This window comes from Toxorhynchites rutilus, chromosome 2 (genome assembly GCF_029784135.1).
Source record: "Toxorhynchites rutilus septentrionalis strain SRP chromosome 2, ASM2978413v1, whole genome shotgun sequence".
Lineage (NCBI taxonomy): Eukaryota > Metazoa > Arthropoda > Insecta > Diptera > Culicidae > Toxorhynchites > Toxorhynchites rutilus.
Window position 1 is genome coordinate 209,125,669 of NC_073745.1, and position 52,679 is coordinate 209,178,347.

Genomic DNA, 52,679 nt, shown 5'->3' on the forward strand with positions numbered 1-52,679 from the left:
TTCAAGTTTTGGTTGATTCCCAACTTAAACGACACAAACGTCAACGTGGTTGACGGTCGGCCCCTGGGAATAAGCGATTTAGCCACTACATCATCCGTCTGCAGACATTCCTTGGCGAGGTTTTGGATCTCCACTTCAGAAACTTCGGGTGAGATTTTCGAAAGATACAACCAAAATCTGTTATCTGATCTTTCTGTGGCTGCGATAGTTGCTCCGTTCGCCATCAAACGTGTACCACGAAACATTTTCGTTGGCCGTTCAGGTCGTTCGGGATCTTCGTCGCGGGCTCTTTTCGGTGTTGATCGATTGCCAAATTGAAAACGGTGAGGCAGGGGCGATAATACCGCTGGAGAAATTTTATTGAAGCCTCCTTGTATCTCCACTCTCAGCTCGGCAATCAAGCTGTCTTTTATCTCCGTCTTCAGATTATCGACAACCTTTTGGTACACATCGTTCAGTTCCTTGGTTCCATCGATGTTATCGTGTTCTTAAAGCGTGCGTTTGCCATGATGTCACGATTTTTATGTTGTCAATAGTAATGTGAACAAAATTTTTGATGAAATAAAAAAAATCTAACTTTCTTATGTTTATGGATAGAGGCAAAAATAGTTCGACAATGTTTAGTCCCATATATTTTAAGCAACATTGTAGAACAATGTTTTTTCTATCTTTTGAAATAACCGATATTGCATTTTTTTCTAAATTGCGTTAGGGTCACCATGAAAAAAAGGTTTTTTTTTGCTCTCATTTTTATATTTTAAATTCGTCATCAAAACTGTCTTGGAACAATTTTTAGCGAAATTAAGAATATAGTTGAAAATTCTTCCATGCAATTGAATAAAAATAACTTTGTGAGTAATTCTTGTTAATCGTGTGTATCCAAGCTGTGATTTACTGTTTTCTTTTCCGTTTTTGACGTAGTATTACGTCGTTCGGGAACATATTGTATAAATTTAAAATCGAAAATCGAGTACATCGTGAAAATTGTCCAATTTCAAACGCTTATTGCTCAGTCATTCCATTATGGATTGATGAAATTTTTGCGTCAATCGATTTCGGCACTCCATAACAATTTTCTATATTGAAGAAAATAATATATGTCATGAAACTATCGAACAATCGAAAAATCTCAACCCCTATCCTAACGGGAATATCCATTTTTGATTGGTTGAAATTGACGACACATGCGGTGGGTCCCTAACAGAGACATTAAAACAAAGCTGCCTGGGGGAAATCTGCAAATCTGCAATGCAATGTACTTGAAAGTAGGGGGAGCTTTTGTTCCTACCAAATGTTTTCCCTGACAGAGGCATCAAAACCAAGGTGCATGGGGGAAATATATGCAAGTCGGGGGCATTTTCATATTGCAAGTAAGGTGAGTGATACAATTAATTCTAGTAAAAAAAAAATTAAATTTGGAACTTTAATGTTGGTTACTTCGTGAAATATCGGTTACTTCGTTGGTTACTTAGTATTAATGACCGATCGTGTGTTGAGAAAAATTTAGCACAAGTTTAAGTGTAAAATTGTATATTGTATATGGCAGTTGTGTTAAAAATGACTTGATATATGAAACGAATTATTTCAATTTTCATAAATGAAAACCAAGGTGTGTTCGCGCTCGAGAGCGGGTCGTTTGGTTCGAGCTGTCTGTTTTGTTGTGTTCATTTTCACACAAGGAAAGTTTAAACGGCGAGAAAAATTGGAAAAGTGAAGAAATATTAGAAAAAGTGATTTCCCATAAGCTCTACATATAGTATTAGGTGTTGTTAGTCTAATTAAAATTCGCATTGGGTTAAATAAACGCTCCTTTCACATATGTTTTCTCTATATTAAAGTAACATGTTTTAACTCATGAGAAAAATTGATAATTGTGTTAGAAAATTGGTACTTATCTTATATTACATTAGTGAGTTTTTTTCTTTATTTCATCCTTACATAACACAGGAGGTATCTCGTCTAGGATCACAGAAGGCGGTTTTCATCATATCTCGTTCCACTTCAGTATCTTTTGTCTGATACGCACCATCTAACGACTATTTACACTCCTTCTGTTATCATCACTCGGTAAACACTGGTGGAGTGAACAAACAATACCCAACAATCAAACAAAACGGCCCTTTTCAGGGCCACAAATCATTATCAAAGAGTATAACGCTGTAATTCATAAAACATATCCAAAATCAACAGATAGCCTAACGGAATCCTACGTCAACTATGCGGTCATGTCTCGGACACAACCCTCCTGTGACTTTTTCCATGCTAATTTACCTTTCTGATAATTGCTTTTGTTAGTACTCAAAGGACTTTTTCACGTTTTTGGTTCTGTTCTGCTCCCACTCGCATAAATTCGTGCAAGTAACGGCAGTAAGACCGGGGTTTTACGTTGTCAGTAACTCGGTTGCGAGAAAACGTTAAACGATCCGAAAAATTACGAACGTACCCATACCATGAAATTTTATATTTGATTTGTATGTATGAGGCAAACGGGTGAGTAGCCAAAAAAAACTTTGAACTAGCTCAGTTGGGAGTAGCCCCATACATGCAAATCAAATGTCAAATTTCGTGGTATGGGTACGTTCGTAATTCTTCGGATCACCACTTGTGAAAGACAATTAAAATTATGATCTTCATTATTCAAGTCACTGTCTCGTTCCAGCTAGCAGACAGCTGTCTTGACACAGCTGCTCGATAGAAAGTTATTGCACACAGTGAAGCAATTTTATTCGGTGAATGAAAAATTATGAGAAAAGTTTTGGGTACGAATGTGGTATGCGAAAAGAGTGGTTCTGATTATTTTGGATATAGGTAGGAATGCGGAATTGAAATTGGGGTCGAGATGTTTTCAGTTATGAACGGAATCGCGTAGATTTTCACGCAGTCTGGTGGAGAGTGCTTCTGCATTTTTGCACCACATCTTTAATGGATCTGTACTATGGTGTAAACATTCTGGAAACAAGAGCGCTACGATTGGGGTGCAAGGATTTGAGCGTTATTATCTCTGTGTCGTCGAACGAAGTGATATGACAATGTATGAATGATATTTGTTACTTACTGATCCATAAACAAAGTCAAAATTGCGATTGATGCATGTTGTAGAATGGCAGTGAGAGCACTATAAAAATTGTGCTCGCCTGGTCATCCTTAGCTTATATTTGGACACCGTGTGCAAAACGTTTCGCCTCAGAATGCATTCTCAGAATATGAGCGAAGTAAACATAGTAAACATAGCAAAGCAAAAGAGAAATATTAAACAGAACATTTGTAGTTTTTCATCCCGTTATGCAGCCATTTCATGCCAAACCGATATAGTGACTCTCAGACTTTCGTTAAAATTGGTAGCAAAATATTAGATCCGCATTTTTATTTTTTTTATTGGAGTGCCCATTTCCATTTTAGGATGGCCCGAACAATCAACAAAAGAAGACTCATTGGCTTCATTGTGATATATCCATTATCTAAATCGGTTCAGTAGTTTAAAAGTTATGGATTTAAAGAATCATTTTTGAAAAAAATGGAAAATTGATTTTCCGGACCATCGGTTAACTTAAAAAAATCATAACTCAAAAAAGACAAAGCACGCATTTTCAGATACGTAATGTGAAAAATTTTCAGCTTTCATGAAAAAATAGCGCCCTTGATCCCGAGACCACGTGAACTATAAAAAACAAATACAATCAATAATTACGAAAGGGGGGTCTCCGTAGCCACATTGGTTGCGCGTTCGCTTAGTAAGCGATCGATCGTGAGTTCAAAACTCAGGGCCCTCATTGACCATCTTTGTGTTGTTACAGAATAGCTACGTCCACGCAACAATCATCAGCGATGGAGATCGATCCACGGTCGAAATAAGATCGATTCATCCATACAACTGCTCTGCTCTGCAAGAAACATCGGGCTGCTGTTCTATAAATAACTCAACAATGATCAATCAACTGTCTCCGCTGTCCGGTGGTCCAACTGGATAATGGAAGAACAGAAAGAATAATCTTACGCCTAAATGGCTACTACTATGTGAATGTACCATATGTAATGGTATAGAAGGAATACTGGCGAATGACAACTGTGTAATGTGCTAATTATAGATATGATAACCATGTGACATGTACACGATTAAAATTCCGCTCTGTTACATCTAAAATGCTAATGAGCCTTAAATAAATAAATGGGATAAAAAAAATAATTAAGAAAAGTAAATTCATTTTTTTTTGCAAGCGTATTGTAATGCCATGCCATAAATGGCTTCAATTTGATATGTCGATCATCTGAATCGGGACAGTAGTTCAAAAGTTATGATTTTCGGAAAAAGCCTTTTTTGGATTTAACGATAAGAAACAAAACTACAAATTTCAATGAAAATCTGAGTATGTGGATACTGGTGGTGTATGATTGAATCACTTCATTGTTGATTTTATGCATTATTAGCTAGATAACTGTGGTGGAGGAACAAATATTTAATCGGTTTCGGATAAAACTGAAAGACTTATTAAAGTTTGTACTGTTTATTCAACACGTTTTGAACGTTCCAAACTTTGGATCATAGTACGTAAAACTTGGAAACATTTTCGATTAACATAACTAGTAGTAATTGCTGGTAATATTAGAAAACATTGCTATATTGAGTCGTTCCGAATGTCGGCTCAACCATTAAAGGATGGTTTTCATATATGTTAAAATAAATAACATCGATGTGTGATTGAAAAAGTCTGATAGTATTGAACAAAAGTTTGACAGGAATGGGAAATCCAGCAAAAATCCAAATTATTTGTATTCTAGTGTTACATCTCATACAACCTACTTTATCACGCAGCGCTAGGAAATAGAGGAAAGTAGTAACAAGTTGCAACAACTGCTAGATTATAGTATAGAGGTACTGGCAAAAGTACATTTCGTTCACATTCTGCTATCTACAATATTTTACACGCAACTCCTGCAAAGCTCATCTAATAATAGTCACGGTGCTTGGCCGGCCGATCCATCCCCCTTCGTAAACTATCCGATGTTTTTATTGTTTTGTTTTCGTTCCAAGTGTTTTAATTTTGAATCACATATTCATTAACCATAATTTTGACTTGTTCTCTGTGTTGAGCAAATGGTTTATTCCGCCCGAAGTCCACCGGGTTACGCACGGAAGAATCGTACAACCCGCACGATGTACTGCCGGCAGATGGGACACTCGCTAAGCACTTTGCCGCATGCCGTACAGGTTGTCATGTGGCCGCACTCCAGTATCACACACTCGATGGGTGCGTCCATACAAATTTTGCACAAATCATCCGACGGCAACTTTTCGATAGCTGGAAGATAGAATCAAGGATAAGGATCTGATCAAAGCCACATGTATTCGGCCTTACATGGGATAGATTTGTAGTCACGCCACAGCCTCAATACACGTTCTCGCAGCTCCGGCTTTTCACAGCAACCTTTGAAGTCGACACGGTTCAGCATCAGAATTTCCTTGAGCTGCTTTACCGAAAGTACATCGAGGTCAGCGCTAGAATTATTAAAAAGAAATTGTTTAAGTGCGCGTCAAAGATGGATACCAGTGAAGATGAAATGCGTGATATTTTCCTTTTTTTATTTTTTATTTGAGTAGGCTTTCAGCTTCATGGGCTGGTTCACATCTGTAGCAACGACAGTAGACTGTATTGCAATGTTTCTCTACAAATTATTCTACATAAAATGGTTACATAAAAATTTGAACTTGAAATAATACAACAATCAAACATATATTAAAACATCCTCAGCATAATTTGACAATACAACATTTGCTGAATCGCCGCTCAAGATGTCTCTTACACTTTCGTTGATTCCATAGAGATTTTACAAATCGTCGTATTTCGGGCAATCACACAGGAAGTGTTCGACGGAGTTGTGAATTTGGCAATGTCGCAGAGTAGACGGAAAGGTTCCCTGTTCAATCCGCGCGAGACCGAGCAATGACCGGTCCTCAGTCTGGACATGATTTGTTGTTCTCGTATCATTTTTACGTCCTCGAACCAAGGAATCGAGCCCTTAACTTTTTCTAAGGAAATGCCCTTTCTCTACAAATCACTTTTCGGTCCAAAAAGTGCGAACAGCATTGGTGATCCACAGCTTCACGTCGTCAAGCGGCCCCTCTCGAGTGAAAAACTGTCCGGAGTGACCGATTCCGGCAAATCCACGGGCCGATTCATTCTCTGCAATCCCACTGCGTACGGGAATCACAGGAGCACTATGCCAGGCAATAGGGACTTCCTGATGGCCTGTACTAGTGGCGTCGACTGGGTGTGCGGAGTACACGATTTAAGGGGTACAGAATGAACCGAATTTGTATAAAAAAATGAATAAACATGATTGATTCCTTTTATGGCGGGGGTTGGGGGCGCAAATCTACTTGTTCGGGGTCGGTTCTTCGGTTTCGGTTCTCAAACGTGGACTGTATTAAATTTTACTTGATTTGGTCGGATAAAAAACACTGTTTAAACACTTAACAATATTCTTTATTAGTTCTAAGTTTATCGGTTCGATAGCTAAATAACTTTGTCGGTTTGGTACGCAAAACTAAACTTCGAGTCAAAAACACGTCGTTTCGGTAGGCAAGAACTAATTCAATTAATTTTCATCGTTGCACATGCATTTCTTTCGGCGCTCGGATTTATCGTTTTATATGTGTGTTCGCGATTCTTCTCTTCCTGTAGGTGTGGCTTATATTTCGGTTTCTTTTGCTCGGCGTTAGACCGAACACTACTCTTCCGCTCCGGATGCGAAAGCTTCACTGGACTCCACTGCCTGTACCCATGGGTGTTTGGACCTAGCCGCACCTATGGTATCAATGACATTCGCTGAATCGAAGACGACTAACAGCGGCTTGAATGATGGAAATGTGTTCGAAAATGCCGGTCAGCCTTATTATCGTCGCTTACCCCAAATCCAACTTCTGATCATCCTCTTTGGCTGTCCGTGTGTCTGATCTCGTGGAGACGGTATTTTTCTGCAATTGAAGTATCCTAACAGACCGGTCGAGCTCACCCCAGCTCGAAAGTTGTTCCTGAACCTCTAGTCGTTCGCCTCAAACCAAGAATATTTTGCCAGAGGGGAGAGCCTGGAATGCGCCACCGTTGCAGCATCGTGTTGCTAAGTAGACTCCTCCCATCCGTTGATCATCGACAAAAAACTGACAGTTCTGAATATAATCGCTGGGTCGATGATTAGGTCGAAAGGGATTTCTCCAATTTCAGCGCAGAGAGAGGCAATCCTTAGTACCTTGTTTAAAATCGGTGCCAGAAGTTTTGGAAGCTTGTGTCCGAACAAACACGTCAGCTCGAGGCCATAGATGAGGCGGCTGCTGATGATAACTTTGGCCACCCGTAACCGAATCGCCCTGTGGTTGCCATGGCGCGGTCTGGAAATTGTTTTCAACAGGTTCAACCGGTCTCCATTACTTCTTCGAAATGGCGAAGGGTACTAAGTTTGTGGTCAACCAAAAGTCCAAGGATCCTTGACATTTTCCGGCGAGGAATGTAGTTTTTGTATGGTTGAACCTTCGAGTTGTGACACTGATTTCTGTCGCTGCATATCACACTACGGCCGCTCTTTTGCGCTGAAAGTCTAAATCCTCTCTCAGTCGCCCATCGGCCGATTGCGTTGGCATTGGCAGCTGCCTATATCCGGATGCGTTGAATTCTGTGGGTGTCACTCACTGCCATCATAAGAATGTTGTTCGCGTAGACGAACACGAACGGCGTGTGGCGAAGTTCTTTGCCGTCAACTGTAGCCCAAATTTCCTGTTTCCAGTTAGAAAGGCGTCTGTTCGCCATTCTTTCCAGGATCTTGGATGAACAGGAGGTTAAGGAAATCGGACGTTAGACTCTCATGTTGTTGCTGCTTTGGCCGACATCAGGTATGGGTATTACTAGGCTGTGTCTCCATCCCTCGGGGAATTCGTGTGTACTATACAGGTCGTTAAAGATGCTGAGAAGAACGGATTGTTGTTTCAGTTGTTTCAGCATTTTATAGCCGATACCGTCAAGGCCAGTTGGCCTTTGGCGGAACGTAGGGCGACGTTCCACGATGATGAAGCTCCGGTTGAGAGGATTATTGGGACGACTTACAGGGACCACAAAGAAGTGTACAACATAAGATGGAGGCTTCGGCCGTCTTCAAGATGGTTTTGTTGAAAGCGTCAATAGTGGATGGATTGTCTCTAGATAGCAAGAAATCAAAGGATGTTCGAAAAGCTGTCCAGTCAGCTCTTTCTCAGATTCTTCTGGGTCTGCGAGTCGTGAGCAGCAGCAGGCCGTTGAAACTGATGATTATCGGATTTTAATCGCTGCCATGAAGGTCGTCGATATTGTCCACCTCGGCCTACCCACCAGGTTGAGACTACCTGATTAAATATCAATGACTGCACTGCAAGTACCTCTACGGAAAGTACCCGTGCCGTCGTTTGAGAGCGAGGGCTCCAGCACCTGCAAGAAGAAGGCTGATGTCCCCCCTGGACATCGTGATAATGGTGCAGTATCGATTTCCACTTTTTTCTGTTTTATGGCTTTTCATATCTTTCGGTTCCTCTGAGCACATTACGTGTAAGGTCGTCATACCCCTGATTTTCGCAATGGCTGAAGGGAAAGAATTTTTTCATTCCACCAGTATGCTAAGCGACGTCCATTTCTTGGTTCATGTTTCTTCGATACCGCATGGCCTCTGTTAGTTCATTCGCATTCAAACTTGTGGAACCAAATTCAATAAAGAAACGCTCTGGTAATTGATGGTTTGGTGGCCGAAGTCCAATGTTCTCAAAACACCTTGAAACTTGATGGATGGGTCTCAGGGTAAATACCGTCCATATTCCGTCTTCAACGAAAGAATGGGATTTTTACTTTTTTACTACGCCCGTCAAAGCTATACACAAACATACTTTCCATCAGTCGAGCGCGAGACTCACGCATATTCATGCAGTTTCCATACGACCACCGATATACGACGACAACCGAAGCGAGCGGCAACCCCGACGATGAGTCACCCTTTTACTGGGTGCCGAACTTTCATTGCATCGCATTAGAACGAAACCAGACACGAAGTGAAAACGTCTCAACTAAAAGTGCATCCGATAGAAGAGGAAAATATAGCGAACATTCATTTATTACAAATTGAGGTTAAAGCGTTTTTTGTAAGCAATACATTTTTGTCGGCGTGTTCTCTAAACCGCCCGAACAGTCCAACCTATTTTCACAGCCTGAGGGCATCCGTATACTAGCACATAGGATTTGACAGCGTCAAACATGTCCGGGTCGCAAATGCAATTTGCGACCACTGTCACTCGCGAGAACTGCCAAACTCTCAAGCTGGTGTAAAACAAGGCACTTAACATACTACCAGGTGGGTCAAAACGTGAAGTGGTTTTCTGCAGCCATTTAAAAAATACACAAAAGTAAATTAAGACGATTGAGCACAATTTGTGGAATATACTGATACTTTATTAAATACTCATTGCTATATTCATTATATTCATTACGTTTTACGCTGCAAGCGTTTCATTTATTGTCTTTGCGTTGAAGGCACCATAATGATTTGCGCCATTTGGAAAACGAAATTAAGGACGAAATTAATGGCCATGTCAATTATGCGTTTGTCATTAGCTGCAATAGCTCGCACCCATTGCAGTCGTCTGTTCGTATCTTTCGGAAACCGATGCCGCGAATAGGAACGATGATCCGTCATACACCGAAAACTATGTGGGCACGACGGCACTAGACACTTCATGATTAAATCGCAAAATTCAACTCAAAATTCAAAAATTTAACACGTCCGTTGTTTTTTTTAGCTTGTTTTCACTTTTCATCCAAGGCTTATACTTCTAAGCATCTCAATATGGTGGTGGGTCAACATTTCACAACCATACTGTAGCCATTTTTAAAATATACGAATTACCTGTAAACAAAACATAATACACTTGTGCACGGTTTGTGAACTCTATTCAATAGAACGTTTTATTCGGCAAACGCTTCATTTTTTCCGCACGCAAAACGCAAATTTTCGAATAAAGCATGAGCAGCAGCTAAATACAACTGAAATTATTGAAATAATGCAGAATTCATTCAAACCCTTTTATTTCACTTAAATTCTTTCAATTTCTTAAGTTGGTTTACATTATAATATAATACTACATTTCAAGTGATCAACCTAGGGTTCTACGTTTTATATTATCATTCAGACCCTTGTGATCATCATGATCATTACATTTCACATAAATTTTTTTTTCAAAAAACAATTCTTTTTTTAGTTAGCGAATGGGCGCACCTTGTTCCATAGATTTGCCTTGAGTTCGCCGAGTAATTTGATAGGTTTGGCAATGACAGCTAAATTTGTAGCACATCTTGACTCGCGGATCATATCCCCTTGCCCGGGGCTTGTATTTTCACCATTCCTGCCTTCCGGCAGCTTGGTGGCAATGTTTCTTGGTAGCCGTATATTGATCTCTGCATATTCCTCATTCCTTCCTCATCCGATATATGTCGAGACTTCACTCAACTCAAACTTTGTTTTCAATAATTCTTTCAGTTCATTCTATGTTGTAATCTCGTTCATATTTCTGCACTCGACCACAACTCCCTGTTACGAAAGTTTCAACATTTGTCGTCTCTCCTAGCGTTTTCTAGACGCTAGACGCTTTTTTCTTTCAACACTGAATCTTTAACAGTAGGTTCATTCTTCAGCTCGAATCACATTTCACCGGTCTGGGTGCGCCTCACCTTCGCCACATTCTTCCCGAGATTTTTTAGAGACTGGTCGCCTTTCAACTTCCGCTAGATGTCACCAGATAACATATAGCCGGCTTTGCTTACGATCAGGGCGTCTGCTTTCTGCTTCTCCTTCCAGAGGATCAGAGCTCTTGTCCTCCAGATCTGCTACTCTCGTTCGACTCTCCAAACGCGGACTTAATTCTTAGTATCTTTACAACAGCTTGTCACTTGATTAGTCGTATTTTACGACAGGACAGATACTAACGCTTGTATTAAAAAAATGGCAAATGAACTCCAACCCCCAGCATGATAATGTGTGAGGGTAACAACTCGGCCACGGGAGCACAAAAATACATATTTGTAGCAAATTACAAATCACAGCAAATCATTCACAATAATATTGAGTTAAAAAAATATTGAACAAGTAAATAAAACCCCGAAGCAGATTCTCTGGATCTGGCAGGACTGGAAGGGAATCAGCATAATGAGCTTCTACCAAGCAACTAGTCTCGTTGAATTCCAACAAGTACTGCTCGCAACTGAACGTATTAAAATCAACGATCTAGAACATTTCAAGGGCGCTCCTAAAACTCCACCCGCCCTACTCACCAGATATTGTATCTTCAGATTATCAACTGTTAAGATTTCAGTAAGACGAGAAAATATTTCGCAATCCACGATCATGAATGTACATGAATGGATTCTGAGACATATTACGTTCATTTTAGAATTTTAGAAAATTGAATGGAAATTTTATTTTGGTGTTATTTGATTACTTGGTTGATTACACGTACTCCTGACCCCGACTTAACTGCTATGATATTACCGCTAAAATTGATCATTATAATATAAAATCATTATTAGACACCTTAAAATTTAAAATTAGACACCTTAAAAAAATTTCACTCGAATATTAATATAATTTTAAATTACATAAAATAAATATTTGATACGGAGAAATAAATTTTAATTAATAATTTTTATGTTCAAAGTGTTTTCAATCCACCAATCCATTGTCATTATCCCTTCCCAATAACGAAGCACAATGTTTAATGCAGTCAATACAAATAACGTTTATTCGGTTGAGTGACACTTCAGGTGTGTTGAACGATCCAAAACTAGCAATATGTACATTACAACATTTAGACGATTTGAACAGCGCGTTGATATCAAAATCGGTTAATTTAAAACAAATGTTACTATTAACAAGGCTATCATTTCTATTAACAAAAAATGTAATAGAAAATTTAAACAAACTTGAAATTAGATTTAAGCAAAAAATATAGGATTCTCTTGATCTTCTTCCAAAAACTAGAGAAATGTCCACGTGGACAACAGGGGGAGGGGTATAAGGAATGTCCACGCTTGTCCACGGAGAGGGAGGGGGTGTCTAAAATCATGATTTTTCTGTCCACGTGGTATGTGGACAGCCCCTTAGTGGCGTGGAATATTTATTAAATATAATGCATAAGATCATTACCAAACTACTCTTATTTGATATCAGTACCTTTTGTAACTGGATTGAACGGATCCGTATATTAACTATTCATCGTTAGATTCATACGTTCAAAAAAAAAATATAAATGTTTGACTTTCGTACAGTTATTCGCTAAATATAATGGTCATACATATACACACTTGTGAAAGAATTTCACTTGTGGGAGAATTGTAAACAGTAAACTATAAACTAATCGGTAGCTTATGGTAATTTTTAACAGTTACAGTTTCAGGGATATTTTTTTATAATGAACAATATCGACAAGAAAACAAGAAAAAGAAAAGGAAGTTCCTAGAAATCATTTTATATCATCTTTTTTTATGCCCCATCTAAAAAAGGCATTAATTCTTAGTTTACCAAGAAAACAGAGACAAAGAATATTAGAAATATGCAAATTTTATATTCCAGAACCTTTATCATTTAGTAATTATCTAGAAGGTCGTTATACATCCTTCTCTTCGATAAAAGACCCGAAAAACACGCAACAACTGCATGAAATGTAAAAAATATGTTGTTGTTGCAGTTATGCTATGTTCTGATTCTTACTCCAATGAAACCACAATCGATTAATACGATGTTATTTTATTTTATAGCTCTTTATACTTCCATGAATTATATTCAGTTGCTTACTTTTAATTAATAACAGTGAAAAATTCGAATTTCGTTATTTGTGTTGGAGTATCAAAAATTACTCTTTTTTGAGAAGGCTGAATTAGATGACTATTAAAACATAATAAAGACGAAGAAAACATATGTTTTTGAGTTTTTTCATTCAATCATACCCTCTTCTTCAAATAAATGCCAATAAAGCCTGAAAAATACACAATGGAAACATTACAGAGAAGTTCAATTTTCGATCTGTGACACCTTGCGCGAGTATACGTGTTATGATTTTGCACGCGAGTACAGGAGGGTTAAGCGCACGTTCATAGGTCCAATTGCAGAACAGTTCATTGATTGATTTTCTAATCTACCCTTCAAAATTACCTTTTACTATAAAATTCCTAGAACCTCTACCAAAACTCGTCATTATAATAACAGATTATTTTCAGACACAATTCTCGTTCAATATTTTTAAACCACTTGCAAATAACATGTTTCTCCGTAACATGGAATAAATGTTTTATACAGAAAATATGATAGAATAAAGACAGCCCTAAATCGGATAATTCCTTTCTCGTGTTTTGCTCTTATCAACATATTCGGTGATCCATTTTTATTTATATAGATAGAAGAAGGTATAGGAGTGCGATTTATCACATTAAAAAAAATCAATTGTCATGTTTAGTTGAAATACGCGTATTATTTCTACGGGACCCCCTCTCCATTTCATCATTGAAACATTTCTCATATTCAAAAAACTTCACATGCCAAATTTGGCTCCATTTGATTGATTAGTTTTCGAGTTATGCAGAAATTTGTGTTTCATTTGTATGGCAGCCCCGCTTAGAGAGGGAGGAGAAGTGTTGATTCACCATAGAAACGTTCCGTGCCCCGTAAAACCTCCATATGCCTAATTTAGTTTTACCTGCTTGATTAGTTCTCGAGTAATGCAGAAATGTGTTTCGTTTGAATGGCAGCTCCCCTTAAAAAGGGGGGTGGAGGGTCTAACCACCGTAAAACATTTTTGTACCCTAAAACCTCCACATGTCAAATTTGGTTTCATTTGCTTGATTAATTCTCGAGTAATGCAGAAATTTGTGTTTCATTTGTATGGCAGCTTCCCCTTAGAGAGGAGGGTGGAGTATCTAACCACAATAGAAACATTTATTGCACCCTAAAACGTGCATATGCCTAATTTGGATTAATTTGCTTCATTAATTCTCGTGTAATGCAGAAATTTGTGTTTCATTCGTTTGGCAGCCCCCCCTTGGAGAGGGGGGTGGAGTGTCTAGCCACCATAAAAACATTTATTGCACTCTAGAACCTCCACATGCCAAATTTAGTTTCATTTGCTAGATTAATTCTCGAGTAATGCAGAAATTTGTGTTTCATTTGTCTATCAATTGATGCAAACACCTTGGCGATCTATTAAGAAATGCTCGAGATATAAGTGTTCAAAACCTTTCATTTTTTCCAACTTGTCCAGTGCCTAGATTCTCATTTTACCCTCATATATTCCGGTTAGGCGTACTCCTACGTCAAAAAACCAAAGATTTGTGTTATGTAGATCGATAAAAGCTGGTTGAATCGATGCTTTTTCTTGAATTTGTGTTGCGAACTGCATATTTTTCCCCTAAGCAAAACATTATAGATGCAAACCACATTAGGGATACCATCCGATCGGAGTTGAAAATCAGGACACTTGTCACAGGTACGATTATGACCAAACCATTGAGATTATTTGAGACAATAAAAATAAGGCAAAGTTGTGGAAATGCCTAAAAAAGTACAAGTGGAAGTTTGCTCAAGTAAGGTTCAGGGGTGGCATTGCGCATTTCGAAACGAGTAACTCGTTTCGAGAAAATTCGAACTCAAATCGAAATGGTTTTAGTATTATGTATATTTTTCAATTTTTCGTAGAGAAAAGTAAAATTTTTGGGTTCGTAAACAAAGCTGATCAAAGGCTTGTCAAAATGGTCGAAACGAACAAAAATCACTCGTTTCGAAATGCGCAATGTCACCCCAGGTCTCTACAAAATTAATTCAAGGGCAAGAACTTCGATTTTATGGACAGCATAAAATTAAGGCATAATTTTAAGGCTGTATGAAACATGGCGAAAGGTTGTGGGACAAAACTGTGCACATATAATTGAATAAATGTATGTCTGCCTATGAAAATGATGCCTTTGTTCTCCCAAAAGCTCGGCACGAACTTTACGAACTTTCCAAAATGAGCTATCCTGATTTATACTGATTTTTATTTTCATTTTCTCCGATTTTTGAATATTATAGTTGGCAACCCTGGTTGTATCGATATAAAAATAAATAAATAGAGCTAACGAGGGATTTTTTTTCGATTCGAATTACATAATAGGGCGCTATGTAAGAATACCTTATCCCGCTTCCGATTATTGTGAGTTTTAGCGAAACTCTATCGTTTTCCTATATAAAAAGGTGTAAGAGGTTAAAGTTCCTCTTTGAATTTTTTAATGTTTGGACTTTTGATCGTCACTTGACAAAATGTCTTCCAAGGAATGTTTAACTTCAAAGACTGCTTCACTTACATTCATGGTTTAGCGGTATTCAAAGCAGGTATTTCCCGCGAGTCTATATTGGAAAGCTTCGTTTCACGTGGAGTCTTTTTATTTGTGTCGTATCCTTTGCAATTTGCCAAGTAATTGCTTATCAAATCGACCCTAAGAGCCCCCGCAGAATAAGAATTTTTTTATTGGCCGATAGTTTAGTCGTATTAGGCTGTTAGTGCGCACATCAAGCCAACTGAACAGTCGGGTTGGCGAAGAGTGCACAAACAAAATAACAGTTTTTTTCTTTCAGAATTTTTCAAACTTCTTTGTCAAAAAAATTCAAATGGTTCCGCATTCACTCACCTTTCTTTGATATCACTCAGTTTGATGTGACTCATGCTGGCCAGTTCTTGATTGCCGGTAGAGTACACATTAATCTGCTCTGGCGCTACCCGTTCCGCCTGCGGATAGTTGGAATGTTGCTGCTGGATTCCGCCCATCATTGAATCTTCAGGGCCACCAGTCCACGAGGAACTGGAAGCGATCCCCTCGGCAGCTGGATCGGCTACACTGATGCTCGCATCTTCAGTTATCGACTCCGTATCGGACAGTTCCAGCGAACCTTTGCTTCTTCGCTCCAGATAGCTAAGAAATGCCTCCAGCTGTCTACGTTTGTCTACCTCTGGAATCGATGTTGTCTGGAGCTGTTTCCGGATTTTCTTCAACTGTCTGCGGATTCCGTTGCGTCGTTTACCACACTTGCAGCACTTATTGGGCACCGTGACTTGACTAGAGTGAGCAGTCGTTTCCAGTTCCAGCTCGGTTGCCGAGCTTTCCGTGTGCATAAGTGCTATCAGAAAACTATCCGAGCGCCGTCTTTGCACTCGACTTGGTGAAGCAACAATGCTGGGAGGAATCCCTTCAGGAATCACTTTTGAGTTAAGACTGCATGATATGCCATCGGTCTCAGTCATCACCGATGCATTAACGACTGTGTGAAGATGTTTGTTGTGACCAGTTGAGTTCAAATTGACAGAAATTTTCCGATTGTTCGCAGCATTCGAAGCGCCCGACATCGAGAAAACACATTCGGCATTCAGTTCCTCAAACGGAGGAAAAGGTTCTTTCTCATTTCCAGTCCCCATTCGGTACCCAGATTCGCTTTGGCTTGTCCCCGGTTCGGTGAATAAATTATCTTCCGAGGCCGCTTTCCTGGATTCTTTCCGGCGAGGAGTTTCTGCGAATGCGGCATCAGTCTCTTCATCGGAACATTCACAGCCTCCATGATTCGCATCCGAAGCAAGCATATCGTCTATTCTCGTCTCGAACGATGGCTTGCCAACGCCTGCACCTGAGCTCGAACGGGGTTTTTGATGTTCCGGTGAAGAAACAGATGAGGTATTGCCACTGGAATCGGCTCCACTTGTCAGTCCGCTACTGCCATTATTGCTGCCGTTGGTCGGCGAAAAGACACGCTCGTTTGGCACAGTTACACCGTTATCACGGAGGGATTGTGAACCATTGGTTGTCCTTCCGTTTTCTTGTTGGCGATACACATCATTAGCACCGAATCGGGGCTGCTGCGAAACGTTCGTTTCCGATTGACCGCGCGTTGGAATATTTTCGTCAGTGGAAGAATGGGAAAAGCGCGGACCAAAATGAGTAGGCTTGGGAATATCTGGAAATTAACATATCATAGAATAATCATTATAATAGTAAAATATGGAAACACAATATTGCCTTACCGGTGCTCAATTTCTCCGTAATAGTCGAAAACAGATTTTGACAAGTATTCTTAATTTGATCGAATGTATTTGCGCAATTTTCAGCGCTGGCAGAATACAGATTTCCGTATCTCGAAGAACTGCCCGAATGGTTTCCTCTGCCCCCATTGTGGCTGCTATCCCCAGTGGAAGAAGCGGAGCTAAAATTGAACAATCCACCGTTCCCACTACCAGTGCTTCCGGCAGGACTCCGTGGACTGCTCGCACCAGAGTTTACATGGGCAACTATAAGATTAATTAGATCTCCCTTTTCCACGCAGCCAGACGTAGAAATGTGTTTCGATTGAAGATAAAATATCAAATCCTTCACCTTTAGCTGGCCAAGATCCACCCTCGAAATTGGTCGTTTCGTTAAGATCAAGCAATTGCTACAAAGAATACGTTCTCCGCGCTTTTCCAGGCAATTCCTGCAAAACAATCGCCGACATTCGTTGCAGGATTTTTTTCTCACTATTAAACCAAATTGGACGTTGCAGCTTTCACAAGGCATTTTGTTGCTGGTCAAGCGGTTGTTTTCCAGCGGAACGGAAGGAAGTGATACTACTCAGCAGTTCTTTTCAGGGTCGCTGAGTAATGCCATTGAAAACTATGTTTTTCGGGATGCTGTCATAATAAACGCGTGGAATTTAGTAAAACCATATTTCACATATTAATACTCATACGGAGTAGTGAGAGTTTTTGTTTTTTCTAGAACAGTTTTGCAACGACAAACTTTGCAAAAAATTGAAAATCTTTGGGAGCAATGAAAATTACAGAACTGCACAAGAACAACAGTCTAATTTTCGTCGATGATTTTTCTGGATGACATTTTTGCGCAATTCATCGTTTGCCCTTGCAGCAAACATATTGATGCCAAGGTGATCAATAAAGTAAAACAAATTCGTCAGTCAGGCCATCTATACACTAGGCAACCTAAGTTGGAAAGCAACTTAACCCATTAGTGACCAGCGTATGAAATTGATTACGCAAAAATGCCCGTTTTTGAAAAACTGTTTTTGATGAAACTAAAGTGTTAAGCGCATTTTAAATGATACCACATGACAATTTAAGAGTGTTTTCTTGTGTCAGTGTTATTTTATCTGTCATTTTTGTTGTTTTGTTGTGTATTGAAGCTTGCAAAGTTCAAGTTTCCCGCAAAAGTCGCAAAGTAAACGTAACCTACATATATAAGTTAAGATCCCTACATTCAGCCCGCCGCCAGGTAAACAACAATAGAAGCAACATAGAGCATACTTTCCACGTGGGTACGCATTCAACAAGGAAACTGCTAGGAAACAGGGTAAATAAAGGAGATACAAGTAATCCGCCTATGCCGGAAGGGGTAGATAAAGTAAAGTTTCTAGCCGTGTATAAAAGTCGCGCGCGATGTATGTCGACAACCTTTTTCGTTCACCTACTTTTGACCAAGACGGGTCTATGGTACTAGGTGAGGCCGTTTCGTCACTAAGTTGGTTAGGGGAGCGGTATATGAAAACAGTACGGAAGAAAGCAGAAGGGGAATTATTTGCTTGAAGCGTGAAAGAGACAGACTGACCACGAGCGAGCTTGGACACAAGCGTATTGTGCATTTCATTGACATTTCAATACGATGTAATATGTTCTTTATTAGGATCTAATATGATTGACTGTTTCATGATTTTCTTCAGCATGCAACACGATTTACTACAGTACTGAATCGATTTAAATTATACGATTATACGACACACAAACTGCATCAGCGTAATATACGCATATGATGCGGATTAATTATATTTTACGACAATGTACATTTTTGTGTGCTCCCGTGGCCGAGTGGTTAGCGTCATAACTAACATGCCGGGTGTTCGGGTTCGATTCCCGTTCTGGTCGGGGGAATTTTTCGTCAAAGAAATTTCCTCCGACTTGCACTGTGATCACGCGTATTCTAGAGCTTGCCATTCAGAATGCATTCAAGGCGTGCTATTTGGCATAGAAATCTCATCTACTACTAATAAGTACTAATAAAAAATGACGCAAGTAATACTACGCTGAGACGGCGAAGTTCCTTTAGGAACGTTAGTGTCATTGAAGAAGAAGAAGAAGACAATGTACATCATAAAATTGATGTTTATTATACCGAATTGTGACTTAATTTGATAACGGTGAATAAAATCGAGTTTTTACATTTTATGCGATTTCAAATATACACGATACATACTTTGATTGATATTATATGCGATTATGATTTATTCGGATTTTCTTGTGCAAAATTATACGATTCAATGTTTGCTGAGTATATCCCGGTTTGTTTAAATTTGTACATTGGAAGTTTTCAAAAGTTAAGCGAGATATATTCAAAAAAAATTTCTACATTACACCAATACTATAACCATTCCTATTTTGTCACACCTGAATGTTATGAGACATTGCACATTAATTTTTGATGCCTTCACGCATTTCTTTTCATAACTTTTTAGTCATCGTTCGGTCGTGTTGGTTCCTCGGAAAGTCGGAAAGTACATAAAAATAGTTGTACAGAAACCAGGAAAAATCGTTACTCGCCAATTCTACAATTCGCGATCGCGCGCGGGATTCGTTAGTACGACGCGAGAGTCGGGAGGAAATTCTATTCAATTTAAACCAGATCACATACAGAGCAAGTCAAGATGGTGGACAAAATCGAGATGAGTTTGGACGATATCATCAAATCGCAAAAACCTCTACGAGGTGGTGGCCGCGGAGGAGTTGCCAAATCGGGCGGCAGTGGCGGTGCCCCACGAAATCGCAGCCGAAATGGCGCTAGCGGAGGCTTTAGACAAAATCGTGGCCCTCCAATGGGCGGTGGCGGCGGTGGTGGTGTCTTGAAAGGACGCAACCGAGGCGGAATCCAGCGATCAAAATACGCACGGGTAAGCGTTTGATAAAGGACATTCAAATCTAAACGGACCCGGGAAGTAGTGTGGAGTGAATATCTATGATTCGTCTAGTGCAAATCCCGTGATTCCTGGGCATTATCCAATGTGATGAATAGCGGAAAACGGCCGAAGACGGACAGTTTTGGGAAGTAACAAAATGGCGGACATTTTTCTTACCCCTGGCGTTCTTCAAACGCGCGGGTTTTATTGGAAGATGAGTAGTGTGAAGGACAATCGAAAATAGTGAATGTGTGTACGTTTGAACGTCGTTTCCGAAGCACCTATACAGCGATATAACGGTTTGTTTTGTTTTCCGATCTGCACGCAGCCAAGTGGGGCTTCAATGTATTTCTTTACATGAACGTGATCAAATGTAGTGAAAATTGAAATGTTTCCTTTTGTTTGTGAAAGAGTATTTACCTTAACACCTGAATATTTCTCATCACTTCTTTACCTCGATTTCCAATCTACGTCTGTAAATTTTTGTTTTTGCCAAATGCATAACTTCGAAATGGCAAGATATTTTCTGAGGAGAACTCGAGAAGGATTTGGATCGAGGATTTGGTTATCTCCAGTGGAAGCACACAGAAAAAATTTCCACCTTTTTAGAAGAACCTCTTAATTTGCTCTTGGAGTGTCTGTCCACCGTTGGTGCCCGGAACAAAACGGATTCACAGAGTCAGTGTATGGCAGGAGAGATTCGAGCGATTTAGAGCTGTTTCCTTTCCCGTCAGTTCTCTGCCGATGGGGAGCGGAGGGAGAATGTGAATTGAAGGCTGTTGCTGCGGTGGAACCTTGCGAAGCACACAGCAATAACCTAAATATCACAAATTACCATACCAAACCAACCACATTCACAGGGTGACGTTAACAGCGCTTGGAAACATGATATGTACGAAGGAGCCCGAAAAAGCCGTCTGCTGGCTGCGGCTGGAATCGGTGGCAGCGGTCTCGGCGGAATTGGCAGCACCAAGCTGATGGTATCGAATCTGGATTTTGGTGTTTCCGAATCGGACATCAACGAGCTGTTTGCGGACTTCGGACCGCTGAAGAGTGCCTCGGTGCACTATGATCGTTCAGGGAGATCACTAGGTGAGTGATTTCAAGCATAAGTTGAAATGGGAGGTAAATGATTGGGATTTGTAATAATATTAATTGTTGTTCGTAGGCACTGCCGATGTGGTTTTCGAGCGTCGGGCTGATGCAATCAAAGCCATGAAGCAGTATAATGGAGTACCCCTGGATGGGCGACCAATGAGTATACAACTGGCCACTTCGGAGATTCCCGCTCCACGGGTTCCCCGTGCTAGCAGCAGTATTCCAGCCCGATCTCCCCGTAGACCCCAGCAGGGTGGTGGTGGACCAAGAGGTGAGTTACATATAAACTCAAACTAATGTGAAAGACATTGCAGTGGGGAACTGTAACTTGTTCGTGCCAGTGGTTTCTTAATATTCTTTCTCGACCAAAAATTCTTTAACACTAAATAGTATTTGGTCTTCTACATTCGTCAATTTTGATTAGCTACCTTGTAATCATTCTCAATCATAGATAGAATTCCATTTTATTCTTTGTTTTTAAGAGACTTTAAACTTTGCAGTGCATTCGTCTCTAATAGATACAGGGAAAACATTCTCTTAAAAATTCTTGAAAATCAGGGAAATCAAACAGTGTTAAGGAAAATAAAAAAATACGAACAGTGTCAGGGAAAATCAGGTTCACCAATCTGGAGAAACCGAATTTTCGACAGTTAGAATTTTTATAAATGGTAGTAAGGTACACCGGGGCAAGTTGAAATTCGGGGTAGGTTAAAACGGAAATCATAACTATTGATATTAAGTATAGATTGACGTGATTAAAATATATATAGTAAACATTATCTTTCAACCCACCTTATGAGGGCCATTACCAGAATATTGGAATGCCTTAAGGAGGTATTCTAGTGTAGAGACGCGAATTTCGGACGTTTTTTTGAGCTCTGTAAAAGTAAAACAAAGAATATTTTTAGTATCCATTATATCATTTTTTGTTCATCTATCTTTTAACCATAGAACAAAAACTGAACGGAAAAAAATGTTCATAACTAGAATAGATAACAGCTGATTAAGTGAGAAGGTTAAAAAAATGTTGTGCCATGGCGTACACGATTGCTGCCCTTCTGCTTATCTAAAACAAAAAAAAAACGAACAGATTCTGAATCAGTAAAGATGCCGCTATTGCATGAACCTCGGGGAAGTCAAAAACATCTTTTTTGACAAAATGGCGGCCGTTTGAAAAACAAAATGCGGTTTAAAACGCTTTTTTCTTACATTTCCGAATTTTCAAAAACAGTAAGGCTTAAAAAAATTGCACCCGTGCCCGAGTGGTTAGCGTCTCACATTATCATGCCGGGTGTTCGGGTTCGATTCCCGTTCTGGCCGGAGGATCTTTCGTCAAAATAATTTCCTTCGACTTGCACTGTGCTCACGCGTATTAATGAGCTTACCCCTTGGAATACATTCAAAGCGTGTTATTTGGCTTAAGAAATCTCAACTAAGTATTGATAAATGACGCTAGTTAATGCATACGTTGAGACGGCAAAAGTTCCACAGGGAACGTCAACGCCATTCAAGAAGAAGAAGAAGGCTTAAAAATATATTTTAGAGATTCATGCGATAGCGAGATGCCTGCAGAATGTATCCATATAAATTCGACATTTTATGGTTCAGTAGAACTTGAGATATCATGTACGCCAGTTTCAAAAAACTGGTTTCGAGAAAAACGCGTTTGAAGTTCATTGTTATGGCCATACCAGGTTAGATACCGTATAACTAAAATAGCTCTAACTCGGTATATAATAGGATTTTCGATATTTCCTTTCTTGGGTATATTCTTGAATGCCTAAACTACAGAAATATGAAGGAAAAAATAGATTTTTTTTTCAAATTTCTAGACTAGAAAACTGCCTTAACGCAATCCGCGCCTTTGTTTACTTTTCCTTGTTCCGTGAAATGAAAACAAACATTTTTGCGCGCTGACACAATCGGTCCGAAAACACTGATTTTTCCAAAAATATCGCCAGAATTGCAGTCAAATAGAGATAATCAAGTTGTTGTTTGTTTTCAGATTTAAAAAAAAACAACATCAAGCTTAATTGTCCCATGCTGATATTCTATGCATATCTGTCCCGTCGTCAATTTTTGACGTAGAACTACGTCTTTCGTTAAGGGTGTCAAATCAGAAAACAGGTCACGTTTTTATGAAATAAAGTTAACGTTAATAACTATTTTTGCCGCGAACGGATTTTGGCGATTTACATACTAAACGAATCGGAAATTCCGTAAGATTTGTTTAATATGCCATACGTTAGAATCCCCTGGTTAGTAAATGGTTAAAATTCATGAAAACTTTAAGTGTTTCTAGTTTCCCATACATTTGTTCTGTCCATTTGAGTGCTTTCCCGAACAGAGATATCAATAACGAGCAACTTATCGACGACCAACGGAGGGGAAATCGTAGGATTTAAAGTCTCCGTGAACAATGGAAATGACGAAGAATGAAGGGGAATACTTGCCTAGAGTATAAACAGTGGATCTTGCTGAGGCAAACTTTCATTCGGCATCGGACTGTTGAGCAATCCAGTTCACTTTGCTTTCGCTGCGCTTCGATCTAAGATTGGACCCCACCAGTGGTAATCCAACTTGGAAATCGTCGTTTGAATTTTCTATTTGTTTTCCGCGTTATTCGTATCGTGTGTTCTTCTTTCCGCGTCATAAATTGGACGCTTCGCGTAGTGTGCGATGAGCAAGAAGAAGAGGAAGGCAGGCTCGAGCCCTGCAAAAAACGAACGCATTGTCAGGGGCAATAAAATTTCGAGGTAAGCGTCATCTAATGATGCACGCGGTGTTGGTGCAGTGAAAAGCGCTCGCACTGAACCGAGCCTTCGCGAATGTGACACCGCACCGAACAACAGTGAAGTTGGCGATTTCGGCGCGTCGGTCGAAAATGTAAACGCCCAGACAGCAACCAAAATCAAGCCCCCCCCCGCTGGTGGTGAAGGCGGTCGCTCTTGACAAACTCATCAGCGAATTCGCATCGATGGGTGTTTCAGCAGAGTACAAGCTGTGTGGCATAATTCAGTCTTTTTCCAAGCAACAATGTTAACTACATTGTTTATTTTCCGTCTTCATAAGGGCTTCGTTGGTGCTTTTGAGAATGCATCAATGCATTAAACTGACGTTATGGCGAAGCAGACGTTAAGGTTGTGCACCAAAAAATTATTTGGGAATACCAAGCATCTTGAATGTCTTACTGGAATGTTATAAGTTATTTGGGTTCGCGTGCCAGTCGCAAAACTGCCTTCAACTAGGATTGCATTTGCGCGAATATTGATCAAAATGAAGCATTGCTACTGTTTTCGAGGTTGTTATTAACAAAAAGAGTTTATTTCTCTTGTTTAGTCATCAAGAAAGTAAATGTTCTGGAATTTTGTATGTGATTAGGTTTTGCTTGCCAGTAGCAAAACTTCCTCCACTGAGGGTGACTGCTGCGCTTCTCTCGAGCATGAGAAAGTAATGCAACTCTTTTCGAGGCCAGTGATATTAACAGAAGCGTTTCTTTTGAGAATAGCGCAAAATGATGAGAAATGTTTTTATTGCTAGTAGTTTCAAGCCACCAGTGTATGGCTCTGTATGCATGCAATGGTGAACGCTTGTTTGGCACTTGGTTTACGCTTAGTTTGTACGAACGATATCTAGAGGTGCGATTCCTCTGAGGCAATACTAAATAACATGTAGCATGATATTTGATACTTGCAAGTGTTGTCATTGTTGTTGTTTACATGCGGTGCCAAAGATATATTGATGTAGTTATAAGATGTAGAATAATGGTGCTGGTGCAACATGTATATAATCGACTTTAGCCGAGTCTATGTCAATTTCGAAAAAGGCCACCGGAATAGCCTTCGAGGTAAATTTTCAATGCATTGACATGAAATAAATTGCGACATACGATTGTTTTGCGAGGGCAAGAATGAATCATCAATCAATTATCGTCAACTGATTCTACAATGAAAAAATCATTTCAGAGATTATTCTACTATAGAATAATATCCGAAGGTATAAACAAGCGACTTATATAAAATAATAGCGTAGTTCTACGTCAACAATGCGGTCGTATCTTGGACACAACCTCCTATAATTTTTTTGTAGATCGACAATAAATGAATCGGTTCAAGTACAAGAATTTTACTTCACGCCTCAGCAGGGCTAAAGCACTCATTTATGAGTTGGAAGATCGAACTAATTCTCAAACAAATAAAAAAAAAGTTTAACAGTTTAACACCTTGTTAGCGAATGCCTAGTAACAATTTTATATTCTGCAAAGGTGTTGCAGATCACTCCCTTCTTCATAAAACGATGTTTTTATGCATTATCTTTCGGAAAAACACAAAAAAAACTTATTGTTTGTTCCCAGTATTTCAATAAAGAACATCAAGTTCAATTGTCCCATGTTGATATTCTAGGCAAACAGTTTTAAACTTATAATCAAGCTTGACTGATTTAAGTGAGGGGAACTTTGCACATTTCATTAGACAATAGTTTACTGCTCATGAAAACCCCGGTGTATTGCTAAACTGAAATGTTTAAAGCTTCTGGTAGACAAATATGCTAGAAAACTTTGACTGCGTTTTTCTCAGATGCTGATTTTGAAACATGGAACAACTATGCGTAGAACGGCAGTATAGCTCTGGTGAAGGTGGAAGCTAGCCATTGTAGTAGTATAGGTAAACCCACGTGTAAAAACGGGGTAATAGTGTTTGTGAGAGAAAAGCAAAGCACACGTAAATAGATCAATTCACGTATCAGACTGTGTGGCGCTTCATCGACACGAGTCTTTGAATACATTTGAAAAAAAAAATAAAAATTCAATACTAAAGTAAAATCAGGTGTATGACACGATTATCGCTATCTCACTCTACCTACCGTCACCGCCTATCTCACTATCCCTCTGCTGTAAAAGTTCATCATCGACATCACGATATGACAGATGGTGGTAAATTGGTAATTCGCGATGACGTCGACGTCTGGTGGCGACTTCAAGTTAGAGCCATAATTTGGGTCCCAAAATCGTTAGTGTAATCTCTACCAGATTAGAAGACACGGAGCCGGTTTTCAAATTTTTAAATTTGAATGAAAATTTTCACATTATGTTATTTAATTATTAGAAACACGTATTTCTGATTTTCATTCATCCATATGGTCATACAATTCCAACATTGTTGCTGATTTTTTTCTCTATAATATAAAGTTGTCTTCATAAACAATTTTCGTATGAGACTTTTTCCCCACCTGCAAACAAAAATGTTTTTAATTTAAACAGAATACTAATTTGCTATGAAAAAGCTAATTTTCATTCATAATTTTAATTTTGAAAACGTTCACTCCGACTGAAAATCAGCTGTTCTTTGACGCTCCCCTAAACAAGTAAACGAAGCTCACTGCCGTCAACGCGGATCGCTGTTTTGAAGAAAACAAATACTTCTGACGTGTGAGATGTTGGCACCAAAAACATGGCGGGTGCCATACGGCTGAGTAAAATGTATGAACGATGTGTTCCGATGAACAATTGCAAATATAAATGAGGGGCATAGAATGAAAGGGGTGTAAGTGATTTGATCGTTTTCTCTACATCGACTCTCTCTTTGGGTCATAACTTAGCTACAAATACATTCCAAGCTGTATTTGACAATGTGGAAGATAGGTCAGATCCTCATCTATCAGATTCTATAGCAAACTTAAATTGGAACGTTTTTGCAGTTGAGTTATTTACTAAAAAAAAATGTTGATGAAGAGAAATCGATCAAGTCAATTACACCCCTTGCATTCTGAGCCCCTCAAATATATATGAGGGGCTTAGAATGAAAGGGTACACCTCTTGATTTGATTTGATCGATTTGTCTACATCGACTCTCTCTTTGGGTCATAACTTAGCTACAAATACATTACCAGCTGTATTTACCAATGTGGAAAATAGGTCGGAACCCAATGAGGTACATATCGAGGTGAAGCAGTAGGCGGAGTATACTTGTATTCGCATGCAAAATTTCGTGTCGTAATTATTTACGTTCTCTATGAAATGTATATGAAAGAAACAAAATAATGGTCAAAATACTTACGGTTTCATGATGATTTGAGCTCAATTTCTCATGAAATCTTGCAACGGTTTGTTTTTTAACAGATGGCAATTCTATTGTTTCTTATTTCCATTTTTATTATTATTATCATTATTATTTATATGGTAAAAAGGTCCAGAGAGCAGTTGTATTCTTAGTCCTCGGAACCATTAACATTTTCGGTGAAATGCTGCTTCATTGAACACTATTTTCCCACATCACACACACTGACACTGAGAGCCATAATAATATCAATATAGTATGGTAAAACTAATGAAAGTTCGTTCGTTTCTATGGCCGTGGGGGAGTGAAAATGTTTTGCTGAAATATCACTTTTATTCGCATTTTTCAACGTAATTTCACAAGTATCCACTGCATGCTGTCACATTATATTCATAATCAGCGGGAACTTCAATGAAACGTATGTTTTTCATTGATAAAACACATACTGAAAATATCATTATGGATTTGTGTAGGCAATCGAATATAAACACAACGACTGACGTCACTATTTGAGAAATAGTTATGGCAGCGCATGCTATGTCGCTCGAAAAACCACCATCTTCATTACCTTTTTTCCAGTACATTGGTCGGAACCTCATCTATCGGATTCTATAGCAAACTTAAATTGGAAAGTTTTTGCAGTTGAGTTATTAACTAAATAAAAAGTTGATGAAGAGAAATCGATCAAGTCACTTACGCCCCTTGCATTCTGAGCCCCTCATATAGAAGGTGCATTTGTATATGAAGTAAAATTCAGATTATACGCGAGCGTAACATGAGCCAATTTATAACACATGCGAATTGGGTTCTTTTGGTATTAACAAGTTCTTCCGCATAGTAACTCGATGTTGATAATTCCTTATTATTTTCCTTCGTCGATCGTATTGTTTTCACATATTCACGTTGGAGAGCCTTAACCAGTCATCCCAAAAGTACTGCATTTTTATAACAGTCGGTATGAAATTGAATCGACAGTCTCTGTGAGCGCGCTACACTCGTATACAAGCGACAGAGCATGAATGCATAAAGTAATACTATACAGCAACAGTCGGTGTTTCGTCGAATTCATCTAATTTGTCGTGCCCGAGCGTAGTGAGCCGGGGAGACTGTTCGTTTCCGATTTTTTCGTGTCTGCTATTCCGTTCGCTCTGTCGCCGTAACAGTCGCTGACGAAGCGATGATTCTCATCGGTTTACCCGGGTTACTGTCACACGTGACTGTCGCCAGAAAAATGTCATGACATTTTTCTGGCGATCGTAATGTTAGCCTGTATCTTATGCGTTTGTGCTTCTTCACCAGTACGCTTCGAGATGTGTATCGGACATATGGCTGTGATCACTAGTTGCGTGCACACATAGGAAGCCGAGTTAATTTCATATCGACTGTAATAAGAATGCTTTACTGTTGGGATGCCTGAATCCAGATACACAAATGATCAACAATTCATTTGAGAAAAACACGCACAGCTTAATAATTCTAGGCGAGAGTTTCTTCGATAATATATTGGTGACGTCGGAAATACTCAGTGTTGGGAGTGTTTAGATTTATCCTCCAAGTTGGAAACTAATGCAGCGCGAACTCGATTATATACAGTCTCCGATTTCTTTTCACTGTATATAATCGAATCCTGTATATAATCGAGTCAAAAAAATGTTTTTTTAATTTGTTTTTCATGCATATAATTTTTGATTATTGAATGTAAAAGAAGAATTTAATATATTTTCCCAGAATCTCTCAGGAGGTGATAGATGATCATATTTCATGGAAAAAACCCTCCTACGCATATGTTCGAATTTTAACAATGACAGAGTTATAGAACTAAACTGGCTCTACACTAAAAAGTACGCTACGTGAGCCAATTATGTTGCTTTCATTTGAAAGATATATTTTTTTAAATCTTTAAAACATTTTCTTGCTAGTTGTACGTTTTTCTCATAATCCAGTGGACCGATATGGCTGATTTTTTTAGCATGTAAAAATGTTATTATCTGAATTGTTACGTAGCGGTTCTTGAAAAGTATGAAAATTGCCAAAATGTCGGCCATTTGAATAAAAAAAAAATCAACAAAAATTGTAAGGCCGTGGTTATCAGAGAAGTTATCAATGATGATAATCGATCAAAGCAGATAGGTCCTTTTCGTAGGTCACACAAGAATTCATTTTTGCATGCTGAAAAAAAACTTCTGCTAAATTGGTCCACTAGATTCTGAGATAAACGCACCACCAGCTGAAAAAAATGCGCTTAAAGATTCGTACAGCCATGTTACTCTTGAGATGACCCCATAGTTTTTACTGCAGATTTTCAACGAAATGAAATATCGAAGAATCCTTCCGGTACAACATTGCATAAAAACCATTTTTTCGATTTACCAGAGTTGATTCCCCCATTAAACAGATTCCCAAAAAAATCGCAAATGAAACAAGTATAACGAAAATTTTCGCACGTAGAATCATGGAAATAAATTTGTACATAAAAAAGGCAATGTTTTTTTTATTAACTTCACACTTTCGAAAATAGCTGAATGTTCAAATCAAAATATCTCTATATGTGGAAAATTCTTCAGATCATGATATAATTATAGTTTTGAATGTCAATGAATCATATATTTCAAAGCAAGAATCAACCAGGCAAACCTAATTCACCAGGTAAAAGTATACCGTCGTATTCTGAAATACAATCGAGTTAGAATTACCCGAACGGATCGCAATTTTGCATTCTGTAATCCGTTCGATGACTCAAGTTCAATCGAGCTATGCATCCTAGCCACACTCTACCGTATCAAACATGTGTTCTATGTAACAGAGTAATAAAATCTTGCATGAACAAAATATATATTAATGTTCTGCAGTTCTGTAGTTCCGTGAAAAGCATTAAATACATTTGCAAGTCCGTGAATGAGGGCAGTAATGTGGCTATATTTCAAATTCAGTATATCGATATGAATATGAAACACACTTGCAATACACTTGTTTGTCATATAACAACGAATATATTCGCTAAAAATTATCTAAATGGCAGCATAACGTTAACCGGGTCAGCTAGTAATAATGATAATAATACTAAAATGTTACTTTACATTTTTGTTGATAATATTAATATTACGCGCTAAACATATTTTATTCATAAATAAAATAAAATCTCCTTCATGTCCAAACCTACATTGCTAAGTGCGCAACACTTCCCCCAGCCGCATTCTAATCTGGCCCTACAGTTGCATTCGCGTAACTTTCATTCACACGACTTCCACCCACGACACTTCTCCACGCACCTCTTTCAACAGATTCTCTTCTGTTGCTCACACTACTTCCCCCGAAAACTTCTCTACATGGAATAGCCGCGTCATCGACAAATTAAATTTTCCCATATCGGGATATGCTGCAGAATTCGCCAGTTATTAATTGTTATTAATTCTTCGCTAATCTCTTTAGTTTGCGAAAATGAAATGAAATAAAATGACGTTGTACTGGAAAAATATATACTAAGACACCCGACATCAACAGCACGAGGGAAAAAAATCATCAACGACGGTAGCAACGTATAACTATTGCATTCAGAATCTACAAAAATATCACTAATGAGCAAGCGGGTCTGTCGCAGACGAAAGACCAAAATACTCTCACATGGGAATGTATTCGTGTACAGTACCGACAGTAACAATAAATGTCGCATAACATTTCCACTGTGTGACTGTAGTTAAAAATTCAATCGCGTGACTGTCACGGGACAATGGTGGCGACATTCATGAGATTACTGTCGTGATGCAGTACATTTGGTACCCCTGGCCTTAACCCTTCTCTTCTTTGGCCGAGACCAAGATGCTGAACTATAGGTGTTTCGTTCTTGACACTTTCAGGACATGACGTGAGACGAGTAGCGAGACGTAACTTTCAGAATTATTTACTTTTTGTTTGGGTGTGCGGTTATGATTTCAATGTCAACTCGCTAAGGAAAATCATTGAAGGAAAAAATAAGCAAATATATATATTCGTGGAATATAGTGCACAACCTCCTTTTGCTCTAGCCAATTACCGTTACAAGCTCTTTCCGGATCTCCTTCCAGGTATATGCACAGCATTCTCCTCCTTCCTGAGCGAAATCAGTGGAGCCACAATCAGCGTTATTGTTTGTCACCATCGCCGTAAGCTGATAGTACTATTTTCCCCGCCGATGGGAGCCAAACAGAAGTACATTTTACAATAAACAATAAAGCGCGAGCAGCTATTTTGCCAACGAATGCATTTGTCACCAAAAGATACGACTTGTTTTGTAAACAAATTTGTTTTTTCACGAGCAATGGCCGAACAGCAATTTTGACATTGCGGTCCACCTATAATACAACGCCTTGGCCGAGACATTTTGATTGAATGTAATACTTTTCTGTTTTTGAAAGCATAGGCAGCCGTGGCAGTGTTCCGAACTCTGCAATACAATTTTCTTACCCAATGTTAAAGTTGCTAAAACTTACATTATAGAACCATTAAACGTAAAAATAATAATTGTATTGATATCAACACAAGCCTATTCTATTGATTTTCATGACACGAAACGCTATGACTCAGGAATAACATTTTATTGAGTGGTTTTTATAGCTGTTTCGATGATGTTGTCTGGCATCAGTGTCGAAAAAACAACGATGCTTTCACCAAACAAACAAAATCATTGCCGAAGATTGAAAAATGAAAATTTAACTTTCAGAACACTAGCTCGAGTTTTCCGACGTTTTTCACTATACATTGCGACAACAGATGAAAATTTAATATCTTGTGAGTAATCGATTAGAGTTTGGTTGATATTACTTGATGGGTAGTGTGCAAAGACGATCATTTTCTTCACACTGTTTCGCAAAGTTATTGATTTTCGGGCGAGGAGTGAGGGAGGGAAATGAGCGCCATTGTGGCAGCCATTTGTGGCTAGATTCCACCTTCACCTTAACTCACCCCATGTTTTTTTCAATCCTGGGGTAAGTTGAAGTCATTAAAAATCGACTATATTTTTTAAACATTGCTGCAGATGCTGGACGTGATTTGTCGGTGATTACTGTATGAATGAATGATGATAAATAAAAAAATAATCATTCATATTTCATTTCTCAGTATGTTCTACATAATTTATGGATACACAGACATGATACAAGTAAAATTTGTCAATTTAGCAACTAGAGGTCGTTCAAATATTACGTAACGCATTTTTTTACTATTATAGACTTTCTCTTCTCTACATAACATGTAACGAATGCCCATTTGCGTTAGAATATTTAGATTTAGTTGTTTATTGTTTATAATGTGTATAATGATGTTCATAATTCAAGAACATCATGCACAAATATTCCACCCGTTATCGCAGTATTCATTGCTTTCGTTTCGTTTCTTTTCATGCACGGGAAAAAATAATTCCTCCTAAAACATTGCTTTGTAGAGTATTTTTTCACCGACTAGACTACTAGAAATTTAGTTCCTATTGCAAAAATTACATGAACTCAGCGGCTATGAATTCATGCACATTTTGCAAGTCTGATTAAATAATCCATAGCTATTTCCCGTGAAAAGAAAACACTCTCTGAATAGAGAGAAGCTTTCTATGATTTTTTTTCCTCCGTGCATGTTGCCAATTGAAGTCTGGGGAAATTGACCAAATAAATAAATACCCAAAAATTAGTTGTAGATGCAGTTTCAGGGAAGTTCACACCTATTCTTGGCATTTTGATGTGGGTAACTAAACATCTCCGCCACACTATTAAATTTTAGTACTTGTTCAAAATGCTGATAATAGCCTTCTTTTGGTGTCGATGAACGGCACCAACGTGAATTGGTCATTTTACGCGAGCTGCAACTGGACTTTCAATATGTAGAAGAACAACTCTTGAATTCGGATAACTTTGGATCGCATATTTTAAACCGTGTAGAACTCTAAAGTGGATACGACTTCCATCGCAGGATACACAAAAGATTATTCGAGTGGTAAGATAAAGGATATATACTGAGTAGCTACAATGTCTCGGACATAATAACTATAGTAAAAAGGATGAGGCGGCACCATCTACGTTAGCAAATCAATCGTTTTATTTTATTATAAACTAGCTGACCCGGCAAGCTTTGTCCCGCCCAAAATTTATTTTGACGTAGGACTACGTCTTTCATTTCTATACTGGGGTGGGTTTCGAAAACGAAAGCATTACGCCGGAGAACGAGATTTTGAGCGTTAATAGCTCCTAAACAACTGAACGAAATGGTATGATAAACACTTCATTCGAAAGATAAAATGTCTACGCAATATTTTCTTGTTACTTTTCGTTCCAAAAACTTGTTTTAATAGCCCAAAAATTGCTTTCGAAACAGGCTATTGAAATCACATTAATCGGTATATAAGCGAGTGCCGCTCGGAAATCCACTCAGTTGTGATTGCGCAACGATTGAGGTACGATCGCTGGAATGGATGAATGTTTCCCTTACACAGCCCTCAAAATCATGAAGCCTGGGGAAATCGGCATTGCAAAATGCATGCAAACTGCGGGTACTTCTGTACTCGCTTGCGTTTCTGCAAATCGAAATGTTTCCCTAGCACAGACTTCAAAATCATGGAGCCTGGGAAAATCGGCATCGAAAAATAGATGCAAACTGCGGTTAATTTTGTACTCGCTTGCGTTTCTGCAAATCGAAATGTTTCCCTAACACAAATTTCAAAACTATGGAACGTGAGGAAATCGGCATTGCAAAATAGATGCAAACTGTGGGTATTTTGTACTCGCTTGCGTTTCTGAAAATCGGAATGTTTCCCTAACACGGATTTCAAAAACATAGAGCCTGAGGAAATTGGCATTGCAAAATAGATGCAAACTACGGGTACTTTTGTACCACTTGCATTTTTGCAAACCGGAATGTGTTTTTTCAATGCAGATTTCGAAACCAAGAAGTTGGGAAAAGCGGCATTGCAGATACATTCAAGTTGGTAATACTTTTATACCCCCAAGCATTTTCACACTCCAGAATTCGTTTTGCTATTACGATCTACAAAAGCGGGTACAGATGCAACGCTATGACTCGATTATTCAAGACTGCATTGGAAGATATCCCTTCATGTCATCAGCTCACTGAACTTCTGCGCATACCCTTTGATGATTAGGCAAAATGTTGATAACTATTTGCTGCGATAACTACTACCATAATGCATGAATTTACTTGAATTGGGATTTGTTTGCAATTGAATTCGTAAATAGTTTCATTCATTCACTAGTTTAATCAATACGCCCATACCTCGCTATACGGCCGCTCTTTATACGGCATTTCGCTATAACGGCCCTCTTCAATTAAGACACGCTTTCGACTTGCGGCATAGAATGATTCGCTATAACGGCAAATAAAACTTTTTTCGATGTCGATATACAGAACCACTATGTAGGTTTGGCATGCAATTGGTGTATACATATTTTATGTAACAGTTTAACAGTTTTTTAATTCTTGTTTATGGATTAATGTTGGATTTCGGAGTCTGTTATAATTTCTTGTACAAATATGTGTACTTGTAATGTATGTATTTTTGATTTTAAAAAAATAAAAAAATGCATGTTGAATGATAAACCATGTTACATTTTAATTAAAATTGGAACCGATCCGATTGAATTTGTATGAATTCGTATTGGAATAATTGATTCAGCGAAAAGCCGTGCTTTGCGGCCAAATTTTGTGGAACCAATCTAGGCCGTAAATCGAGGTGTGGGTGTACACACAAAAGATAGCTCTGCGCAGCGACTATATTGTACCCAGTGAGGAACATCCGAAGTGAGATTATTGCTAATTGAAGAAATACAATTGATTACTAAGCCAACGGCAGTCCTACGTCAACCTTGCGGTTATATCATAGGTATAACCCATCCATAGTTTTTCGTTATTACATTCACGCTTTCTTACTAAGCGCACGAAAATATGATAGAATGAAGACAACCCGGAAGATGCAAATGATAAATGAACTTCATGGCAATCTGATGTTGCTGTTCATTCCACTGGGGTTCATTGATAGTGTTGTTCCATATTTATCGACTCTCGCTTGAGAATGCTAGGGTAACAATACAAGGAAGGCTGAAATTCGCCGAATTTGAATGTGAACGTGAATATTTTCAGCACTGGTTGGAGCACAGCACTCCCAAACGGGCATTGCATATGCGATAACTGGAAATACTATTTGTTTGTATACTGCAAGTTTATTCGTTAGAGATAATCGAGAGTATCTATTGATCAGGAGATACAATGACCTGATTAAAATGTTGCATCTTGTGTCTGTTTTGACAATGTGTGCTCTGAAGGTAAGCTTTCGATCGAAAGTTAGACCCAGATACACTACTTCTGAAGACCATTCAATACTATTGTCATTAAGATTGACTGTCATTTTTGAGGAGGAACAAGCTTTGGAGTATTCATGTGGGGAAACAATACGACTTGTGTCTTTGCTGCATTCATGCATATTTTCCAATTATTGAAATATCCAGACAAAGCGTCTAATCCTCTGTGAAGTTTAGATCTTAGTTCTGTGATACTTCTGCCCTTGTAAATGATTGCAGTGTCATCTGCAAATAGGGACAGTTTCCCATCAGATAGGAGTTCGGGAATATCTGAAGTGTAGATATTGAAACGAATTGGTCCCAAGATGGATCCTTGAGGAACACCTGCATTCACAATGAATTTCTCTGATGAAATATTGTTTATAGAAACATTGAAAGCTTTATCAGAAAGATAATTTTTGATAATTTTTATCAAGTATGTAGGAAAACCAAAGTTCTGAAGCTTGTAAATGAGACCATTATGCCAAACATTATCAAATGCTTTTTCAACATCAAGAAGTGCCATGGCAGATGATTTTGAAACTGACTTGTTTCGTCTGATTATGTTGTATACTCTACGAAGCTGGTGAATGGTAGAGTAGCCTTTTCGGAATCCAAACTGCACATCCAAAAATATATTGTGCTCATCTGCAAAAGCAAGAATGCGCGTTAATATATTTTTTTCGAATACTTTCGAAAATGCTGGGAGAAGGCTAATTGGTCGATAGCTCTTTGAAGAAGAAGTATCTTTCCCGGGTTTAAGTATCGGAATCACTTTTGCCAACTTCCAACTCGATGTGAAGTAGCCAAGTGATAGACATCTGTTGAAGACAGAAGTCACAATTTCATATGAGTTGTTACTAAGATGTTTCAACTCAATGTTAAATATACTATCGAAGCCGGGGGCCTTCATATTCTTCAACGAGCGTATAACCGAGATAACCTCTTCAGTCGAGTTGATTTCATTCTCTTGCTGAATAGAATGGATATTGGAATGGCATTAGCCTTTTCGGCAGGTGTTATCAATCGTTCTGAATTATCAGGTTGAAGAAGAGAAAGAATAGGATTAGACTTGGTCTTGAGAATTTCAGCGAGCCTCCAAAATGGCTTGGAGTTTTTAAAGTTGAAGTTTACTAATTTCTTTTGCGAATTTTTTGTTACGGAGATCAATCATTCTGGCCTGTATAACTTTGGTTAACGGATTATACTGTCGTTTCCTCTCTCGAATACCAGTACGTTGGTACTGCCTTCGATAGAGGTTCAGAAGCCTAATCAAATGTTTAGTAATGCAATCAATTTGAACAGAGTTACTTTCCTGAATCGTTTCTGGGATGTGGTTTTGGCGAGCCTGAATGACTGCAGTTTGAATAGAGCTGACTGTTGCTTCGAATCTTCGGGAGATTCAAGAGGCTGATCGAGATCAATGTTATTGCCAATAAGCTGCTGGAATTCCACCCAATTCGCGCGATGATAGTCCCGCCTACACTGTGGCCTCCTAACTACGACATCCACTCCTAATTCAACCATCACTGGGATCCATCATTCGACTGCCTTCGTATTAGCTTGATGATATCGTTTTTTTTAAGAAACAACGCCGAGCCATCTCTGATCGACGTCTGTTTGGGATAGTAGACCGCAATCACGATAATAGGCCCAATCGATGTTGTGATTTCCGCCCCTATAGCTTCGATGATGTTGAGTTTCAGGCGCGGCAAAAGTCGATATCTGATGTTATTTCTGAATGCTAAGGCAACTCCTCCTCCACCAGAACCAGTGCGGTCCATTCTCAATAGACGATAATTCGGGACTCGAATATTAATATTCGGTTTAAGATGCGTCTCAGTAACGATAGCTACGTCGATGCTGTTTATCACCAAGAAGTCAGTGAACTCGATGAGCTTACTCTTGAGAGAGCAGGCATTCTAATTAATTAGCCTTAGAGATGACCGATCCATGGTTGTAAAAAAATGTAGCATGACTTGCGCTTGTTCCTGTTGGTTGCGACAACTTCTAGTCTGTCGATCTAGTTCATGAAACAGGGTTGCAAGTTCTTGCATGCTATAAAGATCCTCAGTAGAAAAGGAATGAGGTGAAGGTTTTGGTGTAGGTGGTAAACCAATAACTGCAACCTTACTATAGCTCGGTTGCTCCTTTTTTGGCTTTTCGCTAGAAGAGGCCGTTTGGGGGTGACCTGAAGGGAGTGGAAGAGGAGGAAGAACAGGAATCGTACGAGAAAACATTGGAGGGAACTCTTTGTCAGTAAGTTCTGGAACCTTCTTCCTATTCTGTGTTTTATCAGTAGCTTGCTTCCGGATACGTTTAAAATCCGCACGTTTTGTACAACTACGGCTGGTGGCTTGGTGGCTTTCGCCACAGTTAACACATCTGCGAGGTTCTTTTTCTGGAAGGTTGCAAGTGCTTGTGAGGTGGTCAGCAGCACACTTGCCACAACGAGTTTTCATGTGATAGTTTCTTGTTCCGTGTCCGAAACCAAGGCAATTCGAACATTGCGTTACATGCCGATGTTGAGGTTTGTATTGGTCCCATTTTACCGAGATGTTGAAGATCTCACTGATTTCTCTCAGGCGAGTTATGTTGGCTGAACCTTTCTTGAAGTGGATCAGGTACATGTCTCATTGGAATACCCATTGTCTGGTGTTTTATGCCGAGTCATCCGATATATAGCCAACGGATGAATATTGTATGATTGTTCCAGATCCTTTTTAATATCCTCCAACTCAATAGCAGGAAGACCTCGCAACACCACCTTAATGGTTTTTCAGACGGTGTATCGTGAGTGTAAAACTCATGCTTTTTTGATTCCTATTATTTTATATTGTTCCAAAGTGGGAGTAGTGATTTTAATCCCAATGCTTTTTTGTCATTGCAATAGTGCACAGGAAACAACACGATTTCAACTATCTACCTATATTTTACAGCCTCGATCGAGGCTCAACGATTTCTATTTCAACGAAAAACGAATGATTTTACAGAGACACTCGCTGACGCAAGCAAAAGTTTCCAATTTGATTCTATCACCATCTAACGTCATCCCGAGAGGCAAAAGAGAAAATGCAAACTTTTCTGAGAATAGATGAGCGAAATCGAGACAGTATTTTTCCGTTTAATTCGAGAATGATCTTTGCGAAGAAATGTTTTTGGTGAATGTTTTCTGTCTCAAATAAAATGAGGCATAAACGGAGAATAGAAGGGTGAGTTTTATCTGTGGATGAGTGTTGAACGAATTTCGATGCGATTTTGCCCATACCTGGATACACTTCTTCGAAGTATATATGTATAGAGTGTATAGAATAAATTCAGGCATGTGTAATGGCGGGTTTACATTAAGGAGATCTATAGCTATAGATGGATTTATTCACGTGGAAATCGGTGTAAACGGGTACGAATAAATATGATACACTTATTCGAGGTATATATAACTTGAATAAATTCAGCATATGTAAACGCTTGTGAATTTCTCACTGGTTAGAAATCACTAAAGTTGGATGCAATTCTACTTCAGGTGAATAAATTCACTGAAAATATGAATATATTCATTATAAAAGTTCACGCTAGTGTAAACGGTTGATGCGATTTCTATAAATCTTATCATATTTCTTCACATGAATATCTCACTAGTCTAAACCCACCCTAAAGGCTGGTGAATTTCTCACTGGTTAGAAATCACTAAAGTTGGACGCAGTTCTACTTCAGGTGCATAAATTCACCGAAAATTTGAATATATTCATTATATAAGTTCGCGCTAGTGTAAACGGTTGATGCGATTTCTATAAATCTCATTATATTTATTCACACGATTATATCACTAGTCTAAACCCACCCTTACGATTCCACTTGTTTCTCGGTATAGAAAGCACATGCACAGGAATTCACAGAACGAATGTGTGAGAAAATGGGTATGTTACCAATTTTTGTTAATTTATACCGTTCATGAATTGAGGAATCGTAATGCATAACATGTCAAACAATTCTCAGAGAATTTCAATTGGTATGTAAAATAGTTAGGGACTGTCCACATACCACGTGGACAGAAAAAAATACGATTTTAGACTCCTCCCTCTCATGCTTCGGCTAAGATTTATAAGCGAGGACACGGAACTTTGAAGGTTGAAGTGCATCCTAATAAAGTGAATCAACATTCAGAATCATTTGCTGCCATTTTTGCACCAAATCCTTTGCAATGATCGGGTATTCCAACAGAATAACTCAAACAACAGAATAAGGGGAAAACCGCTTGACCACGATATCAATTATTGAGCGAGGTATCCAGATTCTGGACTACTCAACTCATTTAGAATTAATGTTTTAATGTTCAACTAGTCAGATGAACACAAATTGATGTTTAATTTGTAAAGAGCTAGGTACTCACCGTATTTAAATGGAAAAAAATGCTTCATATTTTTCCCCTGCGTCAAATTCAGTATTTATCACAATGTGACCCTGGAAAGTTTGTTTTAGGATATCACATTGTCAGAACAATTGATGAAAATTAACAATATTTTCAACGAAAATCCTTTATTTTTTTTCAGGCAATCAACCTAATCGCCGCGGGGGTGGCGGCGGCGGCAGCGGTGGAGGTGGTCCACGACGCCAGCAGCGCGAAACGAAGACAGCGGAAGAGCTGGACGCCGAACTTGATGCATACACTAAGGATATGAAGTAATCCTTAGTAAATGAACTGAGAACAAAAAGTTGCAGCGTGACCTTTGGAATAAATACTAGCATTAGTAAGAATAATATGTTAAGAAAGGGACCTTCTTCAGTTTGTGAAGAGCATTACAACAGCAGAGCGTAACAAGCAACAACAACAGGCAGCCCTACAAATGCGCTTGTGACGAATGTATATAAAATCCAAGCCGAAAGCCTACCAAATTAGATCTTCGTCATTGAGGGCAAGTGAGTGAAGTGTGAGAGGAAAACAATCATCAATAGTCAACGAAATATGAAATCTTGGAAGGCAGACGAATCGGAATGCTGTTACTTATTGATATGCAAAGAAGGAAACATAGTTTTTCTTCACCCTCGAAGGATTAGATAAGCGGCGAATCATTTCTACTGGAACTATCAATGTAGACTAATTCGTCACAATGTAATTCACATAGTAAATTATCACACACTCATTGAACGCAGAAAGGTTCGCCAAAATAATCTTACATGAAGAATATTTGTTTTAAGATTTACTGATTTGTGCAGACTCGAAATCAATTCCCCGACTAAATAAAGTTCCACAGTGTAGTTTCAACTTTACACGAACGACGATAGCATTTCATTTTGACAACAATACGTGTGACAAATTTGGACGGCATCAGAAACGGAATAGTAGAAATCGAAGTCAATCTGTGGAAGTGGTGGTGGAAGTCATTCCTCCGCCCAACAATTAGTTTGTAGTAAAACTAAGGATGAAAAAGTAATAAATATAAACACAACACTGTATGTGAAACATTATTTTATTATTCGAAATATAGTCCGTGTCAGATTTTTAAAACGATGGTTAAGAATTCATTCAATTCTAGGTAATGTGTGTTTAGCAGAGTCATTAAAGTACATGATACATGATGAGATTTCTAAATTTTCTCACTTCCCTCTGAAATCTTCCTTCCAAGAGTTTAACGAATAATTATTTACACTTCAAAAATTCAATTTTTGGTGGAATGGTTAGTCTCGCTAGAATAGAATCCTTTTATTAACTTTTCTGTATCGAGCATATATTCTATGTAAGCGTTAACTTTTGTAACTTGAACGAAAATTTTGTCTGATTTTGATTTTATATTATGACTAGCTGACCCGGCAAACTTCGTCCCGCCCAAAATTTGTTTTATGTTATCAATACCTTCAAACATCAACGTTTTCTTACTATGAGCAAGTTCATGGGTTCAATCGCAGAACTGATCATTGATTGATCTTCTAATCGACCCCGTTGAATTTACCTTTTACTATAAAATTCCTAGTATTTCTACCGAAACTCATCATTATAATATCATATTATTTTCAGATACAATTCTCGTTCAAGATTTTTCAACCACTTGCAAATAATATGTTTCTCCGTTGCATGAAGTAAATGTTTTATACAGAAAAAAATTATAGAGTAAAGACAGCCCTAAGTCGGACAATTCCTTCCTCGAGTTCTGCTCTTATCAACACATTCGGCAATATTTTTTCATTGGTATAGATAGAAGAAGATATAGGAGTGCGTTTCTGTCGGGTTACACAACCGTGTGACATCGATGCAAATTCGACCCTGACTATTTATCCAATTTCTACACATTTCTACACACATACTCGTTGCTATGGATACGGTAATAAATAAAAAATTTCATTCCATCTTCGTCACTTAGAGAGTAACTACGTTTTATTATTCTGCTCCGTTTTCCATTATCCTGCGATAGGTTATGGGCCCAGCAGCGGAGTAAAAGTGATTTTATTAAACGGTTAATTATCGCGAAAAGTGATGGAAGGAAATCGATTTTCGCTGCAAAAGCTGAATAACAGTAACTATCCAACCTGGCACTTCAAGATCGAGTTGCTGCTCGTGCGGGAGGATCTTTGGTACTACGTGGAGCCGGGAGTGAAACCGGAAACGGTGACACAAGCAACGTGGGATGCAGGTGACGCCAAGGCAAGGGCCACCATCGGACTACTAGTCGAAGATAACCAACACGGTCTGATTCGCGGATCGACGACGGCCAAAGCCGTCTGGACGGCGCTTCAAAACCACCACCAGAAAACCAGTTTAACGTCGAAGGTGTCGCTCCTAAAATGTATTTGCGACAAACGTTTCGTCGACGGCGAAGATATGGCGGAGTTTTTGTTCGAGATGAAGGAGTTATTCTCCCGTCTGGCCAATGCTGGCCAGGAACTGGCAGAAAACCTTACGGTTGCGATGATCCTAAGGAGTCTCCCTAGCTCATTCGACACTTTAACCACAGCCCTCGAAAGTCGTTCCGACGACGAACTAACATTGGAGTTGGTCAAGCGGAAGCTGTTCGACGAAGCGGCGAAACGGCAAGGTTCGAGTTCGGCATTGAAAGTCATTCACGACGGTAAGAAGAAAAAACAAATCGTTTGTCACTACTGCAAGAAGCCGGGACACAAGCAGAACAAATGCCGGAAGTTGGTTCGTGACTCGGAGAAGGGGTCCAAAAGTGCTGAGAAACCCTCCAACAAGAAGGAATCCGTGTCCTTTGCCCTAGCTGCAGGAGGAGCAATAGAAAGCAGTAGAACCAAACCATGGATTGTAGATTCCGGCGCAACGCGACATACCGTCGCTGATCGAAAGTTATTCCGAGAGCTGCGTGAAAGTGAAGTTAAATTTGTTAACCTGGCAGACGGCAAGCAAGCGGTCGTACGTGGTGAAGGTTCCTGTGTCATCGAGTGCGCAGATGAACAAGGTTTTCGTCGGGAAGTTACATTAAGTTTTGCCTTATACACTCCTAGTCTATCTATGAACCTGTTGTCCGTACCGGCACTCGTCGCTGGTTGTCGTATTCTACATAGAGAGGTTGTCGTCGCCGTGGCACAACTTAAGGAAGGCCTGTACCAAATCAAGCAACCGGAAGATACTGTAATGGTGGCGGGCGGTCACCACAATAAAGATTGCAAGCACGTCTGGCATCGGAGATTCGGTCATCGGGACCCGAAGGCTATCGAACGTTTACAGCAAGCTGATCTGGCGGATGGTTTAACGATTTACGAATGCGCTGTTGACGAAAACTGTGCATGCTGTTTGAAAGGCAAAACTCCTCGCACTCCTTTTCCGAGCGAATCCAAATCCAGATCAAAGGCGCCCATGGATCTGGTGCATACGGACGTTTGCGGTCCGGTGGAGGTGCCATCGATCAGTGGTTATCGATATTTTAAGACCATGATTGATGACCACAGTCGCTATTGTGTACTCTACCTATTGAGGGAGAAGTCGGAGGTCGCAGTCAAAATTGAAGAGTACGTTGCGTTTGCCAAAACTTTTTTCGGGCGGACGCCCAAGGCCATACGCTCGGATCAAGGCGGTGAGTACAGCGGAATGCAGTTGCGGTCTTTCTACAAGCGCGAAGGGATCTCAGTCCAGTACACCGCCGGCTACAGTCCGCAACAGAACGGGATTGCGGAGCGGAAGAACCGCTCGCTTATCGAAATGGTACGGTGCATGCTATTCGATGCACAACTGGATCAGCGATACTGGGCGGAGGCGATCAACACGGCCGTGTATCTTCAAAACGTGTTGCCTACGAAACCAGTCGACGTTACACCATACGAGCTTTGGAACGGTGTTAAACCCAAGGTCGACCACCTGCGAATCTTCGGTTGCACAGCGTGGGTCCACATTCCGAAGGCAAAGAGAAAGAAGCTGGATGTCACCGCACAGAAATTGATTTTTGTTGGCTATTCAAACGAACACAAAGCCTATCGTTTCCTCGACACAGCCACACGGAAAATCCATGTGAGCCGCGACGTCAAGTTCATCGAGAGCAGCACGGACACCATTTCAACGGTTGAGCCGACACGAAGCAATCAAGCTGAGGAGGTGGAGTTTAATTTTCTGTCACGAAAAATTCCGATCGAACCCGAAGCACAACCGGAGACTGCAGAAAACGCTGAACAGGAAAGCGAGGTTGGGAGCCATTCGGATGATGATTTTTACGGTTTCAGCGATGAAGATACTCTACTTGGAGAGGAAATCAACATCGAGGAATCGAAACCAAAGCGATCTCTACGACTTATGAAAAGTTTCCCGCCCCAACGATTCGACGATGTCACCAACGTAACGAAGCACGTAAACGAAGAACCCCAAAACTATTCCGAAGCGATCAACAGTCACTTCTTGGGGATTCACGTGACGAGAGACGGTGACCATTACACTCTCGATCAAACAAGTTACATCGAAAAGATGGTTCGACGATTCGGACACGATGAAGCCAAGCCGTCGAAAGTGCCGATTGACCCCGGATACCTCAAACAAAAGGAGGAGTGTGCATTGCCTACAAACACGTCATTCCGTAGCCTGGTAGGCTGTTTGCTTTACGTTTCGGTCAACACCCGACCGGACATTTGCGTATCTGTCTCACTGCTGGGCAGAAAAGTTACAAACCCTACAAACCGCGACTGGACCGAAGCCAAGAGAGTCCTTCGATATCTGAAGACTACAAAGAACCATCGTCTGCGCCTGGGATCCAGATGCGGCGAGATGGAGTGCTTCGTGGACGCTGATTGGGCCGGTGACGAAGGAGACAGAAAATCGCATTCCGGATTTCTGCTTAAGTTCGGCGGCGGTCTTGTCGACTGGGGAACACGGAAGCAAACATGTGTCGCCCTTTCCTCGACGGAGGCCGAATTCGTAGCGTTGGCGGACGGATGTCAGCAGCTAATGTGGTTCCGAAAACTACTGAACGACTTGCAACAAGCTCAAGCGGAACCTATCATCGTATGGGAAGATAACCAGTCGTGCATAAAGATTGTCGAATCCCAACGTCTTAAGAGACGTTCCAAACACATAGATACAAAGTATGCTTTCACGAAGGATCTACACCAGCAGCAAATCATTGACCTGCGTTACATGCCAACCGAGCGCATGGAGGCCGACATCATGACGAAGCCGTTGGACCGCGTGAAGCTAGACAGACACCGAACTGCCATCGGAGTCAAAGATCCAACCGAGACATCGAACCAGCATCATTGAGGAGGAGTGTCGGGTTACACAACCGTGTGACATCGATGCAAATTCGACCCTGACTATTTATCCAATTTCTACACATTTCTACACACATACTCGTTGCTATGGATACGGTAATAAATAAAAATTTTCATTCCATCTTCGTCACTTAGAGAGTAACTACGTTTTATTATTCTGCTCCGTTTTCCATTATCCTGCGATAGTTTCAGCACATTAAAATCCATTTCCACTTTCGAACAAAGATCAGTTTTGCTAGCGCAAACATCAAATGGACTAACAGAACTTGTTACTATGTAATTGTAGAACATATGGGAATTTAATTTTCCGATTTTTTTTGTTTGGTTGGAATATTTTTGGTTGAAATATATGTAATATTTTTATGGGACTCCCTCTCCATTCCAGAGGAGGGAGGGGTGTCATACCATCTTAGAAACATTTCTCATACCCAAAAACCCTCACATTCCAAATTTGGCTTCATTCGCTTGATTAGTTTTCGAGTTATGCAGAAGTTTGTGTTTGTGTGCCCCCTGTAATTTGTGTTTCATTTTTATGGAAGGTCCCCCTTAGAGAGGGGGAGGAGTATCTAACCTCCATAGAATCATTTTTTGCACCCTAAAACCTCCACGTGCAAAATTTGGATTCATTTGCTTGGTTTATTCTCGAGTAATGCAGAAATTTGTGTTTCATTTGTATGGCAGCCCTCGATTAGAGAAGGGGGAGGAGTATCTAACCACCTTAAAAACATTTATTGCACCCTAAAACTTCAATATGCCTAATTTGGTTTCATTTGCCTGATTAATTCTCGAGTAATGCAGAAATTTGTGTTTCATTCGTATGGCGGCCGTCCCTTAGAGAAGGGGGAGGAGTATCTAACCACCGTAAAAACATTTATTGCACCCTAACACCTTCACATGCCAAATTTGGTGTCATTTGCTTGATTAATTGGAGGTGGAGGGGTCTCAAACTATCACGAAAACCTTCCCCGGCCCCAAAAAACCCTACATACCAATTTTCATGTTAATCGGTTCAGTAGTTTCCGAGTCCATAAGAATCAGACAGACAGACAGAAATCCATTTTAAAATGATAACAATGCAACTGGATGTTTCAACAGCAAAAAAACCAGCATTGATTTCAATCAAACGCGTTCATTCAACCAATTTATTCCATATCTATCAATAAGAAAGTATCTTGTGAATTGTTTGTTCTTCGAGTTAACGAGAGCGGTGAATTTCGTGTCATTACTCGGCGTTTGACCAACTGCTTCCGTCAGTTCCAGTCGATGTTCGACTGGTAAATTGATACCACCGCTCCCGGAACCGCATCCGGAGCTAGAGGGGTACAATCCTCCCAGGCTTGACTGTTCAGCAGCATCCGATTCTCCAGCTTTCTGTTTTCGTCCTGCGCCAAAGTATGACGGTTTGGTATAAATTATTACCACTTTGTTCTCTCGGCACATCTTTTTCAATTTATTGTGCAACAGTTTTAGATACGTATCCATCCGAATGAGATTCTTCTCGGTGCATCTGCTCCAATAGAAGGCCACAATCGAATCTATCAACAGGAACACATTGTGGGGATTCTTGACGAATAAATCGCTCAGCGTTAGCATAGACAACTCAAACTCATCAAGTGTGTAGCAGGTGATAATCGTGAGCCGGCTGAAAGATTCCTCCCTTATTCGTTGAATCTCTCGTCTGTCGGTGTTCTGATTTGCCGGTGTGGAACAGTTAACGATGTGTTTCTCCATTATGTTTAGTAATCGTGCCATATTGATGTTGTTATCGCAGTTGATGAATACTGCCCCTACTGCTTGGCCGCCACAATTCTTCGGCAGAATTATTTTGGCAATGAGCTCCAAAATTAGACATGATTTACCGGAATTCGTCTCACCCGTGATCTCCACAAGTTCGCCTTTGGATGGTCCACCATCAGGAAAGAGAACCGGTTCTAAACAACCCACAAAAGGGGATAATCCAGAAGAAATTCGTTGAAGAACCTGAACACCGGTTTCTATTTCGCACATTGTTATTATTTATGATCGTGATGCTGGATTTTGCAAACGTCCAAAAAATGATTCAATTTGCCTAAATGTATGCAAGTAGAGCTGCAGCCATTATGACATGGTTGCCAAGAATGGGGTTCAAATAAAAATAATCAATGTGTTAACTCTTATAAGGCCGTGACACCTATGGGCCCTATTCCAGAAGACGAGACGAGGAGGCGAGCGCTCGTCTCGTTTGTATTCATATTCCAGAAGCCGAGCTTGACTAAAAACAAACGAGTTGCTCGTCTCATTCGACCGTTCGGCTTCGCTCACCGATGAATCAGTCGAGTCGTCATCTAGTTAGTTTTGATGTGTTTGTTCACCTTGTTGATTTGAAGCATCGGTATTCCTCTGTTCGGCTTTTATCTTCAGAAATTGTTTCACGGTCAAGGTAGAATTGCATAGGCAATTTGTTTATTTATTAATTTTTTATTTGATTTAAGACACTTTATCACAATGCACAATGCTCCAGGAGATGCATTTAAGTGGAAATTAGCATTTAGAGCTTGACAGTTATTCTCTAGACAAAAACTGTCTTAGACAAAAATGTTACATATGACAGAGCGCTCATTTTTATGTTATCAAAAATAGGGTGACCAACATTGTCGATGAAATGAAAAATATAACTTTCTTTTCTTTAGAGATAGAGGTAAACATAGTTCGACAATGTTGTAGTCCCAGTTATTTGAGACATCTTTGTAGAACAAAGTTCATCTCTATCTCTTAAAATAATCGTTATAGCGCCTTTTTTCTAAGTTACGTTAGGGTCACCATGAAAAAAACTGTTTTTAAGCTCTAACTTTTATATTTAAAATTCTACATGCAAAATGTCTTCCAAAGACTTTTAGAGCTTACTATTACAAACATTTTTCGAAGCAGAACATGTCGATATCTCAACTTCACTAAAAGTTATTTATATTTCGTCCCAAAAAATACACTCTCTTCAATTGTTTGTCATTCTTTCAATGTTTATTGGCGGCATTTGAAAGAGCATGTTTCATTCTACATGATGTGTGATTTTCAAAACTATGTTATTTTTCGTGTTTGAGTCAACTAAAATTGAAATCATGTGCATTTCATCGACAATTTTGGTCACCTTATTTTTGATAACATAAACATGAGCGCTCTATCATATGTAACAAACTTTGTCCAAGACAGTTTTTGTCTAAACAACAAATATCTCCCACAAATTTGTTTTTAGCGCTTTCTGTCTGAGTTGCATTAGGGTAACTATGAAAACCGGTTTTTTTTTTACTCTAACTTTTATATTCAAAACTCTACATCAAAATGGTCTTCGTACGACTTTGAGAGCTTATTGATATCAACATTTTGCGATGCAGAACATGTTAATATCTTAATCCTGCTCAAAGTTATTGATGGGTTTTCATCCAAAAACTCATGATTTCAATTTTAATTTACTCAAACACAAAAAATAACATAGTTTTGAAAATCATATATTAGGGTAAATGATCATGGTTTGTCCAGTCGATAATATGATCATGGTTTGCCCACTTTTTTGAATGCTCTAATTCAACGCTCCTGTGTCAAATAAGGCCTTCGAATGTTTCGAAACATATAAATGAAATTGCCTTTTACATGATTTAAAGTAGTTTGATAGTATATTTTTACGAAATCACATGTTTTAAAGGATTATAAAATACACCTTCTATTTGTGTCAATGCGCCCCTCATTCGAGCTAACTTTTAATCGATCACCAGATGATTATTTGGCACGTATTCAGACCTTTTCTGGATTACAACACTTATAAATATTGTAAACATCATGCTTGCTCACTATTTGTATCGGATTTACATAGCTAAACCATTAAATTAACGCATTTTGATGAACTTAATTCTGATCATGAGTTGTCCAATTCAATAATGTTGTTTTGTCCACATGATTTCTATGGCAACCGCTTGGCGCGCTGCAGTTTGTTTATGTTTGTTTATGGTGTGCTTCGCGCATAGCATACTTCATACTGAAGTATGGTTTTTCTGTGTTGATTGTGTTGAGGTGAACACTTCTAAAATGCCCAAGAAAAGACAATAGAGCAACTAGAGACTTGGGGCTTTTCAACGCACCCAAACTCGTATCGATTATGTGTGATTTTCATGAAGAAAAATCGATTTGCATTTACTAGTTGCGTAAAAACACCCCAAATTGGACAAACCAAGATCATTTACCCTATATAGAACGAAATTCGTTCTTTCAAATTCCTTTCAATTTCAACAATCATTTTTTATGTTTGCCCCAGAAAGAATGACAAACAAATGAAATTAGCGTGTTTTTTGGGAAGAAATATAAATAACTTTGAGTGAAGTTGAGATATTGACAAGTTCTGCGTCGAAAAATGTTTGTATTAGTAATCTCTAGAAGTCTTTTGAAGACAGTTTGCATGTAAAATTTGAAATATAAAAGTTAGAGCAAAAAACAATTTTTTTCATGGTGACCATAACGTAACTTAGAAAAAAAGGCGCTATATCGGTTATTTCAAGAGATATAGAAAAACTGGTGACTACCAATACGGTATCTATAGTTAATAGTTATAATTATAGTTATACGCTCAAAGCAGTTTTGTCGTCGAAAGGTTGACGTATTTCTTAACGGCCTAAACAAAGAAAATAGCGAGAAGATGGGCCTCTTCCAAACTTGAGTCAAAGTTGACCGCGCTAGGAGTTATTTTCTATCTATTTCTTATGTAATCCCAGGGAGCAAAAATGGTCCTGTTTGACGGTAGTCTGAATACTGAGCAAATAGTTGTATGAAGCTTTGTACTCCATGAAAAAGCTATTTGTCGTCATCTATCTCCTATCAGGATCATGTTTTGTCACTATTTCACGTTACGGAAATTCACTATCGCGTTACAAATATCGTGAGTCGTTTAGAGTTTTTATCACTCTGGACTGACCAATCAAAAACTACTCTGCCGTTCTACGCATAGTTGTCCCAATTTTCACTTAGTATTTGTTCATCAACTGATATTAATTTTAAAATAACCGATCATGAGACTATTTTTTTTTTAAATTCGTTTATTTTTACAGGCTCAGTTACTTAAGTTTAAAGGAGCCGAATTCTTAAATATATTTTTAAAGCTATATATATATATATATATATATATATATATATATATATATATATATATATATATATATATATATATATATATATATATATATATATATATATATATATATATATATATATATATATATATATATAGCTTTAAAAATATATTTAAGAATTCGGCTCCTTTAAACTTAAGTAACTGAGCCTGTAAAAATAAACGAATTTAAAAAAAAAATAGTCTCATGATCGGTTATTTTAAAATTAATATCAGTTGATGAACAAATACTAAGTGAAAATTGGGACAACTATGCGTAGAACGGCAGAGTAGTTTTTGATTGGTCAGTCCAGAGTGATAAAAACTCTAAACGACTCACGATATTTGTAACGCGATAGTGAATTTCCGTAACGTGAAATAGTGACAAAACATGATCCTGATAGGAGATAGATGACGACAAATAGCTTTTTCATGGAGTACAAAGCTTCATACAACTATTTGCTCAGTATTCAGACTACCGTCAAACAGGACCATTTTTGCTCCCTGGGATTACATAAGAAATAGATAGAAAATAACTCCTAGCGCGGTCAACTTTGACTCAAGTTTGGAAGAGGCCCATCTTCTCGCTATTTTCTTTGTTTAGGCCGTTAAGAAATACGTCAACCTTTCGACGACAAAACTGCTTTGAGCGTATAACTATAATTATAACTATTAACTATAGATACCGTATTGGTAGTCACCAGTTTTTCTATATCTCTTGAAATAACCGATATAGCGCCTTTTTTTCTAAGTTACGTTATGGTCACCATGAAAAAAATTGTTTTTTGCTCTAACTTTTATATTTCAAATTTTACATGCAAACTGTCTTCAAAAGACTTCTAGAGATTACTAATACAAACATTTTTCGACGCAGAACTTGTCAATATCTCAACTTCACTCAAAGTTATTTATATTTCTTCCCAAAAAACACGCTAATTTCATTTGTTTGTCATTCTTTCTGGGGCAAACATAAAAAATGATTGTTGAAATTGAAAGGAATTTGAAAGAACGAATTTCGTTCTATATAGGGTAAATGATCTTGGTTTGTCCAATTTGGGGTGTTTTTACGCAACTAGTAAATGCAAATCGATTTTTCTTCATGAAAATCACACATAATCGATACGAGTTTGGGTGCGTTGAAAAGCCCCAAGTCTCTAGTTGCTCTATTGTCTTTTCTTGGGCATTTTAGAAGTGTTCACCTCAACACAATCAACACAGAAAAACCATACTTCAGTATGAAGTATGCTATGCGCGAAGCACACCATAAACAAACATAAACAAACTGCAGCGCGCCAAGCGGTTGCCATAGAAATCATGTGGACAAAACAACATTATTGAATTGGACAACTCATGATCAGAATTAAGTTCATCAAAATGCGTTAATTTAATGGTTTAGCTATGTAAATCCGATACAAATAGTGAGCAAGCATGATGTTTACAATATTTATAAGTGTTGTAATCCAGAAAAGGTCTGAATACGTGCCAAATAATCATCTGGTGATCGATTAAAAGTTAGCTCGAATGAGGGGCGCATTGACACAAATAGAAGGTGTATTTTATAATCCTTTAAAACATGTGATTTCGTAAAAATATACTATCAAACTACTTTAAATCATGTAAAAGGCAATTTCATTTATATGTTTCGAAACATTCGAAGGCCTTATTTGACACAGGAGCGTTGAATTAGAGCATTCAAAAAAGTGGGCAAACCATGATCATATTATCGACTGGACAAACCATGATCATTTACCCTAATATATGATTTTCAAAACTATGTTATTTTTTGTGTTTGAGTAAATTAAAATTGAAATCATGAGTTTTTGGATGAAAACCCATCAATAACTTTGAGCAGGATTAAGATATTAACATGTTCTGCATCGCAAAATGTTGATATCAATAAGCTCTCAAAGTCGTACGAAGACCATTTTGATGTAGAGTTTTGAATATAAAAGTTAGAGTAAAAAAAAAACCGGTTTTCATAGTTACCCTAATGCAACTCAGACAGAAAGCGCTAAAAACAAATTTGTGGGAGATATTTGTTGTTTAGACAAAAACTGTCTTGGACAAAGTTTGTTACATATGATAGAGCGCTCATGTTTATGTTATCAAAAATAAGGTGACCAAAATTGTCGATGAAATGCACATGATTTCAATTTTAGTTGACTCAAACACGAAAAATAACATAGTTTTGAAAATCACACATCATGTAGAATGAAACATGCTCTTTCAAATGCCGCCAATAAACATTGAAAGAATGACAAACAATTGAAGAGAGTGTATTTTTTGGGACGAAATATAAATAACTTTTAGTGAAGTTGAGATATCGACATGTTCTGCTTCGAAAAATGTTTGTAATAGTAAGCTCTAAAAGTCTTT

General features: G+C 38.8%; 3 protein-coding genes across 3 annotated transcripts; 1 reads left to right on the forward strand and 2 right to left on the reverse strand.

Annotated features, from left to right (window-relative positions):
- Nucleotides 1–4,483: 4,483 nt before the first annotated feature.
- On the reverse strand, nucleotides 4,484–17,944 carry LOC129767859 (uncharacterized). The gene is made up of 4 exons (XM_055769099.1): nucleotides 17,096–17,944; nucleotides 15,714–17,028; nucleotides 5,355–5,494; nucleotides 4,484–5,297 (listed from the first exon to the last, which is right to left on the reverse strand). The coding sequence occupies exons 1-4, from the start codon at nucleotides 17,622–17,624 to the stop codon at nucleotides 5,122–5,124; spliced, it is 2,160 nt and encodes a 719-aa protein (XP_055625074.1). The 5' UTR covers nucleotides 17,625–17,944; the 3' UTR covers nucleotides 4,484–5,121.
- Nucleotides 17,945–19,543: 1,599 nt separating this feature from the next.
- Nucleotides 19,544–40,927, forward strand: LOC129768994 (THO complex subunit 4). Its single transcript, XM_055770969.1, has 4 exons — nucleotides 19,544–20,001; nucleotides 20,868–21,099; nucleotides 21,176–21,376; nucleotides 40,024–40,927. Exons 1-4 carry the CDS (start codon nucleotides 19,759–19,761, stop codon nucleotides 40,155–40,157), a joined length of 810 nt encoding a protein of 269 aa, XP_055626944.1. The 5' UTR covers nucleotides 19,544–19,758; the 3' UTR covers nucleotides 40,158–40,927.
- Nucleotides 40,928–46,288: 5,361 nt separating this feature from the next.
- LOC129769417 (uncharacterized) lies at nucleotides 46,289–47,268 on the reverse strand. Its single transcript, XM_055771693.1, has one exon. It carries the CDS (start codon nucleotides 47,180–47,182, stop codon nucleotides 46,295–46,297), a length of 888 nt encoding a protein of 295 aa, XP_055627668.1. The 5' UTR covers nucleotides 47,183–47,268; the 3' UTR covers nucleotides 46,289–46,294.
- Between the last annotated feature and the right edge of the window lie 5,411 nt (nucleotides 47,269–52,679).

Excerpts from the sequence above, each read along its gene's own strand:
- LOC129769417 (XM_055771693.1), bottom strand. The coding sequence starts at position 47,182 with ATGTGCGAAATAGAAACCGGTGTTCAGGTTCTTCAACGAATTTCTTCT.
- LOC129767859 (XM_055769099.1), bottom strand. The coding sequence starts at position 17,624 with ATGCCTTGTGAAAGCTGCAACGTCCAATTTGGTTTAATAGTGAGAAAA. Across the intron at positions 5,495-15,713 it reads CTGAGTGATATCAAAGAAAG|CGCTGACCTCGATGTACTTT; the intron begins GTGAGTGAATGC and ends TAATAATTCTAG. Across the intron at positions 5,298-5,354 it reads TGACTACAAATCTATCCCAT|CTATCGAAAAGTTGCCGTCG; the intron begins GTAAGGCCGAAT and ends TCTATCTTCCAG.
- LOC129768994 (XM_055770969.1), top strand. The coding sequence starts at position 19,759 with ATGGTGGACAAAATCGAGATGAGTTTGGACGATATCATCAAATCGCAA. Across the intron at positions 21,100-21,175 it reads TCGTTCAGGGAGATCACTAG|GCACTGCCGATGTGGTTTTC; the intron begins GTGAGTGATTTC and ends TGTTGTTCGTAG. Across the intron at positions 21,377-40,023 it reads GGGTGGTGGTGGACCAAGAG|GCAATCAACCTAATCGCCGC; the intron begins GTGAGTTACATA and ends ATTTTTTTTCAG.